Source organism: Cupressus sempervirens, chromosome 3 (assembly GCF_028749045.1).
Source record: "Cupressus sempervirens isolate cs-2001-9-10 chromosome 3, ASM2874904v1, whole genome shotgun sequence".
Classification (NCBI taxonomy): Eukaryota; Viridiplantae; Streptophyta; class Pinopsida; order Cupressales; family Cupressaceae; genus Cupressus; species Cupressus sempervirens.
In genome coordinates, this window is record NC_143120.1 from 799,319,714 (window position 1) to 799,391,802 (window position 72,089).

General features: G+C 33.9%; 2 protein-coding genes, 1 long non-coding RNA gene and 3 pseudogenes across 4 annotated transcripts; 4 read left to right on the forward strand and 2 right to left on the reverse strand.

The window, feature by feature from the left end:
• Positions 1-4,667: 4,667 nt before the first annotated feature.
• On the reverse strand, positions 4,668-7,062 carry LOC149569206 (protein DETOXIFICATION 48-like; annotated as a pseudogene).
• Positions 7,063-21,628: 14,566 nt separating this feature from the next.
• LOC149569207 (protein DETOXIFICATION 48-like) lies at positions 21,629-25,612 on the forward strand (annotated as a pseudogene).
• A 3,147-nt stretch (positions 25,613-28,759) lies between these two features.
• On the forward strand, positions 28,760-33,650 carry LOC149569208 (uncharacterized; annotated as a pseudogene).
• Positions 33,651-33,782: 132 nt separating this feature from the next.
• On the forward strand, positions 33,783-34,232 carry LOC149569209 (disease resistance protein RPV1-like). Its single transcript, XM_089816848.1, has one exon. The coding sequence runs from the start codon at positions 33,783-33,785 to the stop codon at positions 34,230-34,232; it is 450 nt and encodes a 149-aa protein (XP_089672974.1).
• Positions 34,233-34,752: 520 nt separating this feature from the next.
• On the forward strand, positions 34,753-37,662 carry LOC149569210 (uncharacterized). 2 transcript variants are annotated; one of them, XM_089821959.1, is made up of 3 exons: positions 34,753-35,204; positions 35,309-36,577; positions 36,666-37,662. In XM_089821959.1, the coding sequence occupies exons 2-3, from the start codon at positions 36,047-36,049 to the stop codon at positions 37,242-37,244; spliced, it is 1,110 nt and encodes a 369-aa protein (XP_089678085.1). In that variant the 5' UTR covers positions 34,753-35,204; positions 35,309-36,046; the 3' UTR covers positions 37,245-37,662. The 2 variants fall into 2 exon arrangements, with proteins under 2 accessions (XP_089678085.1, XP_089678086.1); XM_089821960.1 differs by lacking the exon at positions 34,753-35,204 and having other exon boundaries at positions 35,231-36,577.
• On the reverse strand, positions 37,105-47,192 carry LOC149569211 (uncharacterized). The gene is made up of 3 exons (XR_016362730.1): positions 46,691-47,192; positions 40,438-40,505; positions 37,105-37,550 (listed from the first exon to the last, which is right to left on the reverse strand). It is a non-coding gene; the product is annotated as an uncharacterized LOC149569211 (long non-coding RNA).
• Positions 47,193-72,089: the final 24,897 nt, after the last annotated feature.

Here is a 72,089-nt window from a genome sequence, read left to right on the forward strand (position 1 = left end):
ATAGGTACCAAGCCACCAGACATGCCCATGTATATTATAGATTTTGAAAACTACAATGGACCACCATGGAATCAAGATGAGGTAAAATATCTTCCAATAGCGTCGATCACATTAGGTAGTTGAAGACAACTACCACTCACCGTGTTATGGGCTATCACAATACATAAATCCCAAGGACTAACACTATATCTAAAGAAGTAGATGATATAGGTGGAATTGAAAGACAGGGACTCACTTTTAAAGCTAAAAACAATAGATGGTATCTATATCCAACATGCCTTCACTTTTGAAAGATACTCAAAAATGTAAAACAATATATATACAATTATACACAAAAGAGGAGGACCGTCTATATCAGATGACTCTTTAGACAAAGCATTTGCATTGTGAGTGTAACAAGAAATCAAAATGACACAACTGAATCAAACATATTACATAGAAAACATAATAAAGAAAATACTCAGAAGTACACAAGACTATCAGCGTAACCCCTTGCACCATCAAAGGTGCAAGTGCTAGTTCTAAGTGCTCAAAATATAGTGATCGTATATGTAATGTAGGACAAGTTTAAATCACTATGAGAAACATTTTATGTCATTTGATGATAGGATAATATTTTAACAATAATTTAATTATCAAATATTATTTATTTATAATAAGTCTAGAGGATAGTCTTGAATTTGAACAGTTTGAGTTGGTTATTTTAATGGATTATAATTATAAAAAAATTGAGGCTAGATAGCCTTCTTAAGATTTTGCAAAATGGTTCAAATTATTTTTTATTTATTTGTGAAAATAGTTTTGACTTTTTAAAAATGGTATATTTTCTATGATGGATATATTTATAACCAATGCTAAAATTAATCATCTTGGTAAGAGGACCTAATTTATAACACAAACATTTAAATTGATAGATTTTTTTTTCTTGATATTGTAAATTTGAAGTTTTCAATGAAAATATTTAGATTTTAAATTGAAAAATATTTCTTTATATCAAAAAAAAATGTAATATTTAGCCTTTATAAAAAAAATGAAAACATTTTTCTTTATCTTGTGCATGGTATTCAAAATCATTCACATCAATTAAAACTCTAAAATGTTGCTCTTCTTATTCATTAACCAACCAAAAGGAGTATCATTTTTTTTTTCTTTTTTAACACACTTGAGTTAGTAGTTTAACATTTAATAAACTTATTACTTTGATAATAATGATATTAAAATTCTAGTTTGTCAAGAAAAATAATAATTAAATTGATGATCTATTTTTTAAATTATTAAGGAATGTTTGGTAAGATAACATTCCTAATATTAAACCTTTATACATACTCTTTCTGATATCAAAAAATAACACATAACATATATTTATGATGTAATATGAAAATTAAAAATCAATTAACTTGCTCGTGTGTAAAGACAAGAACATACAACACAATTGTAAAGTGTGAAATTAACACATAATAATAATTAATCTTAATAAATAATAATAAAATAAATAAATAATATTCTAAACTTCAGACTATTACTTTTAAAAAAACTCGTTCATGTGTACATAATATCCCTTTTTAAAGTGGTTCCAAAAAGGGTTCTTGGCATTTTACTCTTTTTGGAACGAGGATTTTGGAACCAAGTTCTTTGCATGTCCTCTCTTCTCAAAGTCTTCGTTTCATTGAACATTGATGCAGAAGAAGCAGAGTCAATGTCACAATAGTGCTCCTTGACTAAAATTCCAAATACAAACGACATCAATTCTCTATTTACTGAAAGCAGAATAGATTGGTCGGGGAACAAGATTTGCTTCGTCTCCGGGTTATACCTTTCAATACATTCCTTCACCAATTCTGGTGCATGCACAACCATGGAAAAACTAACAGCTTTGAGTAAACCACTTTCCTTCAACTTCTGTGTAATTTGGATGGAGAGGCACAATGTTTAATCTTTTGTGCAAATTACCAAGATCATAAAACTTCAAAGAAGTATCGAAAAAGTTACTTAGCTCACTTTCTAATCCAATCAAATGATCAGGCCCAACAACTCTAACTTCCATTAGCTTATAACTTTACATAGAGAAAATAATTGTTTTAGGAAAATAGCCATTCCAAAATGAGGGACCTCGTTTGGCAAAAAATCGATCATATAGATTCAAAAATAGGATTGTCGATGCCACACGAACGAAGTAACTCATAATTAACAACCATAATGGTCAGCTTTGTAGTAGATTTGGCAAATCAACGACTATTTGAACATAATCCGTGGCCATATGATTGATCATAAATCCAACCACCATAAAATTCACTTTAATCTCCTATAGTAGCGAGACTATTTCCTTTCCGAATCCTTTACTTAAGCTTATCAAGAACTACCCTCTTTACTTGAGAATTTGGAGAAAAGGCTTGTGCTTTAATCCATTAAGTGTGGGGAAAGAAGCTTTACCTCAATCTTTCGTAGACTTACCTTTGCCTTCGATTTCCTTAGATTCGGGGTTACAATGTGCGAACTACTCTTCTCGCGGCTTGAGTAGTTTATCTTCTTTCTTTCTGCATAAGGCATTTTTCCCTTACTTTCTAGCTTAGCTCAAAGAAGCCATGAAGAGGATTCTCTGACTTGAGCAGGTGAACACTTCATTTCCTTTGTAATGGGCTCTTCTTTGCAATTGACTCCATCAGAGGCATCTTTCTGGCATCTCCGTTGAATATCCTTATATTTAGCTTTTAGAATTGTTTACCTTCCTTGTCCTCTAAAAAAGAAGCTTTGAATATTTTCATTAGATGAAAAAGCATCATTGTGACCTTCGCTTTCCGAAGAGAGAAACACTTAGAAACACATTCCTTTGCTTTGGATACTTTTCCTTATATATCCTCCAAATGAATCGGATTTTAATCTTCGGAATCACACTAGTCACTTCTAGAGGGTGAGTAATTGAAAACATGAAGTTCTATTTCTTTGCACAGAAATGAACTTTGACTTTGGATCTTCGATCTGAAAGTTTCTTGACTTTATATCTTTTCTTCTCTTGGTCTTTTCACCATGAATTGATTGGATGTACACTTGTGGATGTCATTGTTTCTCGTTCTTCGAGGCCTCACTTAATGAAGGTCACCATAGATAAAAATAAGAAGAAAGGATTAGAATCCAGAGAAAACACTTGATTGAGGTGGAATTGAACTACAGAACCAACGAAGGACTTTCTTCTCATCAAGAACTCACTCAAACAAACAACCCTCCCAATCCTAGATCACACACAACCTTAATGGAGTGGAACAACAAGAATCTTGCATGGAGGCATAAGGGGGAAGTGGGGCAAGGAAAACCCAGGAGAACACAACAGGGAAGCCTTAGGATGATTGATGAGAAGAGAGTTGCCTAGGGCCTATTTATAAAACAACTTGAACGTAGTTGCATTGAAAACTCTTCAAGATAGAAGCTTACAAGAGATAGACTGAAAGTCTAACAACATTAATATATTTTTTTATCTTTTTAGTATCAAATTGTTAAAAGTACCAAACATATACAAAGTTGAAATTTACCAACCTAATCTACCTTGTGTTTTTTTTCTTGAATAACCTCCAACTAGCAATTAACTAAAACTTTGAAATTTAATAGATTTTATTTTAATCATTTAAAAAAAAATAGTCTTTCATTTTAAATGTAATATTTAAAGAAGAAAAAAATCTTTATGGACTGGCCAGTTGTTTATATTGTATCAAGAAAATAATACTTCACAATCCTACAGAAACTTCAAAATGTCAAACTTATATATTATTCCTTTTTTTTTGGGGCAAAACATTATATTTATATTAATAATAACTGGTTCAAAATAGCTTCCGGAGAAAAGAACCAGAAAAGAAAAACTCCGATCATTGCCTGATACAAAAAAGATACAGAGGTACTTATATATTATTCTTATCATTATAATTTTTTTAATAAAATTTCTTCTATAACAGTGAAATTTGTTTACATCTCTCATTGATTAAAAATGTTTTTTTTAATGTCACATATTTAACTCATATCAACTAAATTTTACAATTTTAAAACAATCCAAAAGCATTGTTTAGAATTTATAGACAAATCAATGAAAAATACAAGGGTTTCAGAATAACAGTGAAATTTGTTTACATCTTTCATTGATTAAAAATGTTTTTTTTAATGTCACATATTTAACTCATATCAACTAAATTTTACAATTTTAAAACAATCCAAAAGCATTGTTTAGAATTTATAGACAAATCAATGAAAAATACAAGGGTTTCAGAATAACATTGATATAGATCTAACATAAATAAATCTAAATGCTACTTATTGAAACAAGCATTACAGTGTAGTGGAGGAGAGCTCGATCCACCGCGGGAAAAGTTCTACTAGAGAATGAAATTTTAGTTTCTATCTCTGTAAATTTCAATAGTTCAAGTGTTTATATTTATTAAGATCAATTGGTAAAAATTTGATGCTAAAATTAATTGCTAAATGCAACAGATCGGAGATCAATGGGACTAAAAATGGGATGAGATTTAGGATGAGCTGAACTGACAGCCAACTGACGTGTTAAGTTGGAGATTTCAGTTTTTAGCGGCACAGAAAGTGGATGCATGATAACCGAGGGCTGGGAAATTAGTCGACCGCTTAGCCAGCTCCATCAATCACAAAGGAAAGTCCACTACTCTAAACTTTGATCAATGTCCATCTGTCCATCTGGTTGTTTGGCACAAACAGTCTGTCTTCTCTTCCTTCCATATAATTTGTAGCCGCAGACATGATTCACCTGTGTCAGTAGTGAGCTATTTGGCTTTACCCGCCTCTACAGTCCAGTTGGTCTGTAGCATTACAACCGTCATCAGGATAATGCATAACACTTGTGCCGCCAGCATGCTAAGCCATAGACCCACAAATTCACATCTGTACACGAAACTAAAAACCAAGGCAATGGGCGGGAGCGCTGCCTAAGAGGACTTCGCACTCCGTTGTTTGCGGCCAGTTCGAGAACCCGCAGAGCCCCACTATCAACGGTGTTGTCGACACTAGCGACAGAATCTACTCATATTGTATAAACATTTTACCTCACACATGGCGTACTGTTATTATGAAACTCGTTGCTATGAAGCTGGAAACAGCAGCCAATGCTACTATGGTGGTCGTGCGGGCCTTGGTCGACCTATTTGAACCGAGCTGATTTCCACTCTCGTCGAAACTCCCACGCCCAAAGACGGCGGAAATATGTAAAGAAGCACCGTTGTCTGGATGAGAATCCCCATCGAGGTGACCATGGCTGTGGGTTTAAGAGCAATCCGCAGAGAAGAATCATGAATTAGTCCCATCACCACTTAAGTATATTGACGCATGATCATTCATTCTTAAACATCGCACACTAAAATTAAGCTTGAAAAGATAAGTTAACTTTGATTATTTAACACTTTTAACATAGGAATGAATTTTGTGTGTAATGTTTAAGCTGTCTGCCAACTCACAGCTTGAGATCACCAGCCTGATGAACGATGTCCACCCTTTCAGACATTCTCTCAACAGACTCCACAGGGAATCCTTGTAATGTCTTGATAGCCAATGTGAAGGAGAAGAGCTACATCTGCTGAGAATGTGAGCGGGATGAAGATTTTGCCATCACACCAAATGAATGTACTAGTGGTGGAGAGGGATCTCATTGTAAACATGGTCGCTATGTCAACACCCCACACAATAGAACCAGATACAACTATGTATCATATGGAATTTACACCACTACATACCACGTGGCAAAGATTAAAGAAAGTATTTGTCTGCCATTCTCGTGATGCTCTCGTTCTGCCCACACAACAGCAGAATCGACTCAATGTTTAACCACAACAAACCGATGGGCAGAGAGGCGCAGAGAAGGATGACAATTGTCTTCTGAAGGTAGTGGCCCAGATGAGGCCTACGGTTAGCTCCAAAAGACTGGCTGCAGACGGGTTCCATTCCCATAGCGAGGCCAGAGAATAGCGGGTTATGTTTGCAAAGCCTCCAGTAAGCGCGAGCTCTCCAAGGTAGCCGAGGCATTGCATGACTATCATGCCTCTCAAGCGAAGAAGCAGTCCCATGAGTACCACTGGCCCCGAGATTCTGCCAAGCCTCACCATCTCCTCTACAACCTGCACCAATTATAACTTGTCGATTAAAGGAAACCCAATCTACAATCTCTATAGCTGGCGAATGACAATCAACTGAATACAATTCGTAGGAAATTCTGGCCACCGATTAAGCTCGTCATAATAAGGCTGGGTCACGAGAGACTGAATGTGATTCTCCGCATTATGCGTATGCACATGAAATTTGTCTCCTTGCTACTCACAAGTACACATTCTTGTAAATTCAATGTAAATCAGGTTTACTTGTTAAAATTATACTTGAATACTTGTCCGAAGAGTACGCGAATAAATTAGAGTCCTATGTGGTGGAATAAGTAACTATTTAGACTTCCATACAGTTTTGAGAAGTTCTTTACAGGCCATCTGACTTGCAAAGTGACCGTTAAATGGCTTTCAACTACTCAGTACTAGTGAAGAGTAAGAACAAAAAAAGAGGCCACCGAGCTCGATAATGTGGATTCATTGTGCAGAGACAACTAACGACGGAGGTCTCCCAGAACAATACTTAGGCAGATGGGATTTCATTGTTTAAGTTGCGTCGTTATTAGTAATGTCTGTTTTTTCGATGTGACCATTTCTAGACGATCGAAATGGACGTAATCTCCTTTGCTTTCATCCCTGAAAACATGAACAGAAGAGACGAGCACAATCGTTTCTTCTGTTGCATAAACATGTCGTTATTGTTAACGTCTGTTTGAGCCTAGTGATCATTTTGTCCTAATTTGTTTCCAACCTATCGAACTTGAACGAAACAGACTAAAACGATTTGTTTCTTCTGCGGAGCGGTATGTCCTGCTGCCACTTATACCTGAGCTACAAGAAAACCTTCACAACTTAACTCCATACAAACAACAGCTTTTCCAAGAACCGTGTCACCTGATAAACCCGAGCATTCGACGTAGTTTGTTTTACGCCCTAGCGCAATTTGCTTTTGCGACAAGCAATTCATTTTCGGACGAAGTGAAGTACCATTTTCCGTTCCGTCAAAAAGAACATAAAGAGGGATACGCTGCGTTTATATATATATATATATATATATATATATATATATATATATATATATATTTAATTATAAATAAAGTGTTATATAGTTTAATTTTTAAATTAAAATTTTGATTACAATTTTAATATTTTGTTAAACAAAAATTAATTGATTGATTATTTTTTGTTGTTGGAAAAAATAATTTCTATTCTCGTAATAATGTTCTTTTTTTATGCATCATCTAACCAAACAACAAATAAGGTGTCATTGTTTCTCTCTCTCTCTCTCTCTCACACACTCATATTATAAAGAATACATTAAGATAATAATGTATCTCCTCAATCTCATATTTATTTATTGTTCAATTTAATTTTTTACTCTTTGTCATTAATTAAATACTATCATTGAAAAATACTTAAAAACTTGAAAATATATTTAAGTTACTAGTGAAGGTAGAATCACAAACAAACATCCAACCACATATTTTATACTTTCCTTGAGGAAGTCTTGTTTGATTAGATGATATATCTTCAAAATTTTCAATTGACCACCAACCACAAACTCGTGAAGCTCTATGAGAATATTTTGTCTGAGAGCAGATAACTCTTGCATATGTATGATCTCCCTATAAGTAAAAACTTGTGCCCCTTCTAGCAAGCCTTATATGAACTAGTCTAGGATGTCTTTGTAACTATGAAATGTTATTACTTGTAGAAATATTTTTCTCTCTTATTCATTTTGATTCTTTTTCTTTAGAACCATATAATGCTTTCAAAAATTATCATTCAATAGGTATAAAATAGAAGTTAGTTTAAGAAGACTGATTTCATTTTGGGCTGATTGATGTCTAGGGCATGAGCCCTTGTCCAACTCTCCATTTTATAAATTGCCTTTATGGAAGATTGTATAAATAGATTTGAAATTTTTATGGGAGATTATATTCATAATGGCATTTCAAAGGATTTATCAATGATTTGTAGTCATCTTTCTAATCTTCAATGCTTGCTCAACTTGGTTTGTATTTTGCATCATTCTCTAATGAATAAAATGGTTTGGACAATCTCTCCTTCTAGATGTTATCTAATTGCCTTGATTATCTCTCTTTTGTATCTTCCTCTTACTCCTTTTTGTGAAGGAATTATGAATTATAAGTTGGTCCCTAGAAGTAATACCTTTTCAAGATCTTTCTCCAAAATAAGGTCCTTACTTTGGACAATTTGTGTAAAATAAGTCTATCTCTTGTTAATAGGTGTTTCCCACATGTCTCAAGGATTTCAAGGATGCCTAGAATCTTCTTTTAAATTGTCCTTGTATGAGTGATGTTTGGTCTCATATCTAGGGTTTCTAGAGTGTAGATTTTATTTTTCCCCCTTCCTCAAGCTTTTAGTCCGATGGAATTATCCTTCTTTTAAAGCCTACATTCATTTCTTTTGGTCTCTCATTAAATTCCTCACTTTGCATGGAGTGTTTGGAAAGAAAACAATAATTGAGTATTCATAGAATCTCATCTTAATGATGATGTGGTTTCCCCTAAAATTTGTAGAGCCATTAAGGATTTTTATGTAATTTTGGGGTCTCTATTTCTAAGCCTAACACTAGAAGTTTATTGTTTGACTATGATTTATATGTTTCTCATAACTATAATATTTAATTATATATTTGAATTCCTATTAGGAAACTCAAATCTCATAGAGATAACATTGTTTGGAAACTCCATCCCCTTGTTTGTGTCAATATAAATTGTGATGGGGTGACTAAGGGAAATCTTGGTCTAGCTAGTTGGGAGGAAGTTTAAAGGGATGATAAGGGTGAGTTTATTTCAGCGGTGACAATCCTCTTGGAAAATCAAACTAATCATCTTACTGAAGTTGTTATTGCCTACCTTTTCTAATTGCAAAATTATTTGGATTGAAGGTGATTCAAATAATATAATTAAATCCCTTAAGAGATCTAGTAAATACTTATTTGGATGATTGAAAATTGGATAGAGAAAGCTATTTCTATTATTAAATTTTTTGAAAAATACTATATATCTCACATATCTCTAGAGATTTTTATGGTGTTGTTGACTTGCTTGTTAGCATTTGAGTGAGTTGGAATGGAAAGAGGTGAGTTATTTCTAGAGCTCATACAAAGGATTTGATTTCTTATGAAATGAAACTTTGTCAAACTATAGGATTCATTAATCATATTTTCATTTAATTATTTTATGAACTTTCTCCAAATATTTCACCATACTTTTGTGTGCATTAGTAATTATTATCCCTATATAATCATTTAGAGTGCTTTGATTTTCAACAATGAGAGGGGTTGGGTGGGGGGGGGGGGGGGGGGGGGGCGGGGGGGGGCGGGGGTTGCACTATTAAGGGGAATACATTTTTAATGGAGGTGACAAGAATTTAATAGAGTTGATTACTTGTGACGATGTCAAAAAGAACTACACTATCTAGAGAATTATTTATAACTGAGAGGTGTCTCCTTAAAACGTTTGAAAGGTTATGGCCCAATTTTTTCTAAAATATTTGTTCAAGGATACAAATATGGTTCTATAACTATGTTTGGCCAGAGATCTAACACTAGCAAAGCATGGGTCAGATTCCAGATCTTCAGAAAGAAAAGGCACTACCCAAAACTAATATGTCCAACTAATTGTCATCTATCATTTTCAAATTTATTAGAAGTGGGATATTTTTTTAATTTAACATGTTTAGTTTATATTCAAGTAGAAGCAAGGATTACCAATACTTCAATGCGACAAAATAAATCTAATATGTTAGCCAAATCGTATGCTCGAGCCTATGGGTTGCTACCATCCACAAGCTGACTAGATGTGTTTCAAGGTTTTCAAGACCTCTCTATTTCAAGTTTTTTTTGACTTTTTTTCTAGCAATTAAATTGATTTATTTTTCTTATCCATTTTTTTAAATTTTAAATTTTTGAGAAATCAATAACCATAATCCAATTATATATTTTTCCTTTTGGTCAATATAAGTCAGCATTAATAAATGTACACAAATTGTTATATATTTTTCAAACAACTAGGAGAACTTGAATATGTATCCCCTATTGTTGCCTTTGCTATTATATTTTTGGTTCTTTGTTGTTATAGATTGATCAACTATATCTCAAATTTCAAAAAACTAAGAGAAAAAATTGTAGCTTCCTCTACCAATTATAATTACCTATAAATCATGAATGCTATGATTCTTATTCACATAGGTAGAGGTTTAAGTTATTTTTGTCCATATTAGTCTAACCAATCCCCTAGGACTAAAGAAAAACTTAAACTGTAATAGATATTTTCCTCCTTCCTAAATTATCCATCCCACTAGCATTGCCTATGAGCATTTAAATACATGAGTTGGATTAATTCCATTTTCATATATTAATTTTCTAAATTGTCTTATGTTGAAATATAAGGATCTACTTGCTTCAAAAAATTAGATGAACTAGGAATGCAATTTTAGAAAATAAGTTAGAGATATATCTATTTCCCTCATAGTGCACTTTAACTTTTCATATAACTAACATTTATGATATTTTAAACTAGCATATTGAAAACTGTCAAGTTGCCTCTACAATTCTTTGGATTAAATATGTTTTCCTTTTCCTTTCACTATTCACCATTTGCTCCCAACTTTTGTGTTTGTCAATTGCATCTTAATCACCCATTAATCAAACATGAACCTTCCATTTGAATATCATTCTTATTGAAGGTAGGATAATTTGGTAAACATGACGCCAGATTGTTTATATCAGCTCCTAGTTACCCATCATCAAATTTATCAAGAAATCAAATATGTTGAAGGTATTTTTGTACTAGGAGTAAAATGCTCTTATAGATAGTGACATTCTAGATCTAAAAATTGAAAGTTGAAGGTCTTTTGACATTAATATGTTTTCAATAGGATTTTCTTTTGCAACTTTTATAATCCTTCTTTTCATACACTATTTACATGTATACAAATATTAAATTTGAGATTCATTTGATAACATGTAAAAATTTGCCTAAGGCAATAATTCAACACCAAGATCAAGAAGCTCAATAGATAGCATAAGAGAGACAAATAGTGATCAAAGGAGAATCTCAATAATGATCAAAATGATAATGGATATCAGATAAATACATCATATAATTGTCTTGTATATAAAGGCAATTGATATGTCTAAGAGTCACAAAAGAGATAAGCATAACAACTAAGCACATGTCCACCAAGAGTGGATTATCCTCCATTGTGCATGAATGTACATGTAACAATGAGAGGATAAGAATACAAAGGTTCATCTTGTAACGAGATGTAGTAGACAACATGTGCTCAATTGGAGTGCAAAATACCATGTTTTCTACATGGCAACTCACATGATTATGTAAACTCCTAGGTGTCTACATGACAACTAATCAAAATGCATTGTCCTAAGTAAACTTAAGTAAAGTGTAAATAGTAAATACTTATTTACACCAACACCCCCCCTTAAGTGCAACTTAGGGAAATGTATTTAAGCTCACAAAAGCAAGAGAATAATGCAAGGTGGGTCCTGGCTACTAGACCATGTTAGACACCCATGTACAAATTGTAAGTGCAAAAAAAAAAGATGCAATGCAATCTCTCATAAAGTGGAGAAAGAGGGAAAACCACATGGGAAAAACCCCCCTCCAAAAAGAGAGATAAGTACAATAAAAGAAAATGAGAGAGAAGACGACCTCATGTGAGGAAATGATCCCTCCCATAAGAAAGAAGAGAGAAGTCAAGTGACTCCCCTTACTGAAATATCACACACCCCCAAGAGATCACGTAAATTGATATACTTGACCTCAATGAAGGGTTTGGTGAAGATGTCTGCAACCTGCTCTGCTATAGGACAATACCTCTCACCTCAATGACTTGCTCATGTATCAGCTCTCTGATGTAGTGCATATGAACCTCAATTTGTTTGGTCTACTGATGTTGAACTAGATGTTTTGAGATCTCAATAGCACTCTGATTATCACAATGAATGATTGTAGACTGAACCCAAAATCCTTTAGGATATGTCGCAACCATAGAGCCTTTATAGCTATAGTAACAACCCCTCGATACTTAGCCTCAATCGAAGAAAGAGCAACAGTATTTTGCTTCTTACTCTGCCAACAAATAGGGTTGGAACCAAGATAAAACATGTAACCTAAAGTAGACTTGCGGGAATCAAGATCTCCTGCATAATCCAAGTCTGGGTATCCAACCAACTGAAGTCTAGTACCTGCTGCATAGTGTATCCCATGTGTATGTGTACCCTTTATGTAGTGCAAGATGTATTTGGTGGTCTTCTAATGAAGCTAATGTGGCTATTGCATGAAGCAAGAAACCATGCCAACTTCAAAAGCTATGTCAGGGTGTGTATTTGTCAAGTAAATGAGACTCCCAACCAATTGTTTGTACAATGTAGCATCAACAAGTGGAGTGGAACACTTTGCCTCTAACTTAACACCTAAAAGAAAGGGAGTCTGAGCAGGCTTACAATCATTCATGCGAAAGCAAGAAATTAATCAAGAGCATATTTGGGTTGAGAAAGTGTGATCCCAGCTGAAGATTATGTGATCTCAATACCAAGGAAATAATGAAGTAAACCCAAGTCTGTCATAGCAAATTTGTCCTGCAAAGAAGTCTTGACACTGGCAATGATGGATGAAGTACTTCCTATAATGATCAAGTCATCTACATAAAGTGTGAGTATCAAGTGTGAGTCATCCCTCCAAAGAATGTAGACATTTGAATTTGAATGACACCTGGTGAATCCTGCTAAGAGTAGGAAGGAATCCATCTTGGCATACCAAGCCCTAGGAGCCTGCTTAAGGCCATAGATAGACTTCCTCAACCTTAAAACCATAGTAGAATCTTGTATGAATCCCTAAGGTTGCTCCATATAGATCTCTTTAAGAAGATCCCCATTGAGGAAAGCACTCTTCACATCCATCAGATGTACAACCCAACCATGAGTTGCAACAAAAGCTAGTGTCAAATGAATGGAGTTCATCTTAGCTACCGATGCAAAGGTCTTAGTATAGTCAATACTAGGAACCTGTGAGAAACCTTTGGCTAAGTCTAGCCTTATACTTATCCACAGTTTCATTTTCTGCAAACTTGGTTCGATAGATCCACTTACACCGAACCAACTTTCTTCCCTTAGGAAGAGGAACTAAGTCCCAAGTGTTGTTTTTCATTAAAGAGTTATATTCTTCCTCCATGGCCTTGTCCCATTTAGGAACCCTTGATGCTTCCTTAAATGACTGTGGATCAGAAGCAATGGCAACATATGCATGTGGAAATTATTTGTGTTGTGCCCTTGTCCTCCTAGTATCTAAAGGATTCCCCACCAATGAACCTATTGAATCAAGTTTTTTTTGTGCCCAATGAGGTCTAGTGGAAGAAGAAGAAGGAATATCCTCAACTATTTGTGGACCCTATGAAGTTGATGTCTTGCGAGTCAAAGTTGAAGGAATATCATCTTCCAAGTCACTATCATCACTATCATCGCTTTCCATGAAGGAGGAAGGAGGAGTTGAAGGAGCCAAACTTGGACAAGTCTCTTCAAAGTGAACACTCCTTTGAAAGAAAATTTCATGTGTCTATGGATCCATGAGTTTGTATGCCTTAAGATGGTTAGGATATCCAACAAATATACAAGGTTTACTTTGAGGTTCCAATGCCTTCCTTTTTTGTGAAGGTATCCTTGCCCATGCTGGACAACCAAAAACTTTAAAGTGTTCACACTTGGTTTTCTTCCAAACCAAGCCTCAAAAGGTGTAATTCCATCCAAGGCCTTATGGGGACTTCTATTTTGGATGTAATTGGCACAACACATAGCTTTTGCCCAAGAAACTTGATCTAGAGATTTATGTTGTAGCATACAAGTTTCCTTAATGGTTATATTCTTCCTTTCAGCAACACCATTTTTTTATGGAGTGTACATTCAACTAAATATTGAAGATCAATACCTTCATGAGTACAAAATTCTATAAGCCTTGAGTTCACATACTCCCTTCCATTATCTATTCGAAGAATCTTGATGGCTTTCCTTGATTGCTTCTCAACTTGAGCTCTGGAGGTGATAAACTTATCAAACACTTCACACTTATGAGCAAGAAAGAGGACCCAAGTGTAGCATGAAAAGTCATCAATGAAGGTGAGAACATAGGGAGTCTTTCCAAATGATGCCACTGGAAATGGGCAGGCTACATCACTATGAACTAATTCAAGAACAACATTAGCTCTCTAAGACTTTCCCTTGTCAAACTTCTCTTCGGGATGCTTGTCTGCTTCACAACCTGTACATACACCCTTTGAATACTTGACTTGAGGTAGACCTATGACCATATCCTTGTTGCTAAGTTGTTGAAGGTAGTGGTAATTGAGATGTCCAAACCTCTCATGCCATCGTTTACTTTCTGAATTTGAGTGGGTCAACAAGGCAAGGGAAGTGGACTTAGACACAAAATGAGAAAAGAAATAAAGTCTTGTATCAAGATTAGCCTTTCCAATTTTCACCATAGAATCATCCTTTAGATTTTTCAGTACAATTGAATTAAGAAGGAACTCCACTTTGTTGCCACATCCATAGTGAGTTATTTGGTAGGTTGAAAGGAGGTTGGTGCTAAGGTTAGGAACATGAAGAACATCCTTGAAAACTCCATTGTCCAACTCAACATTCCCTTTTCCTTCAACTTCCACTTGTGTGTCATTTCCCACATAGATGTAAGGTACATGTGATGGTTCAAAAGAGGAAAAATGCTCCCTTGAAGCACCCATATGATGTGTAGCTTCTAAATCAAGAACCCATTCCTTAGAATTGTTTGTACTTGCTACCAAATCTTGTCCCTTACCTTTTTAAGTGGATGAGTATCCCTTATCCTTATAGGCATTTGGCACATCAATTTTATGTTTCCTCATTATGTTTAGCAACTCATCAATTTACTTATCCTTACACTCATGTTCATCATGACCATTCTTCTTACAATAGGCATAAGTTTTATTCTCCCTTTTGTTGAAGTTGTTCCCCTTTTTATTGTTTTTGGAAAAAGACTTGCCTTGTTGTGAGGAAGATTGTTGTGTGGAGGACAATTGATACGAGGAGGTAGATTGATGTATAGAGGAAGATTGTTTTGTGTCATCTTGTGGCTTAGCCTTCCACTGCTTTTGCTTCTTGTTGGAATTTTTACCACCTTGATTCTCTTTATTAGCTACCAAGGCTTTGGATTTGGAAGAGTAGGGAATTCCCATACTCACTAACTTTTCATGTTCTAAGACCAACATTCCTAAAAATGACTCGAATGAAGGCTTAGTGAAGGCACTTCCCATTGTTAACTTGTGAGTATTATAACTTGAAACAAAAGTCACATATTTGGGAGGAAGATGAGCCATCACATGTTTGATCAACTTTCCATCCTTGATGGGTTCACCACAATCCTTAAGTTGTGCCCAATACATGTCTACTTGGGTAAGATAATCTTTTATGGTGTCAAAATTCCTAGGATCCAATTTGAGAAGATTGTCCTCATTGGTGTAGGCCATATCTTCATCTACTATCTCATACAATGCTTCAAGTTTATTCCAAACTTCTATTGGATTGGTAATGTTCCTGATGTGATATTTGACAGGATCTGAGATATTCTTTAGCAAGGTTCCTAAGGCCATTTCTTATTTCAAGATGCCCAATCTTCTTTACAAGACTCATTAGCATCATCATCAGGTTTCTTTGTAGCACCAGTTACATAACATAGTAAATATTTTTCAACTAATGGTTCCTTTATCTTTTATTTCCAAGTAACATAATTATGTGGTGTCAACTTAGAAAAATAACCCATAATGTAAAAGAATGAGCACAATATCAAGGAGATAGAAGAACACAAGACACACCCCCCTTTTCACTCAATCAAATAACCCCCACCCAAAAAATGATGCTTGTGGTACTTTATATGTAGTGCATTTATAATTGGCCACTTGTCAAAATAGACAAAAGTGGACTACTGATTTTGATGGTTACAACAGAAAAGATGAAGTTATAGCAGACTCAAATACATAAGACACTAGATCTCTTAAGGATCTAAACAAGTAAAAGTGCTAAAATTGGTCAAAAATGACCAAACACTGAAAGTACAATATCTACTTATAGTTGCTCCATTTTGATACCAAATCTAGAAAGTAGATGAAAAAATATGCACTTTCAAAAAAAATGACACCTGAAAATGTCTTCGTATGAGCCCGAATGGAGCCTCTGAAGTTGCAAAATCCAGGATTGAACAAGTACAATCACCAAGATTTGCCCATTCTGCAAAATCTGTCCACCAAAACTAGAAAACAACTACACCACTGAAATATTTAGGAGATTCTACCCAAAATTTAAAACAATTGTGCCTGGTTTGGAGTTCGAATAAGTGACTTATGGCCCTACGAAGTCAGACTACCAAACTGAAAATCAATATGGTGAGGGGTCCAATTCTCAAATGCTTTTTGACATTAGAAAAAATGATCCTAAATTTGACGGTTTGGGTCCCGTCAAGGAAAAACAAAACAAGAGACCTATGACACTCCAATAAGCGTCAAATTTAATGGCTTTAGTAACTGCAAAAAATGCAAAGTTTTAATAAAAATGTTACCAACTACAAAAAATTGTCTTGACTAGATTAGATGTGAATGCTCCCTAGGATGAATTGGTGGTACAGACAAACAGGTGGAGCTTGTGCACGCCAAGCCAACATCACAGAGTATTCAGATTGTGATGCCAAAGATTTTAGATCTCAGATCTCAGAGGGTCGAATCTGTGTTGATCAGATTGGAGGGAATATCACATGAAGCTCAATGTCACCGTCCTCATCCTTAAATCATGTGAGTAGACTGGAAGACCACTTGCTTGAACCTTCTGCTATGTTGGATCTTGGAACCCGTGATGCAGAGAAGTGTGTATTGCGGGGTATGCCAATCAAAAAAATATTGTGACCAATGTGTGATCTATGAGCTCAGGGACTTGTGTGGATTTATTAATGCCTTTGAAGTCTGATATCACTATTATCGGATCTAGAGCTCGGGCTTACTTAGGCACCTCCAAGAATAAACAAAATCAAATCTATGATCTCCAAGCAACGCTTGGTGCTCATGGGTTTTGTTTGTCCTTTGCAGATCTCACCAAATGGAGCTCTTGTGTCACTTGAATGGAGAGACGTGATCGGTTCTCAATACAAAAGTGATCGGTTCTCAATACAAAAGCTTTGATGGAGCTCGAAGTGAAAGATGTCACTGCAGGGTGTTCTTAAAATTGCCCACGTTTGGATCTGTAGATGCCCGTGCTAGAGTTCGCTCTGTCTAAGAATACAGATTGTTGAAGTTGTTCATTGCCCAATGCAATGCCTTTGAGACATCAATATCATCACGTCCAATGCTCACAGAGATCAGGTCACTATCTTTGGAAGACCAAACTGTGAGTGGCCCATTCTAAGGAATGCATGGCAGGAGTACGATCTGTGTGGATCAGATCCACCAATGCTCGGTGCTGACTGACTACAACGTGAGGATCTCGGTGGGGCGAAACCAATTTGCATTAATATCGCCCAATGTTGAAAATAAATGCGAGAGTCTCCAGATGACACCTATGAATGTCAAATCATGCTTGGGTCGAAACACAGAAGGCCCGCATGACAATATGTTTGGTTTGAGAATGGGCAATGCAGTGAACAATGTTCCAATTTGGATCGAGTCGTAGCAAATGATGTTGAACTTTGCTTGCAGATTCTAACAAAGATGAAGAGCACTTATGCCAAAGTATTTTGCCATACTTTTTGTAGAATAAAATACCTTAAAAGGCTCTAAAATAACAGAGATTTGAAGATATGCACCAAATAATACCAAATTTCCAAATCTTCAAATAATGGAATATATGCATATTTGAGAAAAATAATTGGAAATAGATTTTTTAATTCAAAAAACCTCAAATCCGTACAGATGTAATCCTCCAAATTGGTAAATTGGGCCTTCAAGTCTAATTTGCAAAAAATAAATTGCTTCAATTTTGACTTTTACCTAAGATGGGCAAATTTATAGTCAAAATTTATGAAAATAGCCACCGGGATGCAATGGTGAGGTCAGATCTTGCTCAAGATGCTCCCAATAATTGCGGAGATCCTAGATCTAAATTGTGGCCCTCCAAGATAAAGCAAAATGAAGTTCTCTAATGGCTATGCAATGAAGCTAACTAGGCTTTGATACCATGCAAGAATTTGCTTAAGGCAATAATTCAATGGCAAGATCAAGAAGCTCAATAGATGGCACAAGAGGGACAAATAGTGATCAAATGAGAATCTCTATAATGATCAAAATAATAATGTATATCAGATGAATACATCATATAAGTGCCTCATATATAAAGGCAACTGATATGTCTAGGAGTCATAAAAGATATAAGCATAACACTAAGCACATGTCCACCAAGAGTGGACTATCTTCCATTGCGCATGAATGTACGTGCAACAATGAGAGGATAATAATACAAAGGTGTATCTCATAAAGAGATGCAGTAGACAACATGTGCTCAATTAAAGTGCAAAATACAATATTGTTTAATGAAAACTCATATGATTATGTAAACTCCTAAGTGTCTACATGACAACTAATATAAAAATGCATTATCCTAAGTAAACGTAAGTAAAGTGTAAATAGTAAATACTTATTTACACCAACAATGCCTTCTAGTGAATGTATCATTTTCCTACTTCTTAATAAGCTTGAGTTCTATTAATTATGAATACAAAATATTTCTTTTGTTACAAGGAATAAAATATAAGTCATGAAGTAGACATCTTTATTTTTATAACTAGTGTATTGTTTACTTCTTAAGTTAACCTCATTTTGAACCTAGGTAGCTGAATTCAAATTAAATTCATTTACAATACCATTTTAGTTGTGTGATTGGAATGCTACAATATCCTATGCAATCTTTAAAATATTGATTTAGAAGTAGAGTTTTTTCCTCTATTTCACTCTGTTTTTTTATTTGATAATTTTGGTATTCAAGGCTTCATAAAATATCATTGTTTGTTGGATTTAGTTTCTAATTTCTTTGCTCCCTTACCATTCAGTATTATAGTGAATTCAAGGCCGTATATATATTTTTCCCTTTTTGTAAGTGAAACTTGCTAATTTTACTCATTTCTATTTTTAGATTTATTTTTTGTTGTAATTTTTACATACTTTTATACACTTTTTTTGGAAAAGACATGTCCAATTAAGAAAATAACGTGCAAAAATACTTGTAGGGAAAGAGAGTATATGCACGTCATATTCCTTATTCCTACGTGTATTTAAAGCATGCAAATAAAATCTACAATGAACCTCTACAAAATAACAACTTCGAGTCAAACCATATTAAAATTCAAAAGAAATTTAGATTCTTAGAAATGAGAAATATACAACAAATCCTTAAAAGTGAATCAAGTAGTTCCTAGTCATCATGATAGATAAAGAATATTTAGATTACATTTTATCAACAAATGAAATAAATTACAAAGTTTTATTGGATGGAAAGTAATTTAAAAAGTGTGTCATATATCAAAATCTAATAGTCTATTAAAGGATTGGATGTCACAAAACCAAGATGTATATATACTTAATTTTAGTTATAGAAACATCAACTTATTATAAAATAATAAGTATATTATATTCTATGAGCTAAATATTAATGTTCAACAATAACATTTAATTTAATTTATAAACCGTGTTGAAACTTGTTGAAGGATAAAATGCTAAGCCAAGGCATAGTAACCATAACCAAAGAAATATGAAAGGAAAATAGATTATAAAGAAGTTTACCAAACTTCTTATCCGAAAAAATTGCATTTCAAAGATCATAATTATGTATTCATCATGTCATCATGCAATTTGCAATAACTTAGTTACTTCTATAATGAGTAACTACTCCATATTAGTTACTTTGACCTCTCCTTGGACAATTAGACAAGGAAAACAAAGTACATCTACACCCCTAAAAAAAGTGTTGCCTAGTACTTATTATATATTATTTTGTAGAAGTATCAAAATATTCCTTTTCATTTATTCTGACACTTCATTTGCATTTCTATATACATGTAATTTCCTAATGTTCTAAATGAGAAAGATCTATGGATACATAGTAAATTATGATAACCTATGAATATCTAATGAATGGGATTTTTTTGTGAACACTTGCAACTATTTTTTGTCAAATTTTTTTGGTGGTATTAAAACATATGTGCATTTATCAATAAAACATGTCTTACAATGGTTAGGAGCAACTTCAATGTTCTTTTACCTTTCATTTACCATTGCATCTTCAAAATGATTATGTTCCACATTATATTGAACCTTTTTATATTGCTAGTAAGCATGTTTCACTTGTTATACAAATTAAAATTGTTTATTCAAAATAGATACATATTTAAATTTAAGTCAAAATTTCCGCATTTACTATATGTATACAACTTTCACAAATTGACTCCAACAAAGTTTGTACACTCTCTCTTATTCACTTTTTTTTAGAGGTCTTCCACGAAATATTCGTAGTTACCCAATACGAAAGCACGAGCCTTATGACTGAACCTCTTTGGCTAAGAGCCAAGGACAGAGGGGTATCCATTCCACCAAAATTGTACGGGGCAAGATCCTGACCTCATCCCTTTCCAATGTGGAGCCACACATTCAACAAGAATTGAATGCTTGTAAACTCTTTAAGAACCTTTCAAGGTCACCTATAAAACAAGAGCCCATTGACCCTTACTCAATTTCATTTCACCGTACCTTTAAATTTTCATTAACATATTTTAACAGTTTAGAAATGCAAGTAATAAATTTATTATCCATTCGTATTTTATTCACATATATCTATCCTAGAAAGCTGTCATTTTATCACAAAATGTGGAACTTAACATCACGACATAGAATTTGATAGCGGAAAACCAGCTAATTGAGTGCAACTTAGATTTCGACCGCTTCTCCTTGGGTTCAACTTTAGCATTGCGATCTTCGAAGCAGAATGTTTGTATACCCTTGAAAATATCAGACTAAAACAACTTAACATTGTTCTAATAAGCCACTCGCCGCCAAAAACGTATTAACATAGACGGGAAAGAATGTCATTGGAAAAGCTATCCCTTGCAAGTTCCATTGACTAGATTTCAAAGTTGCAAAGGGCAAGGAAAAAAAAATTTCCTTGTAGATGAAAACATTGGGTTTTAGGTGTATCCTGAATGGAAACAAAGAGATTACCATTTTTTCTACATAGCCAAGCTCGCTTGTTGACTGAGAAACAAACATTGAACCTTGTCAGTTCGAGGCTTTAAATTTGTCGTTTTGACTCCTATCGTTACTATACATTCACATCTTCGCTCATAAAGCTTGCTGAAAGACTTGAAGTTTGCTTTCAAGTTTAAAATACATAGTTACGCGGCCACCAGTTAATCCAGTCAGTTCATGTTAAGATAAGAGAAAGTGTCTGTGCCATTTTAATTGGAGCGAGCGAACAAGAAAACTACAAGATGTGTAAATGTGAAAGCCTCAAAGATAGAATTCAAGTTCGCACACATGATGATGCGAATCAGATTTGCCATAGGCTTGACAAGTGTCTCGACGCCCAAGGTGAGGTTGATTCTAACTATGACCACTGGCCAACACGTCTTGAGGTAAGCATTGCATTTGAATTTCCATTTGGCTATTCCTTTCTGCCTGCCCTTATTCTTCAAAATGTAAAATTAAGATATAGCGCGCTCATGTTTCAGAGGAGTTGTTGATGTTGGGCACAATCTCGGCCCCAATTGTAGTCACTAGATTACTTCTCTACTTGAGAGGCCTCCTTTCCATGTACTTCCTCGGCTATCTTGGAGAGCTTGAGCTGGCGGGGGGTTCTCTTTCAATCAGCTTTGCAAACATAACCGGCTATTCTCTTATTTCCGATCTCGCTGTGGGAATGGAACCCTTCTGCAGCCAGGCGTTTGGAGCGAAACAATGGAGTCTTCTTGGTCACTCTCTTCAAAGAACGATTTTGATCCTTCTCTGCGCCTCTCTACCCATCGGCTTCCTATAGTTGAACATTGAACAGATTCTACTGTGGTGCGAGCAGGACGAGAGCATTACCAGAATGGTAGGCACATACCTTCTTTAATCTTTGCCTGATCTCATCGCTCAGTCATTTCTTCATCCGCTCAGGATTTTCCTTCGAACACAGAGCTCTACCCTCCCGCTCTGTTGGAATAATTAAGAACTTGGTCTCCACATCAGTAGTTTGTTGCACCAAATCTGCTGTTTTGTTTAGTAATTGATTCCCATTTCTTATTATTTAGCCATCAGTTTTGTAGAACTGCAGTTAACTCCACCACATGTGTGCACAATTGAATTTGTCTTCAAATACATGACAAGGTTGTTAAGTGTAGGTGCTGTCACATTACACACTCCACATGTACGCTTTAAATAGTTGGAAGTCCTCTATTTATAAAGGCTATGTAATTTGGTTTTATGTGTGCAGCCAAATCTATATGAATATTGAATGTTGTATTTTTTCTGTGATCTGCTTTCACCATTTTTTCATAGTTTTAATTTTCAATATGGTATCAAAGATAATCTGATCTTTGGGCAGTGAGCAATGGGCTAGATTTGAGAAGATTAATATAGATCTCTTCGATCTGTTGAGAATTGTTTGATGGAATTACAAAGCACAATAGAAGATTTTTTGACATTTCTTCATTCTTACTTTTTGATAGGGTTGACTTTTGGGTTACAATGCCGCCTGCCTTCTTCGCCGACTGATTTCATCTTTATAATCCAATTTCCTGTATTCTCCTTGGCTCCAAGTTTTAGGACTTTTTTGTTGTATCCATTTAGTTTATACCATGGAAAAGTCATGCTAGGTAGTATCATGCGGAAAGCATATAACAACTTCCCTGATGGCCAGATCTGCCAAAGCAGTGAGGCATACCAATGATGGTTTGAAGTAAAATAGTTGGGTTTTACTGATGTTGCCGCATGAACAACTTCTCTTATGCCTTCATCTGCACAAGTACACAATGACATTGCAAAAAGGGAGCCCAAGATTAGAAAGAAAGAGGCATTGTTTGAAGTGTTTATACTTTCCAGCTGAAGAACAATCAGAAAAGTGTTGAAAATCGTAGTAAGAAAAGATAGTGATGTTTGTGTAATTCTTAAAAAAATTCTTGGGTAGTTTGAGCTTTATGTTGGCTGTTCAATCTGTGTTTTTTTATTGGAGTTGAGTGTCTAGGTATAGAAATAGTTGTGAGATGGTATGTTAAAGTTTGTTTTTGCTATTACACAATGAAGATGACATGGGATGTAAGTGTATGGATTGGCAGCAAGTGGACGTGTCTATCTAAATGTGAAGGCTTGGTTTGGTTTACATACACAAAGTTTGGATTAATGTTGGGATGGTATCCTCAGCAGTTTTTTTTTGACATATTGATGAACCATGTATTTGAAATATGTTCCTAGAGAACTAGCGAGCACAGCGGCTAGGTACCCATGTGTCTCGGTAGATGGATTGTATTTTATATGGACTCAATAATTATTATGCATGACAAAAGATAGAGCTGGTTTCCTTATCACTGGAACAATATTTTGCAAAGTTTGAAAGGTTTGTGGTAATTCAAAACCATTTGTTTAGGTGAAAAACCTAAAAGTTTGTAGAAGGGTTTGTGGTAATCCAAAACCATTTGTTTAGGTGAAAAACCTAAAAGTTTTTTGAAGGGTTTGTGGTAATCTGAAACCATTTGTTTAGGTGAAAAATCTAAGAGTTTATTGAAGAGTTTGTGGTAAGCCGAAACCACTTGTTTAAATAAACCTATTGAACGATTTGCGGTAATTCAAAACCATTTGTTTAAGTTGAAAACCTAAAAGTCTTGAAGGGTTTGTGGTAAACCAAAACCACTTGTTTGGGTGAAAAACCCTAAAGAAGGGGAAACAAATTTTTTTATGTTGCAAATGGGTACCTAACAAGGCTCAATGCTAGGACCCATTCTATTTGAATTTCTCCCACATACATAGTCTTTAGTGGTAGAAATTAAGGGAGGGTGTTGGAATAATTAAGAACTTGGTCTCCACATCACTAGTTTGTTGCACCCAATCTACTGTTTTGTTTAGCAATTAACTCTCATTCCTTATTTTCTAGCCATCAGTTTTGTAGAACTGCAGTTAACTCCACCACGTGTGCACAATTGAATTTGTCTCCAAACACATGGCAAGGTTGTTGAGTGTAAGTGCTGTCACATTACACACTCCACATGTACACTTTAAATAGCTAGAAATCCTCTATTTATAGAGGCTATGTAATTTGGTTTTATGTGTGCAGCCAGATCTATATGAATATTGAATGTTGTATTTTTTCTGTGATCTGCTGTCACCATTTTTTCATAGTTTTAATTTTCAATACGCTCACCGTCTCAGCGGGCGTCGCTCTTCTCCTTCACGTTCCCATCAATTTGCTTCTAGTCGTGTATTTCAGACTATCAATCCGGGGCGTCGCCCTGGCTGCGTTGTTCACCAATTTCAACAATGTTATATGCTTGGCGTGCTTCGTATGGCTGTCTGGACATTACAAGGATTCTCTGCCGAGTCTGTCTAGAGAATGTCTGAAAGGGTGGATGTCGTTTCTCAGACTGGCAATCCCGAGCTGTGCATCGGTGTGCTTAGAATGGTGGTGGTATGAGTTCATGATTCTTCTCTGCGAATTGCTGCCACACCCCAAAACTACCGTAGCCTCGATGGGCATTCTCATCCAGACAACAGCGTTGCTTTACATAATTCCATCGTCGTTGGGCGTGGGAGTGTCGACAAGAGTGGGGAACGAGCTCGGCACGAACAGACCGAACAAGGCCCGCACAGCCGCAATAGTGGCAATTGCATTGGCGGGTGTACTGAGCATTGTACCGATGGGATTCACACTAACCGTGCGTCGCTCGTGGGGTAAAATGTTTACCCAAGATGAGGAGATCCTGTCGCTGGTGTCATCGGCATTGCCGATAGTGGGATTCTGCGAGGTGGCGAATTGGACACAAACGACGGGGTGCGGGGTCCTGCGAGGCAGCGCGCGGCCGAAGACGGGAGCAAATATAAACTTGGGCTCCTTCTATTTGATCGGGACACCCGTTGCATTGATATTGAGTTTTGTGTACAAGTATGAATTTGTGGGTCTATGGCTTGGCATGCTCGCGGCGCAAATCTCGTGTTTATCCTCATGATATCCGTGTTGCTGCGGACTGACTGGACTGGGGAAGCAGAGAGAGCCAAGGAGCTCACTGGACCGCCTCAGCAGATCCACATTTTGTGTGGACAAGAGAAGGAACAATGTATTTGTACAACTCTGTATATTCCTTACGGAGAAACGCCAATAGAGCCTCTGCTAACGGTCGTTTGTTTTTAGCTGTAGGAAATAATCGAAGATATTTTGAGATATTGTAAAGCTTGAACGAGATATTGTCTTCAGTTTCGACATCATAAAGTTTCACTTTCGCTTCCAATTTAGTGTACTCCGCCTCATTGTTTCGTATCAATAAAGTGATTATTTGTCGTTGCTAAATGAGATGAAACGGTGACCAAAATGGAATTTAAGCCATCTACTGACATTTGTTCAAAATCATCTACAGAGAGTATCGTGGCTCTTGAAATAAAGCGTAGACAATTTTTAGAAAAGTGCGCCACCCTTTAATCACGTAATTTAATAGCCACTGTTTTTCAAATATTAGAGTAGAGAACAGCCAAAAATGAGCGCATATAAATTTTTAATTTCTCAGTATTATTTGACATTGTCTACCATTCACTGAAGACAAATTAGCTTACCGTCTTTGGCCATAAATCACAAAACAATGAGGGGATGGTGGATATTCCACTATATGTTTTGGTAAAACCTATAATCAAATGTCATCTGTCTTCTGTCAAGTAACTTCAAAACTTAAGAGCGAAGAGTCAGAAAGACAAAATTCAAGCCTAGAAACTTTCAAAGTCTGAAAGCATATCTCTTAGTGCCAACCGGGTTGTAAATGGACTTGAGCTTGTTTTTTTCCTCCTAGTCTTTTTCTTCCCTCCTAGTCTTTAACTTTAAATTGATAATCTCATTGTTTCCGTCCTTCAAAACTAAATCGCAATGTTTGATTGTCTAATAGAAGAACTTTTCACTTACAATTAGACAAGTAATGGTAGTGTCTAAGAGCAGCTTTTCCAACAATCTCTTATCGTGTTTCCGGTGTGTGTTTGTTTGATGGCAAGCATGTCATGGAACAAGACAAGCTAGATTTTTAACGTGTCTTCCAATGCAACATTTCAAGAGGCAACAACCCTCTTTCAAAGACATCCCAAGGAGCATATGCTAGAAAGACGGGTATACCTAAATGGCTGCTCGTGGAATTGTCACAGCAGAAGCTAGAGCCTAGTATATTCTCTAAACGTTATGTTGGACGTTGACAACTTATTATTACGCCGTAGGCATTCCCTATTTGAATGTGAGGAGCTCAATTTGACATCCAACGGTTCACAGCCATGGAGAGAAAATGACTACCATTGGAATGCTTTGAATCGTAGATCTTTTAAGATTTTCACTGTTCACCAAAGAGGATACTTTTTCAAAAGAATGCTTGAGTGATAATAACTCATTCTTCTCAAAAACATAATCATGTCACTTTCTATACAGCTGCGCCCCAACCCACGTAACAGGCCATTTCCGTTCAGAGTATTTGGTTTTCGTCCCCAACATTTATTCACTGTTTGATTTGGTAAGCAAAGCATTGGAGTAATTGAGCATGTCTTTTCAAGCATTTAAGCGGTGATCATTATCGAATCAGAATAAGAAGCAAAAAAAACAATGCAAATGAAAACAAAGTCAATATTTCCCCCCAATTTTATTATCATTATGATGGTGTTTCAACAATGAACAGTACCAGCATTGATGGTAATCTCTACACTGACATCCAACGGTTGACAGCCATGGAGAGCAAATGACTGCCATTGAGACGCTTTCAACCGTTGATCTTTTTGGTTTTTCAAATAATGGCTTGAGAAATTGCATCATCACTATAGCAGTGAGTATTAACTACTGGAATCTTCCATTCTATTTAATTGTGTAATGCTGGTTGGTCAAGTGGTGTATGTGGTAAGATGAGGACAAAAGGGTATAAATGACAACTAAGACGAGATGTTTTAGGGAATGTAAATACAGCGGCCACCGAGATGCTCGCAGATTGCAATGAGCAGAAGAGTTTTACTGTCACTGGGACTTTAATATCCTTCCACGTCTCCTTTCTTATCACCATCTTTACTACCTTCCTCCACCTCTGCTCTCCTTGTTGGGATGGGAAAGGCGTCTCGACCTAAAGGTACCCTCTTATTTTTATCATAAACACCTCTCTCTCTCACTCCTATTATCTCGATCAGCCCATTTCAATTGGGTGTATTAGAAGCGACACCCCTCCATTATTCCTGCAAAGAGAGGAACTTGTCTCCTTATTGCTCCATACAGGCTTAATAATACCAAAGAGTATTTGAACTGTATTAAATCTTGGGCATTGATTGTTTCTTCCACTTGGACTGACAACCGTATCATCAACTTTATAGATTTAGATATTTGTCTGTCAATGAAGTCAGATTTGCAGTGTTTGTTGACATTGGTGGAAGGAGGATTTAAAGATGTGACAATACAACCAACGCTTATGATTTATGGGATGGTCGTTCACCATTTTTAACCACTCTCAACCCTTGATGGACAAAATCAGCCCCTCCATCCCATCGTTTGAATAGTGTACATAAATCATTTGAGTTTAAAATCGGCTAATTTTGTGTATTTTCTGAAACGAAGAAACAAACCAAATTGCCGCACATGTGGACATGGCGCCATTAACAAAGTGCCAAAGATATTTGAGGGTGAAGCTTGCAACGTCCCCATCAATAAAGGCACATTAAAAACAATGAGAGTGACAGAGCCATTGAAAAATTCCATAATCAATGCATTCGCGAGTGGCAGAACCGGTTACAACACATACTAACTTACTAATGACCGGTCAACTGAATGCTTGTTGCCAGTATCGTAAACGATTAGCTGACCTGTGAAGGCATAAAAATTGGACGTGCCACCAACACTACAACATAAAGGGGGTTTTAAGACAATACTTGACACATTTTTTAGATGAATTGTTTTTGCTTGGGACAAAAATAAAGTTGTATATTGTCTTAAGTATCATCTTTAAGTGAGTTTCTTAAACTATCATCTTAAATTATTTTCTTATAAGGACGATAAGGAATAACAATAAAATTGTCTCTTAGAGACAATTTTGATCGTCTTTATAGAAACAAATATGTCTTTAATCTCACTCACTATCTTTCTTAAAATGATTAGAGATTTGGTATAAAATAATAAATTAAAAAATCTTATTCAATAAAAACTAGAATATAATTTATTTATTTATCATAAAGTACAGTGGATTTGAACCACCATCCTCCTGCTTGCAATGCAAGTGCTCTTCCATTGAGCTAGTACCTTTTAAAATAAGGAAAAAAAAATTCTAAGGTTTCACAAATATGAGCTACAAGAAGGGGCAAGAGAAATTAAGGTTTCTTACCTGAGTTGCTTGACACAAACATCCAAAAAAATCAGCACACTCCTGGATTGAACTATTAACATGGCGAAGAAAAAAACAAGAACAAGTGCACATGATGACTGGACACACATGCTAGTCCAGGCAAAAAAGCCAATACAAGCCTTGCAAATTTCCAATAGACGAAAGTAAAAAAATAGTGTCTTTGACAAAATGCCTCAATTCGGATATCTAAAACCCTCAATCAGGTCTTTCAATGCTCTTCTTAATTCTAAGCATTTTGGTCTGCTCCAACCCCTATATAAAACAATGCCCATTTCATCAGACACATGCACATTTGACATTCTCATGAAAGCATGCTGAAATGCCAATTGTTTAGAGGATGCACGCAAACTATTTGATAAAATGCCTGAACCAAGTTTAGTTACTTATGGTACACTTATAAATGTTTTGTGCGAAAACATGGTACTCTGTAATTCAGGGAAGGTGGATAAGGCCTTGATGCTGAGGATAGAGATGGAGCGCAAGGGGATGAGATCAGATATTGTAACTTACACTACTCTTATCAATGGCCTATTCAAGTTAGGTCACTCTAAAGAGGTGGGGAAAATGTTGGAAGAGATGAATGACAATGGTTGTATACTACATGTTTGTACGTATAATACTTTTATTACCTATTTGTGCAAAGATGGAAATCTTGAAGGAGCTTTTGGGTTTTTGGATACCATGAAGTGTATCTTTGGCAAGCAGGATATTGTTTGTCGTAATATAATTGTAAGTGGTCTCTGTAGAGAAGGGAAAATCAAAGAAGACAGTGACCTTTTTGAAAACATGCCAAGCATAGGTTATGAGCCTACTGTGGTTACCTATAGAATAATGCTTGATGGATTCTATAGAACTGGAAAGTTTAAGGAGGTTGCCATGTTTTTGGAATCGATGGTACCAAAGGGATTTATCCTACGAAGAATCAGTGTTTCTGAAGTAATTTTTGGTCTCTGCAAGGAGGGAAAGATTGACTAGGCTTTGTTAGTCTTGAGAAATATGGCAAAGGAGTGCCTTGTTTATTTTTCAGCTTGGGATGCATTGGTACCTTATATTTGTACTAAAATAGAGCAAGAGAAGGCATCAGAACTTTTGAATCATATAGTCTACATTTCCTATAATGAATTCATGACATGCCAAAATCCTTGTTTGTCTTTGCAATAAGCATATTAAACCCTTGTTTGTCTTTGAGGGATAATCGAAATTGGAATAAAGATCCTTTATTCCAGTGCCTAATATTAAAGATCCTTGAACTAAGGGCAAAAGGCAGGGGTGACATTCTAGGCAGGGGAACCATATTTGTTATTGATGGATTTTTGTAGTATCCTTGGAAGATAAGGGCCAATCTAAAACATGTGCCCATTAGATACTACTGCATATTTACTTCTATAACAGAAGGGAGGTGACTAGGGTCCTACATGGTGGACTTAAGTTATGTTGAATATGGCAAGGCTTTATTTTACAGTGAAGACATTTATTTTGCACCAAAAGATGTTCAAAAATATCTAGTGTTTTAGTCATCACTCTGATACCAAGTTGAAAATCATAGCACAGAGAAGACCAGAGGAGAAACCCAAATATGGGCTCTGCTGATGACATGCCCAGTCCATTATATTTATCAAGAAATACATGTTAAATGTATTTTACACTAAAGCACAAAGTTAGTTGCAGCACAGGTGAAATATTGACAAAATGTGAAAAGAATGGTGGCTGAGCCAGTGATCTATGCTAACCATATAAGGGATAATTAATTTAATATTTCCAACAAGTTTCACCTCAAGTTTAATCCTTTTGATTCCTACATGTGCTTCATTGTGCCCCATAAATAATTGGATGTCTTCTCTCTCTGGATATATTTACCTTAAATTAGCATAATACTTAAAAAGTAGAATATATCATAATTGCTATCTTATTTTGCCTGTAAAATCTATACTGTGGAGTTCATTCTAGAGAAACCTAATCATAGTTAGATTCATGAAGAACCTATGCAGCTGATTTTACAAGAAGCTATCAATTGACATCAATGAGAATCTATGGAGTCAACGAAATTCAAGAAAAAAAATGAGGTACAAAGAAAGAATTTCTTCCATTTGGCATTTTTGTTGTTTGCATTGAAAGTTTCACTCAAATCTTTGTTCTAACCTCTGAGCATGTGTGTGTAGATAATATGCAGTATGAACACAAAGCAAAAGTGGAAGTAGATGAACTATTCTAGCTATTTTACATGCATAAGAGAAACCTTCCATTGACATCTTCTCATGCCAGATTTTATTATTTTTCTCTTATTCTCACTACTTGGCTATGTAGCATTCTGCTCTCTATGCCACAGAAAAAACCTGTTATCAAAAGAAGAGGAAGCCATGAACTCTAAAAAAAAATTTAAAAATAGACCGTTGTGCACTGAACTAATTATCCTCATTCATGACCACTATTATTTCCTTAAGTTCTAACGAAACTTTTTAATCTCCTTGTAATGGTTAATAATAAATATAAATTGATGCAGCTCTTTAAATGCTCTAATAGGAAGTACCCTAGACTTGGGATGAAATTTTAGCACAAACTGGGCACCCTTGCAATAAGAGTGATTCTTTCTTAGAATCATTGATCTCCCACATTTTCCAAAATAAATAAAAACTATAGGGTACTTGGTTGAAAATTTATATAATTGTTTTGTACCTAAAAGAGAGTTCAGTCAAACCTCACGAATCAATATTCATAGCTTTTCATACATAATATGCATTTCTTGGGAAAAAAAGGAAAATCAATCATCAATTTCAAAGATGGTGAAGGAAAAAAAAATTGGGGAAATATCAAGTCTTAAAAAGTAACCAACCCATTTAAAACTGACCACTTTCCATTCATATTTACAGTAGTTTGTTAATTTTCGTGAGTATAAATCAAAATTTGCAGCTTGCTCAAAATTGACCTTTTAAGGTTTCTAAAGTGTGGTTCACATATCAAGGATATATTAAAGATTTAAAACTTTGGGCTTGTTACCTGGCACTTTACAAACACAACAGTCCAAAATTTCATTGAGTCCACACAATGTTCATAAATATTTGCAGCTCTGAAAGTGTCGAGTCAGACCTTTTTATTTCAATTTTGTAATAGGGTATAAATATCACGTCTAACAACTATTGAAACAGAATCAATATAGTTTTTTCGGTTCCTAAGGATCCTAATAAAACTGATAAAGGTTTTAGAAGTCCTAGCTGCACTTAAATAGATAATAAAAAATTTAAAAATTCTTTGAGACACTAGGAATAGGCATACATATCAACGCAGATAATTCTGACTTGTTTTGTAGGTGCAGATGTGGAATAAAATGCATCACTCAACTAAATTTCCTTAAGAACATATTCTTAGGGACTAAATCCCTATCTTTGATGTCCATAATGTTCTAGCTACTGGGGAGTGGGGACGGGATATCTAGACCCACTTGTCTTACAAAATTGGGGCATTCCTTCAATGGCAATGATCCCTTCTTCGTTGTTCAAATTGGGCAAACCTTTTCATTCTGACCACACAAAAGTAATTTTATAACCACAATAAAAAATCAATTAAAAAAAGTGGAAAGCGTCTAGTAAGTTTGGTGTGACTGAGAGCAAGCCTTTTCCTAGACAAGAATGAGGATTCTGGGTAGACATCAAGATTAAAAAAGGCTCTGTTGCAAAAAATATCACGAGCTGGAATTTGTCTTGAAATTCCCGTCCATGAGTAACCTATCAATAAAAATACTGGATCATTTGTTTAGATGATTCATAAGAAACAATGTTATAAAATAATTTTTTCACTCCACCTGGTATATTTGAATCTGTTCTGACTGTGTCTTTCCTCAAGAAAGAACTTTTGATAATCATTCACCTGTGGTTTAGGGAAAGAGTATCTACTAGAAGACTTTTACATAAAGCTATTTTTGTCATTTCCTTAAGGTTTGATACATTGGAAAGGACAAGAATGGAGATTTATGAAAGAAGCCTCTCTCCTACACAAACTATTTAAATAATACAGTAGCACTGAAATAAATAGGATCAATTTTTTTCTTTCTTAACAATGTTATTAGTTCACAGAACATAATTTACACACAATATTTTTTAATAATAATCTCGCTCTATTTTGATTTTCTCTAATAACCTAACATGACAATTTTTAGCTGATAGGCTATTATAAGTGACTGCGATATCTTTTATTAGATCACAATCTGATTTACAAATGAGAAATGTGATTCGATTTCCATCATGCACGCACTACGATCCATCGGCCCCTTGCTCTGGCACGGAGGTTTTTTCATTTTACACCCCCTCTATCCGAATTGGTTGTCTTTTCTTTATTCTGTGTTTCCAGTTCAGTCTTCCAGTCTATTGCAGCATCAGTCTATCCTTCAATCAGTAGGTGTTTGTGTGGCAATGAAAGAGACAAGACCACTGGACTTCTCCGGTAGAGACCCACCCTCACCTTCCTTCTCAGGGGATAAATGCGGAAACTACCCTGCCCAAGCAAGTGGAGAAACAAGTGACAGACATGGCACCGCCCAAGAGTAGAGGAGGTGTTTATGTGCGTGCAGGGGGCCTCTTCTAAGGCCAGGAGCTGGTAGCCTCTCCCCAAGCGAATGGGCCCCAAACGCGCCTACTTGGTGATAGGTACAGAGTGACTGATCGGGCGCCTCCTCTACATGGCTACAACATACAATTTCACTGAATATTTGAAGCAGCAATTTGGAGTTTTTCCTTGGCCTATACAAGCCTCAGGCCCCCACTGATGAATGTGCAATTTCTTCACACTTTTTCTGAAGATAAGAAGATATCCATTTCTCAAGTTCTAGTGATCTAAATTGGAATAAATTTAATGTTTTCCGAGTTCTCATAGGCAGAGGAAGCCAATGGCAATGCCTATTGCAGACCAGCTATGGACAGTAAAATCTGGTTTTGTGTGATTTGCCAGACTCAAATTTGAGGTTGGCACTAAAAACCTTTTATTAAATATCAAATAGTGCACGAAGAATCATAAGAGATGAGGAGATGAGGTTGAGATTCTCTCACTCTTGGACTCTTAATCAATTCTGCTAATGACTGACAAACTTGACCTGGCACCAGAGGGACTAAAAATGGTAGTAGCTATCTGTGGTGTAGGTGGAATTCGGAAGACCACCCTTGCCAAAGCTATTTTCAATAGCCTCGTCCCTAGGTTTCAGGCTCGTAGCTTTGTCGCTTCTGTTAAGGCAAAGGGGTTGTGCGAATTGCAGGAACAGATTTTGAAAGATCTTTCAAGAAAAGACATTCTTGTGAAAACTATTGAGCGTTGCAAGGCACTAATGAAAGCTCATCCGGGATCCATTAGGGCACTTGTTATCTTAGATGGCATTGATCATTCAATGCAATTAGAAGCCCTTAGTGTGGATTGGCTTGCGCCTGGGAGTAGACTACTCCTAATATCCCGATATACAGAGCTACTTGCTTTTGCACATGCAGATAAAATTTACGAAATGGACATGCTAAAATTTGAAGAGAGTGTTTAGTTATTTAGCTGGCATGCATTTCTCAGAACTTATCCTGATGATGGCTATGAGGACAGATCTCAAAAGATTGTAGAAGCTTGCAGGGGAAATCCATTTTTGCTTTAAGTAGTTGGGACATCCTTAAATGGCAGGACAGAAACCAAATATTGGGATGAGTCTATGAGGCATTTAGCAAACACTATTGACCAGGGCATCCACAGGCGCCTCTGTGTAAGTACACAAGTTCTTACCAATCATGAGCTTGAGATATTTCTAGACATTGCCTGTTTTTTTGTTGGGAAAGAGAACCTGGAAACAGCATCAGGGTTCTGGGAAGCTATTGGCCATACTCTAAACAGAGCCTTAGAAAATCTAATTCAGAATTCACTTGTCTTGATAAATGACAAAAATCAGTTTATAATGCATGATCTTCTACAAGACATGGGAAGGGAAATGGTTGCAGATATGTCTCCAAACCTTGGAAGACGTACTAGAATATGGAGACTGGAAGATGCACTATATGTAATAAAGGAAGGCCTAGTAAGAATCCATCTATATTTTAGTACTGCAAGATTTTTACTAGAATTTTAGTGTTTAGGAAGATGGGCATGTCAAACACTTAAACTTATCAAGCAATTTGAATCAGTACTCTTATGATTACAATGGAATTTATATCTCAACGGGGAATTATGAGCATTCAAAGTATCTCTATATCCAGAATGGACAGAAGCAATATAGCACTTAAAGCAGAATCCTTTTCACCCATGGAAAATCTGCAATTGCTTTGGATTTGGATTGGTGGAGAACATGTTAATGGGGACTTCCTAAATTTATGTCCTGATTTGAGATGGCTGCGTTGGAATTCTTGTCCATTGAAATGTTTGCCATGGGAATGGTCTGCAAATCATCTAACTGTACTGGATTTGAGTTCTGATATATAGGGTTCTCCTAGTGAGTTACAGGAACTTTGGAGTCAAGGATCTCTTTTAGAAAGTTGATTTTCTCATCAATAATAATCATTAAACCACATTATTGGTAGGCGTAGGTGATTCTATTTCAACATTTCATAATATTGTGATCTGGTTTACTTTTGACAGGAATTCAAATATCTCAATTTGCTTCGGTTGAGATCTGCTCAATATCTAGAGAGGCTTCCAGATTTCTCAATCTTCCCAGCACTTATGGTGCTGTATCTGGAAGATTGTCCCAACTTGAGGAGTATACCAGACTCCATTGGTATCCTAGAAGGAGTCAAGTGCTTAAATCTTTCCCGGTGCAGAAACTTAGCAAAGGTTCCATGTGGTATCTCTAAGCGCTCATCACTTGAGAAACTTTCACTCAGCCATTGCTCTTCACTTAAGCAGTTGCCATAGGCCATGGAATAATTAACGGCTCTAAAAGAACTAGATATAGGATTTTCAAGAAATATTGAGAATCTACCAAATTTTGGCAAGCTTGTTAATTTGGAAAAGCTAATTTTAGCTGGCTGCTTGTCCATTAGAGTTCTTCCTAATTCAATTGGAGAGCTCAATAAGTTAAAAGAACTTGATATACAGTTTTTAGAGCTTATTCTGGAGTTACCTTCATTGGGAAATCTCTCATGCTTGAAACAACTGGTTTTAAGTGGCTGTGAAAGTTTAAGAAGTATACCTACATCAATTGGAGAAATCGGTTGTCTGCGATATCTTGAAACGAATAAATGTAGTAGCATGGATTGTTAACCAGAGGAATTTGGAGAGCTTGTTCAGCTGGAGGAACTGTATATCAATGACTGCCCAAGATTACTCAACCTTCCCAGTACTTTTGGAAATCTTGTAAACCTCAGAATTTTGGAAATGAGGCATAGTCCTAATTCAATGCAACTGCCTTCAAGTTTTTCTGAGCTTCCATCACTGGTGTGGTTTGACGCAAATGGCTGCGATCTTTTAGATGGTCTTCATGAAGGGATCAGAGATCTATTGACTCTGGGAATCCTCAACCTAGACAATAACTTTTTCTGCCAACTACCTTCAAGCATTTGTGAACTTACTAATTTAACGAAGCTGAACTTGAATAATTGCCAATCTCTTGAAGAACTTCCTATTCTTCCCCTGGAAATTGTAGAGTTAGACATGGGCAATTGTACACAATTGCTAAGATTACCCAATATGTCATGTTTGAAGAGGTTGAGAAGTTTGATTCTATGCAATTGTGAAAACTTAATAGAAATGCCAGAGCTTAGCTCATGTCAGTGCCTGGTAGTGCTTAACATATCCAACTGTGTAAATATTAAAAGTATGTCTGAAGTCGAAGGGTTGAAATCATTAGAAATGTTATATTTTGGGGGATCTGGTGTCTCTGTATTGGAGCTTAATCAGTATATCAAGGTATGTGGGACTCTGTATTTTCTGTTCAAAATTCTTAATCTCTTGAGCATCCTTAAATGTGATTTTGACATTGACGTATGCTTGGCAGGATATGCCCAATTTAGAAGAAGTCTGCATCCACGCAAATGGAGTTCCATGGTGCTTGGAACTCAAAACAGGGGATCATTTTCTCAATAACAATAACTTCACAAATATACTAAATTATCCTATAGAAAATAACACCAAATGTGGAGGTATTTTCCTTTGCTTGGTTCTAAACTTCATGCACGAGTATTGCAACTTCAGATCCTCTTCTGGAAATTCCATGGAGCCAGCCATCATAGCAGATGATCAAACAATCTGGGTTACAACTTTCAGCAACAGACAGAACATTGAGGGAGATCAGTTATACATTTGTATGAATGGAGAAACACATTCGCTTGTTAAAAGGATGCAGGCTGCTCATAGTATTAATGTGAAAGCAAAAGGGAGGAACATTCAAGTTAAAGAGTGTGGAATGCAGCTGGTTAATAATGGGATTGCGAATGAAAATTTTGAGATATTCCTTAAAGACTTGAATTTATTGGCGGAGAGTTACACCTCAAAAACATCCAAAGAGGATGCTGATGATATTGAAGATGATATTCCACAGAGAACAAGAGCTGAATTAGAACTTGATAGTGGATAGGGACAAAAGGTGCATGTCTATATAAGATTAAAAGTCAAAAAATTATTATAATACTAACAATATTAATATTGCCTATAGGAAAAACCATTACTTAACTATTTATTAATTTAATAACAAGTGTATAAATTTAAATACTTGATTCCATCACCATAGGGAAGTGCCTGGCCTCCCCGGCTGCCATTCTTAAGAAAGGCACCTCCAACGCACTCTTCTATTCCACCTTGCTCTTACACTCAGTGTCAAGGAAAGGCCTGAAAGGATGAGTTGAATGAAGGTCTGCTGGAGCTGTTGCTCTTGAAATACTCACTGCAATTGCATCGAAGCAACAAAATGAAAGCCATCAAGGCAGGGCAGTAGAAGCACAATATAAAAATAGTTAAATAATAAAAGGATTGCATACATGCACACTTCAATTTAATCCTGTGTAGAATGTCCCAAACATGAATCAATTTCTAACTAGAAATTAATAGAATAGAATTTAATTCTGGAAAAGTAGGCCACATTTAACATGATTATCACCATTAATTTAGTTCTTTTAAACATCAAGAATACAAACCATCTTCTAGAAATCTTATTGGGAATCATAGTTCCACATTAGGGGTTTTGATTACTAGGAGACTTTTTTCACTTACCTGTTGTAATCTCTGGAGAAGAACAGAGTACTTTAAAGATTTTTTTACCAAAATTAAATCGTAGAGATTGAACTTATAATCATTGGCTTCTTCTTGGACTACTTATTGAAAGAAAACATCTTCCACCACCCAAATCCATCAAGAATAAAAATCAAGGTCCACGTGTGTCTTTGTAACCATCAAAACAGAACATTGGGGCCAAATCAACAAAGGCGCAACTTCAAACACTGTAGTTCAAGGAGATCAAACTGAAGAGGAATCATAAGAATGAATACACTCTCATCATATCAATGACTCCAAACATAATCCTAGGTTGGAGTCTTTATCAACCTAGTGCATAGGTATATATGCTTCTCAACAATTATACTTTGAGAGCCAATGCCAAAACAATAAAAACATCTACTATGCTTGTAAGCAAATCCTCATCAGAATTCTCTGAGGCATTTTGTCAAGCAGTTCATCTACCTAAACTCCTTTTGATTATTCTAAACCTATGCATAGATCTACAAGCCTATCATAACATTTCAAAGGCTAAAAATGACTCTTCCACTACTTTTGCTTCTCCCATCCTTTTAATAATCATCTTTTTACCAAATGTTGTGTATCTATATCTCCTCACATTATTTCTAAACATATATCACAAACAATTTTTTATCCAGAGTTTAGCCCCTATATTTCTTTTGCATCACACCCACAACCTTCCTTAACAACCAAAGTTTCAATCCTTTCACTAGAGATTCCCAAGTTACCCCTCTCCAAAAACATGACCTACTTTGTTGTCACTAATTCGTCAGTCTTATTAAGCCACAAATAACAAAGAAAAGGGACAAAGAATAAAGAAAAGCAGTCAAGGGACATCACCCTCGTATTTATGTTGTGGAGACTAGTACTAAAATAAATCAATGTACTACAAAGACAAATATCATCGTAGAATACCACAAAAGTATGCTTTGGGAAATTAAGTCTACTTCATTGAAAGAAATTCTAAGCATAGAATTTCACACATAATTCACTAGTGGATCAGGCCATAATTCTAAGAGATGAACTTTCAATTGCCCCCCCCGCCTCCCAAAGGTCAGTAAATAAGCCTCAGGCCTAAATCTGATTGGCAAGGATAATACATAAGATGTAGGCACTCAAACTCAAGGATTTGGGGTCAAAGCTTGAGGTAGAGGCTTTAAAATTGAAATATATGAACTTAGATAATTAAATCAGGTTCTAGTTCGATATGATTGAAGGAAAAAGCATACGTAGGACTTGACAAATTGGGCCACTAAGTCTAGTATGTGAGTTTAAGAACTGATAGGGCTGACTAAGGTAAATAGAAAGGCCCTTACTCTGGATGATTGATCAATTGAGTTGAAACATATGATTCTGATTGGATAAATCAGGCTTAACTGTATTTGATTTAGCTAAAACTAGGGCAGATTTTGGGCAAAAGTCAATAAAACAAGGCCCAAAGATGTGGCTTTGAGAATAATAGGGAAGACTTCAACTCATTTAGGGCCTTCTTCAAATTAAACCATGTGGTGTGTAGCAAATGTGGACCAAAAATCGAGGCATACATTCAGATAAAACTTAAATTTGATTCAGCCAAGCCCTATAATATGGTATGTAACATTAGGGACTAAAATCAAGGCGTATACATGTAGTGTGTCGCCCCTATAGGCCTAAAATAAACCCAGATCAAGGCATTAAATGAATGGAAGTATTCCCTAATTAAAATACATGGGCTTAAATACTTTAATATGTGTTTAAATTTTGAATTAGAAATGACTTTTGAGAAACATGCAAGCTAGATTAAGGATCAGATTTAAATAATTTAATTGGGCCCTCAAAAAATGAAATGTGTGGCCTCATTAGGCCATAAATCTAGGCGCACAACCATATATTCAATAATGTTGATATCTTTAGTTAATAATACAAGACAACCTAAATGAGGAGATGACATTCTTGTAGTTCATCCTCTACAAGGGCTAGCAGTTAAAAACCATTTTAACGCTCGACTCTGGCTGGAAACATATACAAACTTTAATAAAATCAAGAAGAGTATATCAAATCCCTCTAGCAATGGTTATGACTTGGATTGCAGTAGTCACATTTTGAAAGATTTTGAACAGGATCAAATTTTAAGAGGCCAACTTTAATAAGCTTTGAGCTTTATTTTGGCAAATAAAGATTGTTGCTTTCAAATCTAATAGAAATTATATTTCAGACTCAACAATAACCCAAATCCCAATTTATTTTATACATGTACAAAGTATATACAAGAAACCTACTGCTTAACAAACAAAATCTACAACCAAATATATCACAAGTACAATGAAGGGGAAAAAAACATTTTTGGTGTGAGAAAAAAGTCTCAACAAGCGCATAATTTCTAATAATTACTTGCGCAAAGTGAAAACCAGTGGAAAATCATGGTAAATATCTGTAAAAGTTGGGACGTGAACACGATTACAAGCCAATTTTGGAACTAAAGTAACTCTTGTAAATTGACATTGTACAATGAAAATATAGAAATAAATGCACAAGAGAAGAGTTTAAGATTATTAACTCACAATTGTTTCTATATTTGGGACATATTTTTCAAATTGCACCATAATACCTCTTCCATCAACATTTCAACCTACAAGAAACAATATTTACCATCCACATCCTTTTTGAGTTAGGCCAATCTTCTAAAGAAATAATCTAAATGTTCAAGAATCGGGAAAAAATTAAACATGGCAGAAAATCCACTATTATCATTACTATAGTAAAAAGAAAAAAATGTCCATATCAAAACCTATCTATAAATACCTAAATGCAACACCTATGCTTGTGGAAAAATTCATCTATTCAAATTTTGACGAGTTATAGAAGTTATATTTCAGAAGTTTGCTAGGAAAAGGACCAAAAAGATATATCATTGTTTTCATGCTCAAAAACCAGCCCCAGTGGCAATATAGGATGTATTACCTAAATGAAACTAATTGTGAGACAGGTTCAGAGATTTTGATGCCTATTTTACATGTCAGTGGTGGTCCTCAACAAGTATCATGTGATCAAGTAGTTCAAACTTTTGTGAGATTATTGAAATTTTGGCATCATATAGTTCAACAAATTAAATCAAGGAAAGCAATCTATTGATTGTAAACATTTGTTGACAAATAAACTTCTTCTGAACATTCATTTTTAGATTTTAAATCTAAATCTGCACAAAATCTAAATTCCCAAGATCAGGAAGAACATGATTTCATTCATACAAATACGATATGACCTGTTTCAATTCCAAGTTACATATAGATAATTCTCAAGTCTAGTAATTATAATTTTTTATCATTTTAGAGAGTTTATTGAGGATCAATTTTCAAACAACATGCCCAGATTTTTCACATACACAGTAAACTATGTTCTTAGTAATTTACAATATGGATGCAATGTTTATAGAAGCAATCTGATGTTTGTAAACTCATGAATGAAGAGCTTCTCATGTGAAGTCAGCCAAATACCTTATTGACAGGATTATTTGTTTCATTGAGTATCTGATATAAGTACCTTCAAGTTACAGTATATACAAAATATAAGGCATATAGTATTCAACAACTTCTCTGCGTTGATTCAGATCACGAAAACTATAAAAGTGGTAACATATTAATAAAATATTCTTAACTTGCCAAGAGTAATATTCAAGGTGCACATATTTAAGATAAATACAAATTAAAAGGATTGAAATTATGAGATGAAATCCATCCACTGAAGCTGCAACCCAATGCTTCCATGAAGTTTTCATTGAGATACAAATGGTGAGATCATTCCTAAACATACCTGTTGCTATATGATCATCCCTTGTGATTATTTGGTTAGAAATAAACAATAAAGAAGGTCAAATTACTTGGAAGCTCAAACACATGGAGGATCATCCCTCATTTTCTTTGGTGTCGATCTCTTATTATCTATGTACAAATTACTGCTCTACAGTTCTGAGATAGCTTCAACAATTCTCCTTTAAGGTCCAGCTTTCACAAAATTTACAATTGCTCTAATACTTTAAAACTTTATTACTGTCCATGACTCTTTAGATGTCTTTGGATCTACTTTCCCCTTTCAAATTAGATGGCTTCTATTATGTAAACTAGAGATTCTTCACACTTGAAATGGTGGTAACAACTTGGCATATCGTTCCTCAAACAATGACTTTTAATTAAGTAATCACTTGTGTTTTAGGGAAACTCTGTCTACTGGAGGATTTTATATAGTGTTCTTTTGAACATTTCCTCAAGGTTTTCTATATGGGAAGGACTGAACTAAACATTTCTGAATACAGACTCTCGCCTAAACCAACTATTTAAAGAATATAGTAGAGCAAAGAAATAAATAGAGAAACAAATTTAATTTCTTTATTCACAATATTATGATTCCATTAAACCCATTTTACATAAAGAAAAAACATAAATTTTAACAATAATCTCTCATTGCAAGCTATGTGTTTGATTTTTAGCTGCACTTTAACATGAGCATTGAAAAAGCCCTAGTTTTGAAGCCATGGAAACCCTACCAAAAAAATCTTCTCACTATTTTCATATCTCCTCATAGCTGGAAACCCTACTATTTTCAAATCTCCTCATAGCTGGAAAACCTTGGATCAGAGACTATTAACTACCTACTAACACAAACTCCCAGTAACTGAATGAAATGAGCCCTGTTTTAATTTTGCTCATTTGTTATTGCATGAAGGCTATTTCATTTTAATCTGTTCAATGCCCTAGATCAAAATAAAAACCAGTAATCTAATCAATAAGTGCTAGAAATATAAAACTTTAAGGAATACTTACAATGTAGAAGGGGGAAGCATCTGGTTCAAAGTCATTATTGAAATCACGAGAGGCTTCTCCTTACTCAAGCTCGGCGTCCCCCATGCGCCCACCATCAACAACACACCATTGCTTCATCATGCGATTACCAAATTCCCTACAATAATTGTCAAAACTATAAAGAATCTCAACAACAGTGAAACCAAAAATAAATAAAAACAATCATGGAAGTCCAGAGATTCGCATCGAAACCCCTAAGCCACACCGTCAAAATAACTAAAATCCTATAATTTCTTCCTGGGGAGATCAGATGCGTCCTGACTGAAGGAAAATCTCACACCCCCTTTTCTCGCACATACGATCGATTTCCATGGCCATTATTTGCAGAACCGTAAGAAAGGGAATACAAAACCTGCTCTCTGCAAAATCCCCAAATACCCTCCATGGAATAATAACCTTCACCGCCGCCAATTAGCTCAAATCACTTCCTCCCCCTCACATTCGCATCTCCATTCCTTTCCCAAATCACTTGTTTTCTCCTATCATTTCATCAATCCACCCTTGAAAATGCCCACATTTCCCCCAAATCAAAATGCCCCTTGTCTTCTACAGAAGAGGCGCCAAGAACACCAGAGACTGCGAAAAGAAAGCTACAGAATATCTCAGATGCATGCATTTTGTAAAAGAAATTGTTGGAACTTCGCATAAATTGTGCCCAAAATGCTCAAGAAAGCACGAATACCCTTTGAGTGATCAGGCTCTTCTTTTCTCTTTGATAGGCTTCAGAGAGAAGGGAAAAAAGTCCTAAAATGGCAGAACCCATTAATGGCGATTCTTTTGTTGTCAATTTTTCATGCGCCCCTGCAAAAAAAAACTCATAGAGTAGTACGTACTTGTAGATCTGGGCCGAGCCTACCATATTTACGGCATCATTTCATTTCTCAATGTAAGGGAAAGAATGAGCACGAAATGTAATTATCACAAAATATCAAAATACACATAAATTAAATAAATTTAAAAATAAAAGAAAATGAAAGTTGAGATGATTGTCTATTTTCATCTTTAAAAATTGTCGTAAAACATCTTACCATGTAGTAGTGCAAACTTACGCAGGCTTACTCAGGCTTATTGTTCATTGTTGAAACACCATCATAATGATAAGAAAATTGGGGGGAATGAGGAGAAGGAGCTGAATATGTCCATCAACGGTTGTAATAGGCAGAAAGGTAAATGACTACCATCAGAGAAATCTTTACCATCCATTGTAATTGACTTCTTTACATCGATGAAAGAAATAAAGTGCACTTTTATAGTCTGTCGACATGGCGTCATTGTAGGGAGATCATGGCGCCCATCTTTTTTGACCTGCTCAACAACACGACGATGGTCGGATGGGCTTTGCCGATTTTATTATATCCTTTAGATGTCTCTTCACTTCAGTGCAACTTTCCAAATTTGCACGACAGCGACGATTTCCACCATTAATGGACATTAGTATCGATAACAAGGGATGTTTGAAGGAGGTGGATAGAGTGAATCAAAGGCAAACATGAATGCAATGATAAACATTCAAATCAATAAGTAAAACACAAATACATCAAGCTGTGCTACAACACTTCATACTCATTAACATAACTAAAATCTATTACAAATCCTTAGAATGCTATAGCATTCCATCCACTTATGATCCACAATGAGAAACTCAAAATGGGCTCTACTGATGCACCATGATCAGATAAACATCTGATACTAAAATCCTTACATAATGCCTCTATTTATAGAGGTCTGAGAACTCACAAAACATTTTACACATGTTACACTATATTAAATATAATATTATATATATTAAAAAACATGGGTGGCTAGGATGGCAGAGTGTCTGCTATGCAATTTATTATGGACGATGGATAGACGGCTGAGTTGTGGGCTGGATGGTGGGCTGGACGGCTAAGTTGTGGGCTACCAACAGACTAGTTGTCTACTATTAATGGCAGAAATCAGTACCGCCAACACTCCCCCTTAATTTCTGTCACTAATGCTACTACATTTATATTGGTTTCCCTCATCTTAACCACTTCGGGTTTTATGGCTTACCCCTAACCAGTGCAATTCTGAAGTAGTTTCAAGCTCACCATGAACTTCTCAAACATTACACAAATGGTTTCAAGAATCCCATAAACTTTGCATCCAAATGGTTTACAAACCAAGCATTCATTGGTTCTACTAACCATGAATCATCACTACAGGGAAACTATCATCACTCTGGGCCTTTCTCTTTTGTACCTGCACCAAACTAATTATTGAGTCCATTTAAAAAGAAATCCATCTACTAAGATACATGGGTGCCCAACTGTTGTACTTGTCAGTTCTATAGGAATTCTTTTCACATACATGGTTCATCAATATGTCAAACCAAAAACCTTTAAGGTGTTGGGCACAACCAATAATGCACCCCATACATTCACATAGCCCATTAACAATCATTACAAATTCAATCTTCAACACTTGATTGAGGGGATATGACCACATCTTGACAACAACATATTTAGATAGACATATTCTCTCACTTCTGATCCCAGCACTTTTATCCAATCAGCACACACACAGACCTTTGCATCATGACAACCAACTCACCACCAATACAACCTACTTTCACTTACTGTAGCCACAACTAACTTCAATAACTATTCTATAAAATCAAACATGCATACTTCAAACACAAAGATATAATAAACATTTCCATGATCCAAATCTTCCATGCCATGTGTATGCATTCTCTGGCACTCCCGCTTGCATAGAGATGCTCCACATGCTTCTAATTTATGAAGGACAGTGTCACACAACACTAACTAAAACACACTTCAACTTTGGCTTCCTTCTTTTCGTGGCTTCTCTGTTTCTCACAGTAGTCTCTTGATTTGTTCTTCTCTTTCTTCTTATAGAAAATAACTTCAAATGCCATTGCCTGCTGGGCTACATTGCCATAACACTCTTCACCGATTTTAAACTTTTCGAGCTCTCCACGATCTCTAGGATCATATTCCATTAGCTCTGATACCACTTGAAGGAGGTGGATAGAGTGGATCAAAGGCAAACATGAATGCAATAATAAACATTCAAATCAATAAGTAAAACACAAATACATCAAGTTGTGCTACAGCACTTCATCTCATTAACATAACTAAAATCTATTACAAATCCTTAGAATGCTACAGCATTCCATCCACTTATGATCCACAATGAGAAACCCAAAATGGGCTCTACTGATCCACCATGATCAGATAAACATCTGATACTAAAATCCTTACATAATGCCTCTATTTATAGAGGTCTGAGAACTCACAAAACATTTTACACATGTTACACTATATTAAATATAATATTACATATATTAAAAAACATGGGCGGCTAGGACGACAGAGTGTTTGCTATGCAATTTATTATGGACGGTGGATGGACGGTTGAGTTGTGGGCTGGATGGTGGGCTGGACGGCTAAGTTGTGGGCTACCAACAGACTAGTTGTCTGCTATTAATGGTAGAAATTAGTACCGCCAACAACGTTGACTGCAAACTAGTTTGGTGAAGATTTAAATGTACTATACCCCGCTAAGCTGCGTTTAGACATCAATTTTACTCTCTATACTTTGTATTACAAGTAAGGGCAATCTACTAGATATGTAGGCATCGAGAAAGAGATTAGTTGTTGAGGCAAGCAAAAACATAAGATGGCTATGGATATTGCTCTAAAAGAAGAATGCATCTGGACTATGATACAAAGTATTTTGGAACGCACTTGAGCTGTTTGATGGGTCAGATGCCTCAGATAAATGTGGTCTTGTTGAATGTTCTTCTTGCAAGGAATACACAAAAAGCGTCTGATGCAAAATTATTTAGGAACCTTCGATGAAATGTAACATCTTTCCTGCCAATGCCTAAATGAGAGTTTTGGAACAGAGTATGGACATCCAAAATGCGTTAAAGGGAAGGAAATATGGCACATATCGCATCTGTGAATACCTGTCAAATTCCTCGATGAACAAGTCCAACATCGCAAATTCAACACCCTCCCATAGCCTCTTACATGCAGAAACCATCCTCTTACAAGGCCTTCTCAACGTCTCATCCACAAAGCCGAAAAAATCACATTGCCTCTTTATCCCTTATAAATTCCATTCCCTTCTCTATGGCATTCACACCTAACAACCACAACGTGCTTTTACATTTCGTTGTTTAGGGCCCAAAATGAATAGTTCCCTATTTACGAATCTCGCATCTGACTTATTGTATTCGCAGTTAATTTCGGTTGTCTATCTTCCCACACATCCCTTCTCCTATAGCTGTTTATATTCTCCTACGCAGCAATAATCGTTTTAATTTTTCGTCTCTTCAAGTCTGAATTGATGGGTTTGTAGCCATTTTAGGATGACTTTGTATACAAATGTATTTCCATCAAATGTAATTTGTCCAAAAACTGCAAAGAAATGCTTACCCAATGTGCCCAACTATGTCATCGCTAGATCTGTAATGGGCTCGACAACAGGCATGGTGGTCACACTTTGTATTGTGTTTTTCTTACTCAAAAAATTCATCAGGTATAATGATATTAATAGTTTAGCATGGTGACGGTCTCGACCAATTACGAGTGGTTGTTTTGGTGGTTCAGTTTCTCTTCATGGCATTTCATTAATTGATCCTGTCTTATTGCTTGAGGATCATGTATGGATATAAGTTTAAAGGTATTTTAAAAATATATATTTGTATTCTTATTGTTATGTTCTTTTTTTACATTACTTTGTTCCTATCACAAACTTAGTAGAAGAAAAAAAAAATATTACATTACTTTGTTTCTATCTTTCTTGTACAAAATTGTTGGTGGTTGGAGTAAACCTGTTGGATAAATAAGTTCTCTCTTTTGAAATTTCATACATTATCAATTTTTTTTATGAACGTATTATTTACTTCCTTTCAAAAAAGAATTTCCAATTATCTATTTTTTTGTAAGTCTTATAATATCTTTAACGATCTACCAGAAGAATGTTATATAAAGACTTAAAAATATATTAAAACATTAATACAAGATTGTTGAGAGATTTTAATAAATACAAATAGTAGAAAGACAATAAAAACAAGAGTTTCTAGAAATGGTATGAACCCAAAGAAATTATTTACTTTATACACTCTATCAAAATCATATGTTTTTAATTTACTTACCTACTTATATGGTGATCACTTAAATATTTTTAATTCAAATTTTTAATTAAAAATCTATTGAATAAAGTAAATATTATCTAAACTTTCCAATATTATAGTCAATATTTCTTTGTCATTAATATAGTATCATCTTTCAAATTCCTGCATTTTATTACAATTGAGTTATATGAGGTATACCACTTATATTATAACAATCTCAATAATTATTTGTAATATATCACATTATATAGAAATCGGTAATGAAGACTTTATTTTTTACAAGTAGTGATATGAGGAAATGATCTCTTTGCATTTTTCTGAAGTTAATTGAGAATATTCAATCTATTAAAACTATCACTTATTGAAATGTGTTTAAGTTCTAGCAATTTAATAATATTAATTCATAAATATCCTATTGTAATTGTAGAACCCAAATAACCATTTCAATAGTATTAATGCACAAGGAGGTGGCCACTCTAAAATAGCATGGATCTTTTTAGTATTGTATTAATTCCTAATTTGTAGGGCCAAATATGATTGTCGTAGGTTCTCCTTGCAATCGTAAGGGTTCTAAACATTGATCCCATCTTGATTACCTTCAACGCAGGCTACAAAGACTTAGCCACTTGTGAAATATGATTACAGGCTTCTATCACCCCAATATGTTTTCAATATTACTCATCACATTAATTAATTGCATTCACTACTCTTTTTCACATTTGCCTTTGCATTCATTGTTTTAAAGCATTCACATGCAAAGCGTTTAAAATTTAAATACCATAATAGTAATTATTGAGAGACTTACACATTGTGTAATTATTTATGATTGATCTATTTCTCCAATACCTAGTCTCCACTTCCTACCTCTATTAAACTCCATATTTTTTTGCTCTCTAACTATTGTTTCGTCGTTATGATGGATCACGTAGTATGATTTGAAACGTTTATTACACATAGTGCAATCCAAAAGTCTAAGAAAATCTTGGGAGAAGTACCTGTAATTGAAAACATAATTAGAGAAAAATGGACTACCCCGCCATTTATTTAGATAAGAGGAACTTTTTGTACTTTTCTTTTTCATTTTAAAAAGAGTTCCCATTTTTTAACATATTTTTAACACTTGCATATCATGTTGTACTTTGCTTCTACTTATTTAAATATATTATGTAAACAAGAGAGATAATTTTAACTCCTTATATTAGTTGTTTATTTATTTATATTAGAGTATGAAATTAGACCTATAATGCTTTTGTTGTATTTGTACTATATAATTTTTTATGATATATATCCTACTTATTTATATGAATTGTCTATATCTATGGGCTAGTTTGGATTTCCAACTCTACTCTATTAGAATTGTATAAATTCAAGGTTCATAAAATGAATACAAATATTATTTGTAAATTTCTTCTATGAAGAGTTTATGACATTTTCTTGGTGAAAGAAAGTTGGCTCAAATATACAATGACCATTCCCAACTCTACTCTACCAATGAGGTGCACAAATAAAATTTTAATGACAAAATTGTAGAATCATTTCAATACATCATTTTTTGTATTTGTTACAACTATTAATTTAAAAAATGAATACATGAAATTTGTCTTCAAAACATACTTAAATTAATGTACTACATAATTATTATTTTTTTAAAGTGCAATTATTTATTAACAATAATTTTAAAAAAAATACAATTCTCCTATAAAATACGGCGTACCCATTGCACACTAAGGTTTGATTGCTAGTCATATAATATGTTGTGTTGGTCGAGCATGTTTTCCTCAAGTTTATTTTATGAAATATTCAGTGGGTAAATACAATTTTTATTTTTATTTTAAAGATGATGATAACATTTGAAAAACAAGAACAATACAAATAATAATAATAATAATAATATACGATGTTATTATATTATTATAATTTGATTGGAAAAATTATTCTAATTATATGATGATCCTATATGTAATGTATGCAGATGGAATGTAGGACAAGTTTAAATCACAATGAACAATATTTTATATCATTTGATGATGGGTAATATTTTTAAAATATTATGACTTACTAAATATTATCTTTTTAAATAAGTCTAGAGGATAGTCTTGAATTTGAAAAGTTTGAGTTGATGGGTAATATTTTTAAAATAATATGACTTACTAAATATTATCTTTTTAAATAAGTCTAGAGGATAGTCTTGAATTTGAAAAGTTTGAGTTGATTATTTTAGTGGATTATAATTATGAAAAAATTGAGGCTAGATAGCTTTCTTAAGATTTTGAAAATGGTTTAAATTATTTTTTATTCATTTATGAAAATAGTTTTAACTTTTTTCAAATGTTATATTTTCTATGATGGATATATTTTTCACAATTACTAAAACTAATCATATTGGTAAGAGCACCTAATTTATAATACATTCAAGTTAGTTAGAAACATTTAAATTGATAGACTTTTTTTTTCTTGATATTATAAATTTGATAACATGTAAAATAAAAGATTAATGTTAAGGACAAAATTACAAATAAATCTATAAGGTTTGGGTAAGTATTATATTTTTACTCTACTCATCTACTAATTTACTCTTATTCACATCTAAAGTAAATATAAATATATAATTGAAACCTTTGCTAAGATATTTATTTAGTTGATTTATCAAATATTTTGCATCACATATCTTCAAACATAATATTTTAATATAGCCTATTATGTTATCCAATATTTAAAATATCATGTGATAGTTTTAGCAAATGTAATGTATCATAAATGTAAGCATCTCTCTATTTTTTGGATCTACAATAGGATACATTTTATTGTTACCTTAAAAAAATTATCATTGCAAAATTAGTTGAATTTTTAGAGATTAATTTGAGTTATGAAAGAAATCAAAATTACCTATTATATAGTTTGAGTAGCAACTTTCTAGGAACCAAAAATCTTAACAACACTTTTGGAATGTTGGATGTGATGAATGTATAATATTTGACATTTCAAAGAAACCTTGATAAGATCAGCTCTTAACTTTTTTCAGGTTAGATTTATTAGATCTCTTCTTAAGTTTTGAGTGGTTGGCATTACTTATAGAAGCAATATTCTATCACTTTTCTTTGGATCTCTCTATTCAATCTTATTGTAATAGTGAAATGACACAATAAAACTCTTTCATCTTAGACCATACATTTTTCATAATATTTTCCTTCTAAATTTTAATTCATACCCCAACATCTTATTGCTCTTTATAAGATATTTTTGTTCTAAAAATTACTTTAGGCTACCATGGTCTATAATATATTTGCAATATATTTGCATTAGACATGAACTCTATTATTTTATTGCATGAAGAATAGATGGCATTTCGTTCTCATGAGTATATTTAATTTGATTCTTATAAGCTAAGAATTTGATCTCAAATGCAATGGGTCAACTCTCCTGCATAGAAACTACTCATCACATTCCACACTAAAATCCTTGGTGAGGTTTGGAGGACAAAGAATTGGAGTAACATGCACACCCTCTTTCAATCTCTCAAATACTGCATTACCTAACTCATTCTAATAAATAAATAAATAAATAAAGAGTTCAGATGGTGATCCTATACGACTATATTTCTTCATAGATATTTTATAACATCCAATAAATCTTAAGAAGTTCCTTAATGTCTAAGTAGTTTTGTAAATCATCCATTTCATGGCAACATTTCTTTTCTCTTATCTATATTGATGTGAAACTAAATATCTCAAATACTCCACCTCTTTGAAACCAAAAGTACACAAGGCTTGGCATAGAACTCATTGAACCTTTAATTTTTGATATATCCATGCTATTACATGTGTATTTCTTTAGATCAAAATATATTGAATTAGAAAATACTAATGCGAAATTTATCAAAATCTTATTAATCAAAATCTTATTAAATGCTATCTTAGAAAAAGGTATTGTACATTTGCATAACATGGAGTACTTTAACTATGTAAAACATTAAATATTTAGTTGTCATGTATCTATAATATGTGTTTTATAATTCTTCTTATTTTTTTGTAAATTTTTATATAACATTGAGTTAAATACTTTGTGTGAATCAAAAATTAAATGAAAGGCCAATTATTTTGTCCACTTGTGATTTTAAGGTGCGTGATTTTACTTATCTTTTTTTATTAATCTTAAATCGATAAGATCAAACACATGTTTAGTGGTAAATATTGATTTCATTGTGCTTCTATTTTGAGTACATATGTAAACCATGACATTGGATTCATGGGTTCATTATTGGGAATTGGAAGATTTTATTGGATGAGGATTATAGTTTTTAGAAGTGATCTTGTTGAAGATTTATAAGAATATTGTAATATTTTATTATAGAATGAGTGTGGATCCTTTTGGATGCTAAGTTTTCTCTCTTGAGATTTCTTTTTGTAGGGTATATGTTGTAATATATTGTACATTTTCTATTCTATATTTTCATTGCTTTTATGCATGATTTTCTTCTACGTGATTGTAAAGAGATTAAACATTTCAGGCACTGTGCATTATTTCATAACAATTGGTGTCAAAGACTTATTTATAGTTGGGAGATATGCTATTTTGCAAGATTTTTATAATCTTCATTTAAGTAGAACTAGTTCAAAGTTGAATTCATGGTAATGTAGGAAAAAATAGAAACATGTTTCAAGGTACAAGATTTTTATGTATGTTGTTTTAGATAGGTTTAGGATTTTGAGGCTTCCATATTTGTTAGATTTATTGTAGATCAAGGGTCTAAATGTTGATATTCACACCTTTTGTAATGCATATAGATTTTATTGTGCAAAAAATGTATTAGTACAAAAATAACCCATAGTTGTAGATTTTACTCTTTTATTTCATATCTTATATAATTGTATATGATATTCTTAATGTTTGAATGTAAAATAGAAAAACTAGTGATGTTGATAAGCATATTTAGAAACTTTCTATGCAAGGATCTTTTCCTTATGAAAGTGTTTTCATTTGATTAAATATATTTAATAAAAGTTGGAAGGCAATTATGATTGACACTTGGAACTTATTGCAATTAGAATATATTGGAATGAATATTAGAATGATCTATTATAAGAAAAAAGATTATATAATAGCTTGGTATAAGAGGTAATGTCGAAGATAAATTAATGATTAATAATTGATCTTCTCACAAAAACATAGATATAATGGGTTCTCCTAATGGTAGATAAATCCTAAATGTTTATTCATAGCAATTAATGGATAGTAGTCATTACTTGCTAATTGATTGAGATAAACTACCTACAAATAATTATGTTAAGTAGACACCCTATAATATTAGGAGTTTTCAAACCCTTTCAGGAATATAAAGAAGTGGCTACATTAGATAGGCTAATACAATTCACTCATAACTCTTGGAACCTGAACATGAATATAGGAAACTATTTTTGAACCAATTGACCTCCCTTGCAGTCTAGTTGTTTTGTGTATGTTCTTTTGAAATTGTTAAAATTATTTACATATGTCGAATGTACTCCACCAGTCTACATTTTGAAGCAGTTACTCCATTACAGCCTGTTTGGTTGTTGGAATGGGAATAGGAAATTAGGAATATATTTTCTATTTTCTGTTTGGTGGGTCAATTGGAATAGAGAATAGGAATACATATTCTCATTTTGTCTCTAAAATCATGTCCATTCCAAAAAATAGCTGTTATTGAAATAGTCATTCCTATTCTCAATATACATTCATATTCTCAATTCATATGTTTACAATCAAACAGAGCTACAGATTATGCCACAACCACTATTATCTATTATTAGATTACGCCACGACCACCATTACTAGAGGATGCATGTCTGTCTGTTCAAATAGGATGTACAATCTTGTACATAAACAATTTTCAGTCGTTTGGTTGGATATAATTTGTATACGCGACATTCAGCCGTGAGCTCCCTGGTTCTTGTCGCCTACACACTCCAGTCCGTCCGCAGCAACACAAAAAGCATCATTATCAGGCACGGCTCTTGCGCCGCCACCAAGCCAAACCATAGTCCCGCAAATTCAAATTTGTAGACGAAGCACAAAGCCACTGCAACGGGTCCTATCGGCACTTTCGCAATGCCTATGTCGTATTTCTGTTGATTTCTTAGAGAAACGGCTCGTCGGGGGACCCGTATTGACCCCATTAGGTCCTAGTCAACCACAAACATTTACGGATGTAAATGTAAATGTAGTTTTTGATTAAAAATAATGAAGAATCTTTCCATTTGTTGGGAGCTAATATGGTGGAAGAAATGAGGGAGAGTTAAAGAGAGAGTGAGGATGAGAAAAGGAGACATTCATGGATAATTTTAAGAAATTTCTTTCGAAAAAAAATCTTAAGTTGGCGAATTTAACATTTTATGGACGGGAAATTTTTTATGTTAAGGGTGATTTTTTTGTTTCATATAGGAAATAAAATATTAAATGTTGGTGATTTTTTTCTTGCCCTAACAAAAATCATTTTAAATGTGGTGAATTAAAAAAAAAATTGCAAACAGATAAATAAATGATATCTCTTTCTTTTTCTTGCCAAAAATTAGCTCATAATGTCAGAGGCGAATTACTTGTTTTGTAGAAAAACGAATAATAATGGTCTTAGCTAATCTTAATGATAAACTGAAAAATTGTTTAATCTGAAAGCGAATTTGCTAAGTGTGTTGGCTACTAACCTTTAAGGCTTTATGGTTGCCAAGTGTACTGAATATTATTAATAATGTTGGTGTCACCATTACCAACTTGTATACCGCCACTTGGGTATCATTAATACGTTAGTTTTATAGATCGTTGATTAATTAGAAATCAACAATAGAAGATGCATTTCAGGTCAGTTACTTGAAAAGACCTAGAGTCGCTTGAGTTTTGCATGGAAACCATTAATTGGAATGTAGTGAACATCATATCAAGATTAGAATCATAAATGTGGTACTGACAGTTGCAATTATTATATTTCATTTATAGTTAGTTTGGCAGGCACTCTAATTGTCTAACATTAATGCGAGTACATTTCTCACACTTGCAAATTAATTGGAATAGGAAAACAAAAGATATAAAAGATCGCGAACAATTTAATGCAACTACTATTAAAAAGTTGCTTCAATTCCTCTTTCACTATCATTTCTCAAATTCTCAATTCGGTTTGCAAAGTTTTTTAGTTTACAAAGTTTCTTCGGTTTGTAATTTTCATAGATACACCAATTCGGTTGAAATGCACCGCAATGGGTCCACAAAATCCATTTTTTGGCATGATACCTAAGGATGTCCTAGCAATGGTTTGCAACGAAGATGTCATGGGCCCTTTTTTTCTGCTATGATTATTTCATTGTCCTCGGCTATCAATTCTTTATAAATGAGAAGAGATATTGTGTGTCCATAGATATTACCTCCCGCTTCCTCATGTCTATTCTTGACCTTGGAGGAAATCAAGTAGATATTTTTCCCTTCTATGTAATGTTTTCAAGGAAATATTTTTAGAAGATGACGTCAAAATTCTTTTATTGGTCGAGCAGATACTAGGGCCGAGAATTGATAAAAATAGTTTGTTAAATATAAACTTATGATACATGTAACATCATGAATCATGATTCATGATCATACAATTCAAATTGTATAAATTATAATAAAATTTGATTTGAAAATAGAAGGTTCAAATTATAACTTATATATAATTGTTCATATAAAATATTGAATATAAATTCATTACTTCCTATCTTCAAATCTAAATTTATTTAAATATCACGATCATCATAATATTTTTAGTTTTTTATCATATTTTGAATTAAATGAAAAATGTCATAGTTATTAAAATTTAAATTAAGTTATCATTATCAAGCAATTTAGCAAATATTGATTATAATCCTTTTTTAAAAAAAATTAAGTAAAAATGCTACGATTATTAAATTAAGTTATCATTATCAAGCAACTATTGATTGATGAATGATTACAAATGATAATTTTATATTTTTGCAAATTCTCTATTTCAATAATTTTTCATGTTTAATTTTATTCTAATCCAAATCAAGGATTTTGGAAATTATCAATAAATTCAAATAATTTGTATGTTTTAACTAAATCATTTAGTTAAAATGTGTGAAACTACACTTTGTGATTTAAATTTAAATTTTTAATAATAAGATAAATTATAAATTAATATTTATTATGTGAAATGTTTAACGAATTGATCTGTCGTCCAATGAACGATAGATCAATGATCACAACTCTATTTTGAACCTAATTTTAAAAGATCTAAGTTAAATTATATTTCTATTTGAAATTTGGATAGGTGTCCCAAAATCACTCAAAAGACAATCTAACAATTGTAGTCGAAGACTCTTTCATATAGTTATGTTTGATCGTTGATTAAAAGGAAGATTGACGACTCGAGATGAATTTTGGATTGATTTGAGGAATGTTTTTCTATGTGCCTAAATTCATCTGAAATCGTGACATGTGTTTGGTCATTGCAACATTTGATTAAGTGATAGTTATTAAGTTTAATATTTGTTATTAGTTAATCCTGACTATTAAGTAAAAAAAAGTTTGACAGACCGATATTGGGTAAATTTTGGGAATGCTATCGATGTTGTCAAGAAACATATGGAATCGTGATACATGTCAAGTGTTGGAAGCATGAATGTTGATGATACTTCTATGGGGGAGTATTGTAGAAACATGATTAGGTCATTATCATGATAATATGTTACATTCATGACTGTGTTTGTCATTGATGTCAACATAGCAATTTTTTGTGGAATTTGACAAAAGAACAACAGAAAGATCAAGTTGGTATGGACAGATTATTGAGTATTTTCACTAGTGATGTTAAAAAGAGATACTACTAAGTGTCTAGTATATGTAGCTAACCTCGAAAGAATAAGATATTAAGTCTGGAAGAAGTTATGCAAGTTTCCGTGAAGATCATCCTAAGATAGAGTTTCTAGAAGCATGTTCTGGTAAACTTATTATATATCTTAACAAAGTTGTTTTTCTAAGAAGCTAAAGTTAAAGATGTGAAGAAGACATTCTGGAGATGACGTAGCTAAGCTCACTCATCATAATGTTACACATACAGAAAGTTATTCAAGTTACAAGGCAAAAGATTAATGTTATCTCTAAGTGTAACATGTTCTTAATAAGGTCCTATAATAATTAGTTGAGAAGGTGTAATAGCCAACTTAAGAAATTGTTTTATGGATTCGGTATAAAGAAAGGACATTTTCCTTTATCATGGAGTAGAGAGAGAAATGATTGTAAGCAGCACGAAGAGTGAAATGTGAAGATAAGCATAACAGAGCAAAGGTGAAGGAAAATTCGTTGCCGAGGTTTTATTGTGTGATCCAAAGTTTGATATTTGGATCTGAGGTTCGTGACTTGGTCTACAAGGTCTGATAATTATTGGTCCAATTGAAAAAATAGAGGAAAGAAGTTAAAGTACAGTACAGATAATTATTCTACAAGGAATAGTTGAGAGATCAGTTGGACAATGAGTTTAGTGGTCTTTCCCTAGAAGCTATTTGGACAGTGGGTCCTTCTATCTTCCACAACTCCTAATAGGGTTGGAATCTCCTAACAGGGATTCAAAGTCTCCTAACAAAGACTCGTATGTACTAAATGTTGTAATAGACTCCTAACAGGGTCCATCCTCTAACAAGGAATATTTATATTAGTACATCATCTTGTGGGTATCATTCCCACCAGGGTTTTCCCTCTAATCAAGGGTTTCCCTAGTTAACATATCTGGTGTAATTGTATATGTGCATCTTGTTATGGTTGTTGTTTACTTTGGTTGAATGCTTAAGATTATTTAAGGTTGATAAATATTTTAATTATTGGATAACTAGTTCACTTCCCCTCTCCTCTTAGTTATCTTGATGGACTATTGTCTCTCATGTGTCCATGACAAGTGTCACAATTCTAGATCACTCTTGAAAAAAATGATAACATTCCATAAATTGACCCGAAAATCATATTGAGCAGGGGCCATCAATTATTAAGTTTGATTTTCATTATTTAATTTATTTAAAATGTAAAATTGTATTATGTAATTAATTATTACTTTTTATTATTATAATTATGTACATTATTGACAACAATAACTTACATGTAAATTGTATAGAGTATAATACTTTAAACCATTAATTACTTACGTTTTAACTTTTAATTATTAAAAAAATTCTCTTATATTTTTAGACTATGAAGTTCAAAGTTCTCGAGAGTCTGATACTATAGAGTTTTTCAAATTTCAACTTTTCAAATATTATGACTAAATTCCATTTTCTATTTTTAAGACTGCAAGTTTGAAACTTGAATATCACAGGACAACACCAATTATTAGAGTATCTGCTAGCACCAATATTATTGAATCTCAATCCTAGGTATTTAAATTTTTTTGCAATGTAATTGAAACAATAGAAATCTTACTATCTTAGGTTTACACTTTACAAATTTTTTAATTAGGGCTCAAAGAAATTTTTTGTGTAATAACCAGTAGTGCAGGCATGGACAAAACAAAGTCAAAAATCTCTTGTATGAGTGCAAGCAAAAAGGATTTAAAGAAAAACATTATAGAACTTAGGAAAGTGATAAAAACTCCAAGTTTCACCGATGAATGTCATGATATTTTTCATCATGTTATCCATGGAGATTTGGGAATCATGGGAATTAGACATTCATTGTTTAATAAGTGAAAAGATCCACATAAGGGGAGAAATTATTTCAAATATGACAAATGTATTGGAACACATACAAATAAACTAGCTGATTTGGTTGATGAATTAGCAAACCTCATTGTACCCAAAGCATTCCCTTGCCCTAAAAATATAATGCTATGTGCTCAGAATTGTGATGAAAATAGAAAGACAATTGTAAACCAAAAAATTTAGGAGGAAATTTTATCCATAACTGAGAGTGAATTTTTCACTCTGTTAGACCTAGGGCTAGGGTTTAAAGCATAAAGCTTTAACGAGGGCATTGAGTTGGATAAACTAGCACAGACTTATGACCCATTGGATAGAGTTTTTCAAGATTCGTGTATTAAGAGTTTAATAAACCGAGAGTCATTTACTTATCATACTAGTGTTACTATTACACTAGACATAGATCATAAGTCTCATTATATCACTATGATATTTTTGTGACATGGGTTCATAATACTATTTCATTGTTATCATTTTTTCCGGGATTGGATAGTCACTAGAAAGTGGGGGCCAATGTTCTTGAAATGATTTATAATATTCATTGTTGAGGTTAGTCAATTGAGAAGGTAAAAGTAAGATATAATTATGTTCATTACATTGTTGAATCTATGCAAGAACAATTACTAATGATTAAATAAATTACAACTACAGGCAAGATGAATACATTTAGATTCAAAAGTTACATATGCTACCTTCTTTTAGCAAAGCACCACCCAATATTTGAGACTAAGAATAACAAGCTTGATATTGAGGTCTATAAATTTGATGAGAAAACCCAGAAGAAAGCAGAGACTCCAAGTCCAGTATATGAGTGGACACATAAGATGAGAATATGGAAGACTACACTATGTTAAGATTTTATAGTTCAACGGTTGAACTATACAAACTTCCAATTAATGTTATAGAAAGGGTTTTTGCACTAGAATATGTACAGAAAATGGAGAGTACAGATGAACTTTTCAGTGGACAACAAAAAAAAATGATATTTCCTTCCTTGCCTTTCACAGTTGGAGGCCTCACATTTGAGAGAAAGGCTTTCAAAGTGGAAAATGAATTGGTAAGTTTATCTTTTTTGTCAGTCACTAGAATTATGATCCACTAAACATAATAAAAATAAGACTTATTGCCAATGGGAACTCTACAAGCGAATATCAACATCAGGAGATGTTATTGACAGCCAAGTTTAAAAACATGGATTCATGGGATGAGGTTAAGAAAGAGATGGAGAAACATGCAATGGAGAATAATCTTTCAATGCAAGCATTGTCATCTCAAATTATGACATAGCACATATCAAAGTCACACAAATCAAAACCTGTGGCATACTTCAATTTCTACAAGAAAGCATCTCAACCTTCTAAGAGTTCTATGTCGAAAGAAATTAAAGAGGCATGCATATTTGAATTATGGCGTCAAACCAAAATGAATGATTTTTGGAAAATGAGGCAAAATTTGGGTGAACCAAAGACCTTGACAGATTTTGAGGAAATTGAGGAGGATGATTTTTTTAACAATTATTGGAATAAAAAGCATCCATCTATAGTATATCAATTTGACACTTGCAGTGACAATGATAGTCAAAGATAGAAGGACTCTGACTCTGATGAAGACATTCAAGGTACTCATAATCTTGGGTCAACCAAGCATATTGTTAAACTTCAAATGAGTGATTCTATTAAACAAACATATAGTAAATGGGTAGTTTTGGTTTATGCAGGTATAGGGCCCATTGGTGCAAGTGGTGAAGGGATTTGGAATCCAATTGTAGTACTAGACCCACCCCAAAGTGGAAGTAAAAAAGTCACTGGACTCTCTGATAAGATTGGAGATAATTCATCTAGAAAGGAAAAAAATATTATACTTCTAGTCCTGAAGGTCATCCCAATACAAAATTTGTTAAATCTTCAAATCCAGTTGAATTTGATCGCACTATCACTGGTGCTAGGACTAAGACTAGCATGGATGAACCTTGTGCAACAAAAAAAAGGTTATGACAATTACAATGCAAGTAATGTCAGTGTTTACTTCACCAATGTATGCACCACTAGCTTCTGGAAAAAACCTTGAAAATAGTCCTAAAAAACTAGGATTTGGAATGAGTCATCTTCAGGTTGTTGGCACTCCTCAAAATATAATTGTAGGCAGAGTAAGTGTAACTAGAATTGGAGGAGCATACAATAATACAACTAATAATTCACCTTTCAAACATTGAATTGTGTCAGCAAACCCATATTTTAGTTTAAATGACTTTACAACAAAGTTTGATTAGACAAGAAAAATAAATAGGAAAATTATGAAGACATTGAAAAGTGATGTAGTTGTTAAACATCATGGATCTAATAGTAATAGTATATTTCTAACATATGACCCAAACATCGAAATGATGAACTTCATGGCTATTATGCCCCTAGCTAGAGATAGTAATCCACCATAAAGTCTAATAAATCCTAATGATGTACAAGTTACCAGTCTTCAAATAGATTTCTCAAAAGTGAAAAATATTGACAAAATCAATATATCAAAAGATAGAAAAAAAAATGGTCTACTCTACATTATAGAAAGAAAAGAGGGAAAAAAAATGGCTTGCAAAGAAAATAGAAAAGTTATAGGAAGACTTTGCTAATGTGAAGATCAAGGAGAAAGTAGCAGACAATGGATTCAAAGAATTGCAAAATGGGATAAAGAAATCTTTTTCTACTGAGGCAACTGTCCAACAAGAAAAGATGAATGAACAACTAAAAAATCTGACTAAAGAATTGGATGAGTGCAAAAAATGATTTGAGAATGAAAAATCCCCTACTACATAGTTGTTCAAGTCTGTAGAGAATAATGCATAAGTAAACAATAAATTGAAAACTAACCTAGACTATGTTGTCAAGAAAAATAATAATTTAAAGATTGAATTGGAGAATGAAAGGAAAAGTACTCCTTTACTGAAAATACAATCCATAATTTGAAGAAAAATGAGTCTAGTGCAAGGATAATTCATAATTTGTTGAACGAATTGGGGAATGAGAAGAAAAAAGAGGAGTCTAGTGCAAACACAATCCATAATTTGAAGAATCAATTGAAGAATATGAAGAAATAAGAGGATTCAACTACAAAGACAATCCTTGATTTGAAAAAGAAATTGGAGAATGTGAAGACAACAGAGTCTAGTGCAAATATAATCCACCATATGAAAAAGGAATTGGAGAATGTGAAGAAAAAAGAGGAATCAATTGCAAAGAAAATCCTTGATTTGAAGAAGGAATTGGAGAATGCGAAGAAAGAGGAGTCTACTCATACTGCAAACACACTCCATGATTTGAAGAGGGAATTGGACAATGTGAAGAAAAAAGAGTCTAATGTGAAGACAATCCATGATTTTAAAAGGGAACTCGAGGATGAGAAGAAAAAAGAGGTAACTACTTGCAAAGATAATACAAGATTTGAAGAAGAAATCAAGGGATGAGAGGAAAAGAATAACTAATTGGCAAGGGAAAGTAGAGGAAATACAAAAAAAGAGTGAAATAGAGATGTCTAAAATGAAGAAAAACATGGAGAATGCAATTGCACAAAATATAACTACATCTTTTGAAGACCATCATGTCAAGGATAGTATAATAAACATGGTTAAGCTTATCAAACAAGAAAATTGGGAGAAATTAATGTAGAACATTGATAGCTTGTTTGAATGGCTTGATTTAATTAGCAATATCAGAGATGTCATTGAAAATATAAAAAATGTGTTGAAGTTAAAAAAAAGTATCTTCACTAGTTCCTTATAAAATATTGTAATTTTTTTTTTTTTATAAAGTACAGAGATCCAGTGACAGGGAATTAGCAAACAAAGGAATAAACAACCATTGTGATGCTTCTGTAATGGCCTTAGTTGCCTGTCAAAATTGTGAAAAATTAATGGAAATAGACAAAGCTATGAAATCTACTTCCAAAGACTTGATGAATATGAATCAAAACATACTTCACTTACTAAATGTTGGATTACCAAATCTAGCTAACTCGGACGAAAAATTCATTGGAAAAGAAGATTACATGAAATGGTTGCACAACATCATGAACTCTAATTTAGGCAACTTGCCTAAGGAAACCACTCCAGAAATAATTGCAAGTTGCATCAAACCACTGCCAACATTGAATGTAGTTATAAATAAATTCCTTTACTCATATAAAATATCTTTTCAATGTATTCATTGCTGATGAGGTTACAACTATTTATGTACAACCTAAAAAAAGTAGAGCTTCCAAATGATGCAAAATGGAGCGCCCTAAAGAACATCCTTGGACTTGGGTCATCTACTCAATCTGTTAGTGTTAGTCATAGCACTAACAAATAACAACTTAGTAAGTGATAGTCGCTTAAATGTTTTGTTACTTATTGATCTTTAATTTCAAATTCCAAATTTAATTTCAACTTTTTTTAATGTTAATTGTCAAAAGAATTAAGAACCAGCCTACTAGTACTATCTAGAGCACATGGCAAAAAATTCCCTACTCCTACTTGAAAAAATTGTACAATTGGCAATGTGGAAATGTGATTGTACACACATAATTTAGTACTAATCTGATCATATATACAATTACAAACCGACCTATAGCTATTTTTGCTCCCTTGTATTTGTAAAAGGGAATTCAGAGTCATTGACTCATTTTTAAATTGTTTTAATATTCTACTTCTCTAGGCTCTATATTTGCATAATTATTTATAATTGTTAAATGTATTATGTTACACATATTGATTTATAAATTAAAATACAATTTTTTTAAAGAAAGTTAATTCTATAAAATGCATTATGTTACAATTTCTTAAAGAAACTAGAATCAATGAAAATCTAAAAATGTCAAAAAATTAGAATGAATGAAAATCTCAAGTTCAACATGTATAAAAACTAGAATCGATGAAAATCTCAACATGTTTCAAAAATACAATCAATGAAAATCTCAACATCTATAAAAACTAGAATCAATGAAGATCTCGACATGTGTAGACTCTAAAAACTAGTTTCAATGAAAATCTCAATGTGTAATATCAACATGTTTTAAAAAATTAAGCATCTATAATAGTACAGTTAAGGGTATAAATTAACTTCAACAAACATAATTAATTAGTAGATACAATCTTAGAAATTGGTAATACCAAATCATATAAATTAATTGAATTGAAATTGGTAAGACCAAAGATACTAGCCTACTACTTGACTCATAGAGAACTTGACAAATTGTTATAGTTGTCACTCTGACTAGACTAGCTCAACATCACTATCATCAGAATCCTCATTTATTTCATATAACAGTTGATTGTTCATTTTTCTTTCTTCAAATTCACTGCCAGTATGCATGCCAAAGTCAAATTCATCGCCATTGCTTCTAATATCAAGAAATGAACCACTACCATGACAACTTGGGTTTGAAATGTTGGCCATCACTCTTCTTTGAAATTTTTTTAGATCTGAATGTTGAGAGTCCTCACAAGGGAAACTATCTACCTCATACCTAATATTATAGAGCCTCAAACAATTATGAAATTTTGTGTCTAATTTGTTTCTAACCTTTGACTTCAGGAATCCCAAAGTACTAAAAACTCTCTCATCCTCCACTGAACCCAATATCATTGTCAAACATAAATCGGTAATCTTGAAATATTCTAGTATTGACTCTCTCAATTGATTGCTCTGACCAAGGATTTTTCAAAGTCTTTTTATTGTTCCCTCTTCATTTAGATTCTCCATAAGATCATATTGTTCCCTCATTATGTTTGCAAAAGAATATGATTGATCTCTTAGTCAAGATTTATCTAAAATTCCATTTATAGTTACTCCATTGATTACTTTATTTTTGCAAAAATGCTTAATCAAAATCGTCATCCTTCTTCAAAAATCACTTGGATAGTTTAGAGACTAATATTGAGGAAAAACAATAGACATTCTTTGAACAGTTCCTCTCGAGGGAATCTATATCTAATTTGTGACAAAATATTGTAGCAAACTCACTTGACAGAGTCAACAACAGATTCAACAATCTTCTTGAAGTCTTCACTTTTAACACATGAAAAGTACCTTCATTGTTTTATATTCTACTCTGCTTCCTAATTCATTGGGGTTGGACTCATGGTCAACATAGGCATAGTATTGCATTGGTATGTCAACTCCACATACCTTGGCACATACCTCATCATTTACACCAATATGTAAAAATTTCCTTGGATTGTTCAAATCTATGATTTCTATCCATTTTGCAAACTTTGATTCATCTAATGGTTGAATTTGATATAAAGTATTTAGGCTATTACATGTCATTTTATGCAATTTATTGTATTATGAAATGTATATAGCTATTTGTTGAACCTTTTTCATAGTATTTATCATGTCTTGTAGCATGGGGAGAATAGTTTCTAAAGTTAAGAGTATCTTAACATTAGTTAGACTTGAGCATATCCAAGAGAATTTGTCTCGCATAGAGTGGATTATTCCAAGCAATGACAAATATTTAGATAATAATCAATGCGTTGGTCCATCCAAAGAGACCCATCTAGTATTATTTTCTTTAAGAAGCTTACTCCCATTAGTAAGTCCATGAGCTATATGATTCATGATTCTTGTTGAAAATCAATTTAAATCAAAGTGAGCTTTTCACTTTCTTGTTTGTAGAGTTGAAAAGAAGACCTTCACTTAGCTTATGAATTCATAGGTTTTGTAACTAGTTATTGCATACCTACTATAATGCATAAGTTTATAAGATTTAAGGGTTATGTCTACTTTTTTGAATTCTAGGACATGTTTTATCACTAGTTATATTTGTGAGAATCCAAGGTCTACCCACCTAGGTTTTATAGAGCCTAAAGAGTAGAAGGATAGTTGCCTTGTTAGTTGGCCCAAGTTTTGTTCAAATGCATCCATCATAGGAATTAGCTAACCTTAGATGTATTTTGATTCATCTTTCTAGGTTATTTAAACACTATTAGACTAGGAGCCAATAAGCTTTTTCACTAATACATTAGGGGTCAATTTGCGATGGCAAGCAAATGTAATGTGTTTTTGGCTTCTTTTTTTCAATTATAGCCTAATGATGTCATAATTGTGACACTAACAGGATATAAGAGAAAAAAAAAAAGTAAACGTTGCTCATTTCCTGATCTAGGTGGGAGCAAGGGAGAGGCGAAGCGGTTGATTCGGCCTTAATCTGTCGTTTGCATCGATGCTGCGATCCAGAAGAGAGTGATGTATCCCAACATGTGATACGGGATGGATGGCCCCACCTCTGCATCGGCTAATAGCTTATACAACATCACCTCATTTGATATTGAACTTGTTCCACTACCAGATGCAATGTTGATGGATGGATGGATGATTTAGGGAAAGTTTGAGGCGATGCCATTTTCAGACTGAGTTGGCTTTGGTTTTGTTAGTGAAGGGGAGCAATGGAGCCACTAAAGAAGTAGACAGAGTGGAAAGCCTTTCAGGCCAACCCCCCATAGGTTTTTCTCAGTTTTTCTCTGTAGGTTTTGTATTATTTTGTGAGTATCCACACTTCCCTTGTTTCATCTTTTGGCTTCTTTAAATGCCCTAGCAATTGACTTAGATTTGTATTGATTCTTTTCAAACACTTATCTTAGGTCAGAAATCTCTGGTCAAATTGATAAAATGCTACCTATTGTAATCTTTTTGATGTTTTGGACATAGTCTAGATCTCAAATTTGACATTTTCACTTTTCCAGTTTTAATAATGAAATATTAGAATATTCAATATTTACAATTTTGTCATTTTTCTAATTTGCCCAAATTTTATTTTAAAAGTAATTCTCATACATCTTTTGTCAACTAATTTTTCAAGTATAGCATTTTTTTTATTATATTGAAGTTTGTTTCCATATAGATAGCTTCAAAATTTTGAAAAGGCACAGAGAATGAGAAATCAAACTCTTCAAAAATTGGATTCTTAAAATTCCAACCAATTCTCCTAATTTGAAGGCAAGACAAAATGTTTACATCAAAACCCTGAATCATCACATTTTATTGTCTAGATTCAATTTAGAAGAGATTTGCAATAGCTCAGCCTTTTGAAGGAACAAAGTTTTTACTCATGCCAAAATAGGAAGTAAGAAATAAGGTAGGACATCATGCATTGTGAAAGAAAGAAAGAGATTATTTTATCATTTATAATATCAAGAAGTATGTGTATTGGTCTACAAATATTTTTATAGTAATATGGGGCTATTTTGTACTCTTTGCATGAGGCACCACCACTAAACAAACCTAGACTGTGAGGAAAGAAATGGAAGATATGTCATGATAGTAGCACTAGATTAGGAAGGAAGATATCCCCAAGTGGTTGCTTGACCCTTATTGTGCCTAAAAATAAGCATAAAAGTGTCCCCATGAAATTTTTTATTTAGCACAAAAGGATAATTTGGAATCTCCTCCTATTTTCATGGTGTAGCTGCTTCTTAACTATAGAAAATAAGTTTTTGAAAAATAGAGGGGCCGAAGTTAAGCAACAGCTACATACTGAAAAAAAAAGGTCAACTATCTCCACAATTTTTCTTCCCTCCATTTTTATATTTCCCTCTAATCTTCTCCCTCCAAAATTTATGTACATCAATTATTATAAATAAAAAATAGTTTGCTCTTACGATTTCAACATCCATATGTTGCAGACTTGCTACAAAATATTTCAGAGGGACTGTGTGAATTCAAAGGTATGCAATTCTCATTTTGACTTCATTTTTTCTAAAACTCTTGTGAAATTGCTATTGTTATAAGCTTGTTTCTGTATCGGATTCGATTATTAAATTCCAACTTGCTAATTGCTCATACTTTTGACAACAAAAATGTAGAGGGAGAAGAATACTGTGGGTGGTTGAATGTGCTAGAATATATTTTAATTGTTCTTGCTGGAAACACACTAAGTTTGATCTAGTTATTGCTATTGCCCCATTTCTTTAATACCCCACACTCTTCAGCAATAATTTTTTGGAGAAGAAACAGTAAAACCAGTGTGGTTATATAAAATGACAGTCTGCTAGAATTCAACATATCATTGTACTAGGGAAAGAAATTGTCTCTAACCCCACTGAAAATGGAGGAATACCAGTTGTATAGTTTGAGCGGAGGATTAACATAAGATTTCTCTCATGAACTAGATTACAGTATATAGTAGTAAACAGATTTTAGTAGCATTGGTGTACTCAATTAAGAGATTCTCTTATGACTCTGTTAGGATGGGTTCTTTAATTAAACTGGCACCATAGATGCATTTCTTTTCTCCACTGTATACTTAGAGTATTATGACCATAGCGTGAAAGAAAGTAATTGATTTAAAACTCTCCCTTGAGAAGCATTATCGCCAACTATGAATTAACTTGAATCAATCAGTGTACTGCATATATAGGGTGAAATAGTAACTATCTTGGTTTTAACAAAACAAGTGCTCGTCTTTAATTTTGAGTACAATATCTATATTCAAATTACTATCACTTGCACTTGATTTTATGGATATTTAGTTAAGAGCTTGTGTTTTTTTTCTTCCTTCCTGTGGAACTCTGAATTAGTAGCTTCTGAAATCTTTAATTTAAAACCTATGAGCTCTGGACATAAGTAACATTAGAGAGGTCTAGCTCCATTCAAAAAAGAGATATTCTTCTAGTATACTGACTGGGTAGGTTACCTTCTGACAGGATGGGTTGTTGAGTCTTTGATAACATTTAACCAGCAGGTTCCCCTAAAGCTTGGTACTCTAATGATACTCACAGAACACCAAACTCTTGAAGAAAAAACAATGCTTGCATTCTGTAGATAGAAAACATTGCTGGTGTTACTCTTCAAATAGATGCTATATAGGTGATAGGCCACATAAAGCCCCATGTAGTTGTGTTGATGTAGCTGCAAATTTTCTTGTTCATTTTTTATTCTTACGAGTTTAAAATGATATTTTTTCTGGCAAAATTTCTCTTGAATGTGTGAAGAACTATTCATTTTTATGGTTCAACATTTTTCATTCCAAGGTAAAAGAAATAGTAAGTTCAATTAGGCTCATAGCATGAGCACAAAACACGATGTACTAGCCTTAGAATTGAGTATGTCCAGACTATCACCCTGCCATATTTAATCCTTTATTTGTGAAGAACTATTCATTTTTATGGTTCAACTTTTTTCATTCCAAGGGAAAAGAAATAATAAGTTCAATTAGGCTCATGGTGTGAGAACAAAGCACGATGTACTAGCCTTAGAATTGAGTAGGTCCAGACTATTACCCTTCCATATTTAATCCTTTGGTAGTGGTTGTTGTTAGAGTTTAGTCAATGAGTCTAGATTGTTGCTCAGACCCTTTTCCACAAGAGTCTCTCTTTAAAGCTTAAAGTCCATCTTACAGGTGAGAAATGTAATTTTTTTTGGCACTTTCTTGCATCCTATAGACCTCATTAGGCATTGATGCCCATAGTATGTTGATAATTGTATGCTTCTAATGTCTATTTTTGGATAAGATTCTTCACTCAGGCTAGTATCAGCATTGGTGGCAATTTAAAACATAACAAAAACAAGAATCACTTTCTTTCTGTTAAGGTACATGAGTATTCAACCTCTTTGATATCATATTGTGAATGCATGTAAAACATTAGGGCACAATTGTTGCAAATGATTATTGAGGACTTACAGGTGAGAAATGTAATTTTTTTTTGGCACTTTCCTACATCCTATAGACCTCATTAGGCATTGATGCCCATAGTATGTTGATAATTGTATGCTTCTAATGTCTATTTTTGTATAAGATTCTTCACTCGGGCTGGTATCAGCATTGGTGGCAATTTAAAACATAAAAAAAACAAGAATCACTTTCTTTCTATTAAGGTACACAAGTATTCAACCTCTTTGATATCATATTGTGAATGCATGTAAAACATCAGGGCACAATTGTTGCAAATGATTATTGAGGAGTATGTTGGCTCCCAAAACCATAGATTGGAATCCTATGAACCTTGTGAACTCAATGTTGGGATTCCAACTGGTAAAGGGCCGACATGACAGGACTGATCAATGTGATCCAAATCCCCTCCACTTCTGGCTCTATAAAGTCAAGGCAGGTGCACCTAATCCTGAACAAAACACTACACTTAGGTCCAAGATTTTTATAGAGTAAATGAATGTAGAGCTCATAAGTATATTTCTAATTAAAGATAGCAAGCTTCCACAATCCAAATTGAATTATGTAGTATGTTTGGCCACCTATTTCACCCCCACTAGATCTCATTGCTCCATTTTTAATATGCCCTATGGATGTCCCTATCTAACTATACATTTTTTGATTTCATATAATAAATAATTTATGTGCTTTTTCATGACTATGTTTGACTCATGTAATTGTGATCTCTCTAGCACTATGATGTCGTTTAATATATCTTGCTAAAGCTCGTAAATTTTGTTCCTTTTGCCATGTCATGTAATATGTCCTGCCTTGTTGCTTATATGTTTTGAAATTGCTATTAGGCCTTGTAACTTGTATAATTTGATTGCTGGAGAGCTTCTACAACTAAGCAAGAAGGTCATTGCACGAGTTATAGCTGCGCACCCGGGTATGAAAATTGTATATTTTTTAATCTAATGTATATTTTAACTAGACTTTTAGCTTATATGTTTTGAAATTGCTTTTAGTGGCTTAATTTTGTAAGGTCTCTTGAAATAAGACCTTCAAGCGGTTGGTGAAAGTTTTACAAATAATCTTATCCACAAATTTTCCTAGAGCAATTGACTGAATGTTATAAAAGGTGATTGGGTTAAATGTCTTAGGAATAAAGTCAAAGAAAGTATTTTTAAAATATTAAAGTATTTAGCTAGGTCTAAGAAGATTTGTGTACTTTTGACAATTTTTCTTAGTTTGTGAAAGTTGTAGACCAAAGTTTTCATAGCTCAATTTTTGCTTCATGCGAAGAACGATCATGTCAGATAATATAAGTGAAGAACAAAATAGGGAGACAATTGCTAGATTGTGGTCTAACTTGAAAAGAAAACGTGATGGAAAATTTTATTGTCCTTGCAAAATTTGTAAGGGCTTAAACCGTAGAAGACTGCTATTCAAAATAGTTAAGAGACATTATAGGGAGAATGATCACATTGAAGGGGGGCATGACTATCATCCACTAGTAAGTTGTTCATTATATCATTTTAACAATTTATATACATATGAAATCACTTGATGATGAGTTGATTATCATGGTTTATTTATGTTAATCAATTTTATATAGGTTGATCTCCCCAGGGAAGTACATGATATGAACCACAACAATCCAAAGAATATGGTTTTCAAAGTGGAGGAACATGGAGGTGCAAATATCCAAGGTGAAGATAATGATCCCATGGAAGATGACAATCATGCGCCAGAAAACACAATTGAAGATGATGGTATAAATACATTGATCCATGACACATTTAATCCAAGCGTATCTGATCATGATGATGATGATAGCCTCGATGTACCTCTACTTGAGAATTCATACAAGCCCCTATACAAAGACTCCCAAACAACTCTTCTCTCTGATGTATTGCTGTTGTTGAACTTGAAGGTTATGAATGGTTTATCCAACATAACAATGTCACGTATGTTAAGGTATGTCATATATGTCTTTATAGTTAACAAAGGGTGAATAATGTACCACTAATATTGTTTATATTAACAACTTATATTTTTTTTTGTAGATTGATAGGCGAGTTTTTGTTACCACCATCAAATATTCTACCTTGCTCATATTGAGAATTATCTACTGTTGTGAAAGATATTGGAATAGAGTATGAAGCAATACATGCTTGTCCCAATGATCATAATATATATTATAAAGAACGTGACTTTGCAACACAATGCCCTGTATGTCATACAAGTAGATATCGAATAGATCGACTAACAAAAAAGGTGGCTCAAAAAGTTCTTTGTTACATCCCCATTATTCCACAGATGCGACAATTATTCAAGTGTAGTAGCTTGGCTCAATTTATGGATTATCATGCATGCAATAGAAGTCGAGATGACATTATTCGAATCCCTGTGGATGGTTTGACATTTATGCACATAGAGGAAAAGTGGCAACACTTCAAAGAAGAACCTCATAATCTCAAGCTTTCATTGGCAGTGGACGGTGTCAATCCATTTGGAGAGATGAGATCTATTTACTCAATGTGGCCTGTTTTTCTTATCAACAATAACATTCCTCCATGGATGTCAATAAAGAGGGAGCACATTATGTTGGCAATGATTGTTCTAGGTATCTTATCATTTGATAGTTATTAATTTACATGTACTTACAAATCTTGCAGTAAAACGGTCACAATAATTATGTAATGTTACTATTCATTCAAGTAGGTAAATATCAAGTAAAAGATATGAATGTATATATTGAGTCTCTTATCGACGAGTTGGTGGAGTTATGGAACTGTGTCACTATGTATGACGTGTCTAGACCAATAGGACAAAGACAATTTCAATTCCATGCAATACTTGCATGGACAATACATGATGCCCCAGGGCTAACACATTTTTGT

Bases quoted from the DNA above. Each gene is read 5' to 3' on its own strand.
- LOC149569209 (XM_089816848.1), top strand. From the start codon at position 33,783: ATGACTGACAAACTTGACCTGGCACCAGAGGGACTAAAAATGGTAGTA.
- LOC149569210 (XM_089821959.1), top strand. From the start codon at position 36,047: ATGAGGCATAGTCCTAATTCAATGCAACTGCCTTCAAGTTTTTCTGAG. The intron at 36,578-36,665 runs GTATGTGGGACT...TATGCTTGGCAG, and splicing joins AGCTTAATCAGTATATCAAG to GATATGCCCAATTTAGAAGA.